The sequence below is a fragment of the Telmatherina bonti genome (genome assembly GCF_933228915.1).
Source record: "Telmatherina bonti genome assembly, chromosome: 5".
In the NCBI taxonomy this organism is placed as follows: Eukaryota; Metazoa; Chordata; class Actinopteri; order Atheriniformes; family Telmatherinidae; genus Telmatherina; species Telmatherina bonti.
Genome location: NC_136623.1, coordinates 595,328 through 667,416, shown reverse-complemented (window position 1 = coordinate 667,416; position 72,089 = coordinate 595,328).

Below are 72,089 nucleotides of genomic sequence, written 5' to 3'. Positions count from 1 at the left end.
ACGAGCTACCACCAGGTCCAGGAGCTACAAACTTCTACCAGGTCCACGACCCACCAGCTACCACCAGGTCCAGGAGCTACAAACTTCTACCAGGTCCGGGTGCCACTAGCTACCACCAGGTCCAGGAACCACTACCTTCTACCAGGTCCAGGAGCCACAACCTTCTGTCAGGTCCAGGACCACCAGCTACCACCAGGTCCAGGAGCCACCAGCTACCACCAGGTCCTGGAGCCACCAGCTACCACCAGGTCCTGGAGCCACTAACTTCTACCAGGTCCAGGAGCCACTAGCTACCACCAGGTCCAGGAACCACTACCTTCTACCAGGTCCAGGAGCCACAACCTTCTGCCAGGTCCAGGACCCACTAGCTACCACCAGGTCCTGGAGCCACTAACTTCTACCAGGTCCAGGAGCCACTAGCTACCACCAGGTCCAGGAACCACTACCTTCTACCAGGTCCAGGAGCCACAACCTTCTGCCAGGTCCAGGACCCACCAGCTACCACCAGGTCCAGGAGCCACTACCTTCTACCAGGTCCAGGACCCACCAGCTACCACCACGTCCAGGACCCACGAGCTACCACCAGGTCCAGGAGCCACTAGCTACCACCACGTCCAGGACCCACGAGCTACCACCAGGTCCAGGAGCTACAAACTTCTACCAGGTCCACGACCCACCAGCTACCACCAGGTCCAGGAGCTACAAACTTCTACCAGGTCCGGGTGCCACTAGCTACCACCAGGTCCAGGAACCACTACCTTCTACCAGGTCCAGGAGCCACAACCTTCTGTCAGGTCCAGGACCACCAGCTACCACCAGGTCCAGGAGCCACCAGCTACCACCAGGTCCTGGAGCCACCAGCTACCACCAGGTCCTGGAGCCACTAACTTCTACCAGGTCCAGGAGCCACTAGCTACCACCAGGTCCAGGAACCACTACCTTCTACCAGGTCCAGGAGCCACAACCTTCTGCCAGGTCCAGGACCCACCAGCTACCACCAGGTCCAGGAGCCACTACCTTCTACCAGGTCCAGGACCCACCAGCTACCACCACGTCCAGGACCCACGAGCTACCACCAGGTCCAGGAGCCACTAGCTACCACCAGGTCCAGGAGCCACTAGCTACCACCAGGTCCAGGAGCCACTACCTTCTACCAGGTCCAGGACCCACCAGCTATCACCATGTCCAGGACCCACGAGCTACCACCAGGTCCAGGAGCTACAAACTTCTACCAGGTACGGGTGCCACTAGCTACCACCAGGTCCAGGAACCACTACCTTCTACCAGGTCCAGGAGCCACAACCTTCTGTCAGGTCCAGGACCACCAGCTACCACCAGGTCCAGGAGCCACTACCTTCTGCCAGGTCCAGGACCCACCAGCTACCACCAGGTCCAGGAGCCACAACCTTCTGCTAGGTCCAGGACCCACCAGGTCCAGGAGCCACTACCTGCTACCAGGTCCAGGAGCCACCAGGGACCACTTGTCCCACATTGTTAAACAAATCCAAATTTTCTGTACCATCAGTCATTGTTGGTTTTGCTACCAGGAGACATAAAGTTGATCTTCTCAATATTAACAGCTTTAGAAACAAATAAAGGATATTTCTGCACTACTTAATAAATATATTCATGTTTTGGCAGTGTCAGAAAAGTCATTTGGATTGTACTGAGATGATGGTGATACATATTACAGGATATTTAGGAAAGACAGAAATGCACACGGAGGTTGTCATCGTGGTGGCGGTGGTGTGGACCGTAAAGCAGGAAAAGGAAGTCAAGGTTGCAGAACTAAGAGGGTTTTAATTCAGGAAATGGAAAGCAGAACTAAAACAAGAAACTAAACTAATACAGGGAAAACTGATCTAACACGGGGAAATTAACACAATGATCCAGTGAAAGGGAACAGAAACTAGGGAGTACATACGTATATATATATATATATATATATATATATATATATATATATATATATATATATATATATATATATTTATATATATATATATATATATATATATATATATATATATATATATATATGTATATATATATACTAGTACTACTAACCCCCATTCACACACTCCCTTCTCTATACTTACACACCCCACTCACACACATACCTCCCTTCACCCCTCTATCCACATTCACACTCCTCATTGTACACCCACCCCATCACTCCCCCATACCACCAACATAACCCCACATACACACCCCCACCCATCTGCATACCCCCCCCCCCCCCCCCCACCCACCTCCACCCACTTTCCTAAATTCTTTCACCCTGATCCCCCCCCCCCCCCCCCCCCCTCTACCCTAACATCCATTCACCACTTCATCCATTGGCTCCTGCACGCCCTCACCTTTCTTTCCCAACGTGTCCCCTGTGAGATACCCCCGGGGGAGCAGGGGATAGGAGGGCCCCGATCAGGGCCCCACAACTACCCCCCACCCCTGTCAATGCCCCCCCACCACTCCACACATGCAGCCGATCCAGCACCACCCAGGGCCAGCAGCAGTCCCACCCCCGCCAGGCCAGCCCAGACCCAGGCCCCCTGAACAGCACCACTCCCCCGCCCAACCCCCCCGCACAGCCCCAGAAATAGGGGTGTGGCAGGACCCCATCGACACCCCCTCCCTCCCGCTTATGAATGATTGTGAAGTGTGTGTTGTTTGCAATTAAAATTGGGTAGAAGTAACCACATCATGTTGGGAGCGGGACCACCAAAGCAGCCCCGCCCACCGCACACTGCATGGCCCGCCCCCCAAAATATGTCCATGTGTTGTCAGTGTGTGTTTTTTGTGTTATGTTGACTAAGTGTAATTAAAACTGGGAGGTGAACCGATGCTGGGTGCAGCGATGGAGACCACCTTGATGGCCTCTCTCACCATCCAGATCAACGTGTCCACCTCCCAATGCCCTGCCTGTGTGCTGGAAGAAGGGAAGGAGGGGGGGTCCCCCCCCCACTAGAACAAACCACCACAACTCCTCACCTCTCTCACTGAAGTCCTCCCCCCTTCCGAATCACAACCCTCCGCATACATATGCACCCCCCCTACCTCCCATCCATTTAACTCCAGATTCCCAACACACAAGCCCTTACCCCCCCGACACACACACCACCCACTCCTCATACACCCCCCACACAATCGTGTACTATCACACTCCCCCAAACCTCCATGCCTACCCCCCATACATTCATGTACCACTACATGAATGTATGGGGGGTAGTGTGGTGGTAGGGTAGGAAGGTGTGTATGAGGGAGTGCCGTGCTGCAAGTGGATGGGGGGTAGGGGTGTGTGTATGGGGGAGTGTGTTGGTGCATGTGGGTGAGGGGTAAGGGGGGATGTATGGGGGAGTGTAGTGATACACGGTGATGGGGGTAGGTGTGTGTGTTGGGGAGTGTTGGGGTGCACGTGTGTATGGGTGCATTGTGGTACATGTTAATGGGGGATGTGAGGGTAGGGGTGTGTATAGAGGAGTGTGGGGGTGCATGTGGGCAGAGGGATAGTGGTCTGTGTGTATGGGGGGGTGGAGGGGTAGTGGTTATCAATGGGGTAGGACAGAGGTGAGAAAGGTGTGTGTGTAACAGGTGTGTGTGTGGTAACTTATTGAGGTGTAGGCGAAGAGGGACTCCAGCATGTCTCCGGGTGGGGAGTGTTCTGGGTGGGTGCGGGGATGGTGGACCGTTGGTCTGGGGTCCCTTTCTGCCGCCCCTCCCCCTCCTTGCCTTCCTGCCGCCCTTTGCATGTGGCTGATTGGTGCCTCCTGGGGCCGGCGGTCACTCCTTGGTTGGCGTTGGTGAGGGCTCTGGCTGTTGGGGCGGCTGCTCCTGCTTGTCCTGGCCTCGGGGGCCCTGGGAATGGGGGCGTGCCTAGTGCCGATGGCAGCTCACCTTCTAGAGGGAGTCACTTCCCTCTGGTCCTAAATCCCTTCCCTGCTCTCCAGCACACACAGGCAGGGCGTTGGGAGGTGGACACGTTGATCTGGGTGGTGAGAGAGGCCATGAAGGTGGTCTCGATCGCTGCACCCAGTACTGGTCCACCTCCCAGTTTTAATTACACTTAGTCACTATATCACAAAAAACACACGGACAACTCATGGACATGTTTTGGGGGGCGGGCCATGCAGTGTGCAGTGGGCGGGGCTGCTTAGGCAGTCCCTCTCCCAACATGGTGGGTTTACTGCCCCTAAATTATAATTGAGGGGCAGTAACGGGGGGGTTGGGGGTTGCCTTCGGGCCCTTAGGACCCTGGGGCCCGCGCTCTGTCTGCCCTGGGCGGCAGGTGTCCAGAAAAATGCAGTTAAAAATATGAATCTAAGATTGGCCTGTTTGTGTCTATGTGTGTGAATATGTAGGTACATGCTTCTATATAGGCAAATGCGTATGGGTGTATATGCATACGTTTATGCAGATGTCTGTTTTTTCCTTCTTTCTCTTTCTATCTCTCTCTTTTTCTCTCTCTCTATGAGGTGTTTTCTTTCTTTTTCCATTTATCTTTCTGTTGCTCCTATCCCCTCTGGTCTGGTCCAGTAGAAACTCAAAAATTTACACAAAATAAAGACATAAAATAAAAATCTAGAAAAATCATGGGGATCATCATACCAGTGATGCTCCCCTTGGCAAAGTAAATGTGCTCAGCAGAACACAGCATCCAGACCATCATTCTGCTGCTTAAATTTTTCAATTAAAAAAACAAAAAAAACAAAAGAAAAAACAAAACAACAACAACAAAAAAAATACCTGTTATTTTCACCTAAGTGACTCAAGAGGCCCAGTTTGGGGTTTGTAGGGATATTACATTTAAACCAGTCTGACAGATCTTTACATACCTGGAGCCAGAATCTCTGGACAGGTGGACAAGACCATAAGGCATGGTAGTAGCTGTCAATCATGTTGTCAGTACAGTGTGAACAGATATGTGAGTGGAACAGACCCATCCTGAACATCCTGTGTCCCGTATAATGAGTTCTGTGTAGAATTTTGAATTGTATTAATTAGGCCCGAGCACCTTGGCGGTGCGAAGGCCTATTGTATTTGCAGTGTTTATTATTTTTATTCGGACACTTCGCGTGCTTTTTTGGAGGCCTGAACGTGCTCGAAAACTCACCAAATTTGGCGTACCTCCCCAAGGGAATACGAAAAATTTGATATTTTGAGGTGCTCCAGAATGTTTGGGCGAAACTGAATGAGAGCGCCACCTATTTTAGGTGCCCCGCCACTGCATGTCGTTAATCTTTATGAAAATTCATACACATGATCTACATGCAAGGGCGAACAAAAAATCCTCTTAATGTCATGGTGAAATGTCGACAGGAAGGCGGCCATTTTAGGTCAAAGTCAATATTTTGGCGTTTTAGCACCTCGCATTTTAACGAACTCGTCCTAGAGCTTTTATCCCACTGAGCCACAAATTGCTCAGGATGTTCAGGAGGCATGTGTGATTAAATGTTGTGTTATTTCTTCTAATAGGAGGCTTAGTTTACGAGGGGCGGGGCCTCAAAGTTTGATGTCTCGCCATGAAAAATTAAACGGATATAACTCCCACATAAAGCAACATTTCTGCAACAAATTTGCTAGATATGATGGCAGTCCCCTCCTACAGAGTTCTATATGTCAATATTTTGATTATGAAATAGCCACGCCCCCTGGAGGTCAAAAGTGTTGTTTTTTGCTCACACACCCAGAACTCTGGCTTGGTAGACACCACATGGCCCAAATTCACTCAGGCATCACAAAACATGTTGGTGAAGAGATCTGGTAAAGGACGTTGCTCTACGCTGCACGGCGTGCCCGTGACGCCATGGCGAAGTTCCATGCGGCGGCGTGACATCATAAATCACTATAAAATTGTCAATTTTGATCTGATCACCTTAAAACTTATAGGGATTAATAAGGGATCAGTCCTGAACAGATTAATGTGACCATTGCTGGTGTAGACCTAAGCCCCGCCCACTTACAACAGGAAGTGGTTTTTTCAACGTTTGAGGGTCATGCTTCTAAGCAAATGGTCCCAAACACTTGAGACTCCTCCAAAACATGTCAAACCCTTTCATGATGCCACAATAAAAACCTCAAGTCGCTACGCTAAACGGGACATGGCGAATGGCGGTCCAACGCCATGAAACAGGAAGTACCTGTGACCAAGCCATGGAACCTTGGACCGCCACCAAACTTGCCATGACTGATGACAGTAAGGCCCTGAACTAAGCCCCATTGAAACATTATGGAATAAATGGAGCATGTCTCCATAGCGCCCCCTACAAAATTTCAATCAATCAGCCCCGCCCACTACATGGACCGACATGGATAAAATTCAGCACAGTTGGAGAACCTGCCAGTACCTTCAAAAAAGTCTCTTGGACATATGGGCTAAATTCAACAGGAAGTCGGCCATTTTGAAAAATGTGCCATTTTTGGGGTCATTTCTTTGCCATGCATTTTAAACAACTCCTCCTAGGGATATTATCCAACTGACACCCAACTTGCACAGGATGCTCAGGAGGCATGTGTGATTTAAAGTTGTGTTATTTCTTCTAATAGAAGATTTAGTTTAGGAGGGGCGGGCCCTCAAAGTTTGATGTCTCATTAACAAAGACTTATTGCTAAAACTCCCACATAAAACAACATATCAGCACAGGAATCGCCACATTTGATGCCAGTCCCATGATGAACAAAATATACAATGCAATAATATGACTATGAACTAGCCCCACCCCTTGGCAACAACAAGTGTCTGATATCATGAACCAGGAAGTACCTGTAACAAAGCCATGAAATTGTTGATCTTCACCATACTTGCCATGAGTCATGACAGTTATGTCCTTAATAGAATAAAATTACAATATAGTGGAAAAGATAGTAAATGGCTCCAAAGCGCCCCCTACAATATTTCAATCAATCAGCCCCGCCCACTACATTGACTGACATGGATATGATTCGGGAAACTTGTAGACCATCCCAGTACCTTCAAAAAAGTCTCTTGGACATATGGGCTAAATCCAACAGGAAGTTGGCCATTTTGAAAAGGGTGCCATTTTTGGGGTCATTTCTGTCATTTTCTTTGCCATGCATTTTGAGGAACTTCTCCTAAGAATTTTGTCCAACTTTAACCCAAATGAGTCAGGATGCTCAAGAGACATGTATGATTAAAAGTTGTGCTATTTCTTTTAATAGGGGATATCATTTAGGAGAGGCGGGGCAGCAAAGCAGATGTGATGCAATGAAAAGGAAAACTGACATAACTCCCACAAAAAACAACCAACCTGCACCAAATTTGCTACAGATGATGCCAGTCATATCCTTCACATTTGTGCATGTCAATAATTAGATTATTAGTTAGCCCCGCCCCTTGGTGACAGGAAGTGACCCTTCATAAGGCCTAAATGGCCTGAAGTGCAGTCTGGCTGTACTTTAGATTGAGAGAGGCATGGGAAGGATGTTGGCAAGGGAGGCGGTTGCATTATGCCGAGCGGCGCCATGGTGCGAGGGCCTATATCACCGCTTGCGGTTTTAATTATTATTATTAGGCCCGAGCACCTTGGCGGTGCGAAGGCCTATTGTAATTGCAGCGTTTATTATTATTATTATTATTATTATTATTATTATTCTCCTAATAAATGAATTGCTTTTTTGGAGGCCTGAACATGCTCAAAAACTCACCAAATTTTGCGTACCCCCCCAAGGGAATGCGAAAAATTTGATATTTTGAGGTGCTCCAGAATGTTTGGGCGAAACTGAACGAGAGCGCCACCTATTTTAGGTGCCCCGCCACTGCATGTCGTTAACCTTTATGAAAATTCATACACATGATCTACATGCTAGGGCGAACAAAAAATCCTCTTAATGTCATGGTGAAATGTCGACAGGAAGGCGGCCATTTTAGGTCAAAGTCAATATTTTGGCGTTTTAGCACCTCGCATTTTAACAAACTCGTCCTAGAGCTTTTATCCCACTGAGCCACAAATTGCTCAGGATGTTCAGGAGGCATGTGTGATTAAATGTTGTGTTATTTCTTCTAATAGGAGACTTAGTTTACGAGGGGCGGGGCCTCAAAGTTTGATGTCTCGCCAGGAAAAATTAAACGGATATAACTCCCACATAAAGCAACATTTCTGCACCAAATTTGCTAGATATGATGGCAGTCCCCTCCTACAGAGTTCTATATGTCAATATTTTGATTATGAAATAGCCACGCCCCCTGGAGGTCAAAAGTGTTGTTTTTTGCTCACACACCCATAACTCTGGCTTGGTGGACACCACATGGCCCAAATTCACTCAGGCATCACAAAACATGTTGGTGAAGAGATCTGATAAAGGACGTTGCTCTACACTGCACGGCGTGCCCGTGACGCCATGGCGAAGTTCCATGCGGCGGCGTGACATCATAAATCACTATAAAATTGTCAATTTTGATCTGATCACCCTAAAACTTATAGGGATTAATAAGGGATCAGTCCTGAACAGATTAATGTGACCATTGCTGGTGTAGACCTAAACTCCGCCCACTTACAACAGGAAGTGTTTTTTTGCACGTTTGAGGGTCATGCTTCTAAGCAAATGGTCCAAAACACTTGAGCCTCCTCCAAAACATGTCAAACCCTTTCATGATGCCACAATAAAAACCTCAAGTCGCTACGCTAAACGGGACATGGCGAATGGCGGTCCAACGCCATGAAACAGGAAGTACCTGTGACCAAGCCATGGAACCTTGGACCGCCATCAAACTTGCCATGACTGATGACAGTAAGGCCCTGAACTAAGCCCCATTGAAACATTATGGAATAAATGGAGCATGTCTACATAGCGCCCCCTACAATATTTCAATCAATCAGCCCCGCCCACTACATTGATCGACATGGATAAAATTCAGCACAGTTGGAGAACCTTCCAGTACCTTCAAAAAAGTCTCTTGGACATATGGGCTAAATTCAACAGGAAGTCGGCCATTTTGAAAAAGGTGCCATTTTTGGGGTCATTTCTTTGCCATGCATTTTAAACAACTCCTCCTAGGGATATTGTCCAACTGACACCCAACTTGCACAGGATGCTCAGGAGGCATGTGTGATGTAAAGTTGTGTTATTTCTTCTAATAGAAGATTTAGTTTAGGAGGGGCGGGCCCTCAAAGTTTGATGTCTTATTAACAATGACTTATTGCTAAAACTCCCATATAAAACAACATATCAGCACAGGAATCGACACATTTGATGCCAGTCCCATGATGAACAAAATCTGCAATGCAATAATGGGACTATGAATTAGCCCCACCCCTTGGCAACAACAAGTGTCTGATATCATGAACCAGGAAGTACCTGTAACAAAGCCATGAAACCTTTGATCTTCACCATACTTGCCATGAGTCATGAAAGTTATGCCCTTAATAGAGTAAAATTAAAATATAGTGGAGAAGATAGTAAATGGCTCCATAGCGCCCCCTACAATATTTTAATTAATCAGCCCCGCCCACTACATTGACTGACATGGATATGATTCGGGAAACTTGTAGACCCTCCCAGTACCTTCAAAAAAGTCTCTTGGACATATGGGCTAAATCCAACAGGAAGTCGGCCATTTTGAAAAGGGTGCCATTTTTGGGGTCATTTCTGTCATTTTCTTTGCCATGCATTTGGAGGAACTTGTCCTAAGAATTTTGTCCAACTTTAACCCAAATGAGTCAGGATGCTCAAGAGGCATGTGTGATTAAAAGTTGTGCTATTTCTTTTAATAGGGGATATCGTTTAGGAGAGGCGGGGCAGCAAAGCAGATGTGATGTAATGAAAAGGAAAACTGACATAACTCCCACAAAAAACAACCAACCTGCACCAAATTTGCTACAGATGATGCCAGTCATATCCTTCACATTTCTGTATGTCAATAATTAGATTATAAATTTGCCCCGCCCCTTGGTGACAGGAAGTGACCGTTCATAAGGTCTAAATGGCCTGAAGTGCAGTCTGGCTGCACTTTAGGTTGAGAGAGGCATGGGAAGGATGTTGCAAGGGGAGGCGGTGGCATTATGCCGAGCGGCGCCATGGTGCGAGGGCCTATATCACCGCCTGCGGTTTTAATTAGGCCCGAGCACCTTGGCGGTGCGAAGGCCTATTGTAATTGCAGTGTTTATTATTATTATTATTATTATTATTATTATTATTATTATTATTATTTTTATTCGGACACTTCGCGTGCTTTTTCGGAGGCCTGAACGTGCTCGAAAACTCACCAAATTTTGCGTACCCCCCCAAGGGAATACGAAAAATTTGATATTTTGAGGTGCTCCAGAATGTTTGGGCGAAACTGAACGAGAGCGCCACCTATTTTAGGTGCCCCGCCACTGCATGTCGTTAATCTTTATGAAAATTCATACACGTGATCTACATGCTAGGGCGAACAAAAAATCCTCTTAATGTCATGGTGAAATGTCGACATGAAGGCGGCCATTTTAGGTCAAAGTCAATATTTTGGCGTTTTAGCACCTCGCATTTTAACGAACTCGTCCTAGAGCTTTTATCCCACTGAGCCACAAATTGCTGAGGATGTTCAGGAGACATGTGTGATTAAATGTTGTGTTATTTCTTCTAATAGGAGACTTAGTTTACGAGGGGCGGGGCCTCAAAGTTTGATGTCTCGCCATGAAAAATTAAACGGATATAACTCCCACATAAAGCAACATTTCTGCACCAAATTTGCTAGATATGATGGCAGTCCCCTCCTACAGAGTTCTATATGTCAATATTTTGATTATGAAATAGCCACGCCCCCTGGAGGTCAAAAGTGTTGTTTTTTGCTCACACACCCATAACTCTGGCTTGGTGGACACCACATGGCCCAAATTCACTCAGGCATCACAAAACATGTTGGTGAAGAGATCTGATAAAGGACGTTGCTCTACACTCCACGGCGTGCCCGTGACGCCATGGCGAAGTTCCATGCGGCGGCGTGACATCATAAATCACTATAAAATTGTCAATTTTGATCTGATCACCCTAAAACTTATAGGCATTAATAAGGGATCGGTCCTGAACAGATTAATGTGACCATTGCTGGTGTAGACCTAAGCCCCGCCCACTTACAACAGGAAGTGGTTTTTTCCACGTTTGAGGGTCATGCTTCTAAGCAAATGGTCCCAAACACTTGAGACTCCTCCAAAACATGTCAAACCCTTTCATGATGCCACAATAAAAACCTCAAGTCGCTACGCTAAACAGGACATGGCGAATGGCGGTCCAACGCCATGAAACAGGAAGTACCTGTGACCAAGCCATGGAACCTTTGACCGCAACCATACTTGCCATGACTGATGACAGTAAGGCCCTGAACTAAGCCCCATTGAAACATTATGGAATAAATGGAGCATGTCTCCATAGCGCCCCCACAAAATTTCAATCAATCAGCCCCGCCCACTACATGGACCGACATGGATAAAATTCAGCACAGTTGGAGAACCTTCCAGTACCTTCAAAAAAGTCTCTTGGACATATGGGCTAAATTCAACAGGAAGTCGGCCATTTTGAAAAAGGTGCCATTTTTGGGGTCATTTCTGTCATTTGCTTTGCCATGCATTTTGAGGAAGTCCTGCTAAGAATTTTATCTAACTTTAACCCAAATGAGTCAGGATGCTCAAGAGGCATGTGTGATTAGAAGTTGTGTTGTTTCTTTTAATAGGGGATATCGTTTAGGAGAGGCGGGGCAGCAAAGCAGCTGTGATGCAATGAAAAGGAAAACTGACATAACTCCCACAAAAAACAACCAACATGCACCAAATTTGCTACAGATGATGTCAGTCATATCCTTCACATTTCTGCATGTCAATAATTAGATTATTAGTTAGCCCCGCCCCTTGGTGACAGGAAGTGACCGTTCATAAGGCCTTAACAGCCTGAAGTGCAGTCTGGCTGCACTTTAGGTTGAGAGAGGCATGGGAAGGATGTTTGCAGGGGAGGCGGTGGCATTATGCCGAGCGGCGCCATGGTGCGAGGGCCTATATCACCGCCTGCGGTTTTAATTAGGCCCGAGCACCTTGGCGGTGCGAAGGCCTATTGTAATTGCAGTGTTTATTATTATTATTATTATTATTATTATTATTATTATTATTATTTATTCGGACACTTCGCGTGCTTTTTTGGAGGCCTGAACGTGCTCGAAAACTCACCAAATTTTGCGTACCCCCCCAAGGGAATACGAAAAATTTGATATTTTGAGGTGCTCCAGAATGTTTGGGTGAAACTGAACGAGAGCGCCACCTATTTTAGGTGCCCCACCACTGCATGTCGTTAATCTTTATGAAAATTCATACACATGATCTACATGACAGGGCGAACAAAAAATCCTCTTAATGTCATGGTGAAATGTCGACAGGAAGGCGGCCATTTTAGGTCAAAGTCAATATTTTGGCGTTTTAGCACCTCGCATTTTAACGAACTCGTCCTAGAGCTTTTATCCCACTGAGCCACAAATTGCTGAGGATGTTCAGGAGGCATGTGTGATTAAATGTTGTGTTATTTCTTCTAATAGGAGACTTAGTTTACGAGGGGCGGGGCCTCAAAGTTTGATGTCTCGCCAGGAAAAATTAAACGGATATAACTCCCACATAAAGCAACATTTCTGCACCAAATTTGCTAGATATGATGGCAGTCCCCTCCTACAGAGTTCTATATGTCAATATTTTGATTTTGAAATAGCCACGCCCCCTGGAGGTCAAAAGTGTTGTTTTTTGCTCACACACCCATAACTCTGGCTTGGTAGACACCACATGGCCCAAATTCACTCAGGCATCACAAAACATGTTGGTGAAGAGATCTGGTAAAGGACGTTGCTCTACGCTGCACGGCGTGCCCGTGACGCCATGGCAAAGAACCGTGCGGCGGCGTGGCATCATAAATCACTATAAAATTGTCAATTTTGATCTGATCACCCTAAAACTTATAGGGATTAATAAGGGATCAGTCCTGAACAGATTAATGTGACCATTGCTGGTGTAGACCTAAGCCCCGCCCACTTACAACAGGAAGTGGTTTTTTCCACGTTTGAGGGTCATGCTTCTAAGCAAATGGTCCAAAACACTTGAGCCTCCTCCAAAACATGTCAAACCCATTCATGATGCCACAATAAAAACCTCAAGTTGCTACGCTAAACAGGACATGGCGAATGGCGGTCCAACGCCATGAAACAGGAAGTACCTGTGACCAAGCCATGGAACCTTGGACCGCCACCAAACTTGCCATGACTGATGACAGTAAGGCCCTGAACTAAGCCCCATTGAAACATTATGGAATAAATGGAGCATGTCTCCATAGCGCCCCCTACAAAATTTCAATCAATCAGCCCCGCCCACTACATGGACCGACATGAATAAAATTCAGCACAGTTGGAGAACCTTCCAGTACCTTCAAAAAAGTCTCTTGGACATATGGGCCACATCCAACAGGAAGTCGGCCATTTTGAAAAAGGTGCCATTTTTGGGGTCATTTCTTTGCCATGCATTTTAAACAACTCCTCCTAGGGATATTGTCCAACTGACACCCAACTTGCACAGGATGCTCAGGAGGCATGTGTGATTTAAAGTTGTGTTATTTCTTCTAATAGAAGATTTAGTTTAGGAGGGGCGGGCCTTCAAAGTTTTATGTCTCATTAACAAAGACTTATTGCTAAAACTCCCACATAAAACAACATATCAGCACAGGAATCGACACATTTGATGGCAGTCCCATGATGAACAAAATATACAATGCAATAATGGGACTATGAATTAGCCCCACCCCTTGGCAACAAGAAGTGTCTGATATCATGAACCAGGAAGTACCTGTAACAAAGCCATGGAACCTTTCATCTTCACCATACTTGCCATGAGTCATGACAGTTATGTCCTTAATAAAATAAAATTACAATATAGTGGAAAATATAGTAAATGGCTCCATAGCGCCCCCTACAATATTTCAATCAATCAGCCCCGCCCACTACATTGACTGACATGGATAAAATTCAGCATACTTGTAGACGCTCCCAGTACCTTCAAAAAAGTCTCTTGGACATATGGGCTAAATCAAACAGGAAGTCGGCCATGTTGAAAAAGGTGCCATTTTTGGGGTCATTTCTGTCATTTTCTTTGCCATGCATTTTGAGAAGGTCCTCCTAAGAATTTTCTCCAACTGTAACCCAAATGAGTCAGGATGCTCAAGCTGCATATCTGATTAAAAGTTGTGTTATTTCTTTTAATAGGGGATATCGTTTAGGAGAGGCGGGGCAGCGAAGCAGATGTGATCCAATGAAAAGGAAAACTGACATAACTCCCACAAAAAACAACCAACCATATTTATAGACATGTATGTACAGATGAACATGCAGGTCCATCTGAAGGAATTATTAATTATGTGAATCAGTTTCATATGTGTTTTCTTGTTTAGAAGCAGACTGATTGCTCTTTGATTTATAGACATTTGTTCAGATTCTTGGATAGAGTGGTATTGGATCAGCTCTGTTGATGGATTAATTAAAACATCCAGTGCGGCTAATACTTACAACAATAAGTTACTGAAAACTATATTTATGTAAATGATGTTAACAGTTTTTAACAAATGTCACAGGCATGTTAATAAGCACAATGAATTAAAACTAAACTTGAAGCATTTATGTATTATTCCTCCCTGTTGCTCTTTGTCTGTACTGTGGGGGATTACATGAAAAAGAAAAAATCTGAGGCTTTGGTTCTGAGAATGAGCAGCTAATTCTTGTTTTGAATAAAGTAAAAATAATGTAACATCCATTTATGGAAAACTGGTGGGATTTTTTTTTCAATTTCATTAAACACTGTGGCATATTTGATCCACTTTTAGATTATTTTTTTCAATTTATTGAAGCCAGAGTATGTAAGATTTCAAAGCGATTCTTTCCAACACTAGGTGGCAAACACCATGTAGTGAGCAAAACCACACAACTGCTACCTCTACAAACCACCACAGGGCGGAAGTAGTGAGCTAAACTTGCTCCTCACCCCTCCCATCCTCTAAATACAGCGGAACCGTCACCGTCCACAAGACTCAAAGTTTATTTACAAACTGTGTGATGACATCCAGTATTTCAGCTCTACATGAACCGGTAAGTAACTGTTAACACAACAGGCTCTTTGTCATGCTGAAAATGATACTCTCTTATGGTGTTTTTTTTGCAAAGTAGTACGTAAAAATGACAATATCGCGTATGGAATAAACGGTGGTACTAAGAAGAGGCTAAGCTACGTGCTAAGCTAGCTATAGTTGTTAGGCTAATTCTAACTTTATTAATATTTCTGCATATATTCAGCTGATGTTAGACTGAATCAGCCTAACACAGGCAGTCAGACACTGACATAATGCAGAATTTACATGTTTGAATGTTGTTACAGCGATGATCCGTGTACACACTTGTTTTCAGTGATGAATATGACATGTTAAGGTTGCCAGGAAGGCCGAGGCAGGGCTGGTGGACGGTCCGAGGACAAGCGGGTCAGTCTGAGGAAGACGAGCTGCAGCTTCCAGAGATGTGACTGGCTAGCTGTAGTACAGGTAAAATGCAGTTTCATGTTCACTGTTTTGTCTCAAGATATTACTGATAAAAAAAACATTTATTACAGGAATTCCACAGTATTCCAATAACCAACAATGGTAAACGAGGCTGAAGTTAGCTTCCGATTCGCAATATGTGTAAAGGGCAATTCCACTGAATTTTTCGGAAACACCACATTAGACCAGGTCCTGACAAAAAACTACAACACTTGGACTCTTAAAACCTGGGTTAAAATATTCCACATACTATGCAGATTCAATAAAACATAGTGTCTGATTTGTGAAATCTTTATTCTATTTGTGAAAATGCAAATAAGGGTCATTTCATGACTTTTTTGGCATCTGGACCACATTACATCAGGTCCTGACAAAAAACTAAAACACTTAGACTCTTCAAATGTGGGCTAAAATATTCCACATACTATACCAGTTTTTTGTCAGTACCTGGTCTAATGTGGTGGCGTTTCCAAAAAATTCAGTGTAATTGCCCTTTACACATATTGCAGCCATAAGCTGCGGATCGGAAGCTAACTTCAGCCTCGTCAATGGTAACTGTTTTATGTATTATTTGTTGTTGTAACATAAATGTAATTTTATATTTGAGCTTGTTACCTACTGCTCTGTCTTCCATATGTTACTTGTTGCTTTGGCATCCAGACATTAGTTTTAGATATTACAGTAATATATTAACTTAGTCTCTGAACAAAGTTGGTAGACACAGACCTTCACTAAAAAATCTGATCTTTCACTTTTCACTTTGTTTTCCATCAGTTAGTAAAATGTGGCTCTATTTATCTAACCAATCTTTTGTATAATTTTGCAGAGACGTCTTGATGACATAAATGTGAAGGACCTAAGAAGACTCACATCCCAGCTCCTCAGAAGGAAACAAGGCTTGATTCCCAGTTGCTGTGTGGCTACTGAAGAGCAGTTTCCTGATCTGCACAGACACAACATTGGTTTTGTTTTTGGTGTTTGATTCTTTTTTTTTTTTTCTAGTAAACCACAATTTAATAGCATTTCTGTGGAATCTATTGTTTACATGTTCGTTGATTGTATTGTTTCTTACTTATAACTTTGTGTTACTAATTAAGTAATTTGAGCTACTTTGTACACTTTGAAGCGTTTTTAAAATAAAGAAATTTAAATGCTTTTCCCCATTTATTCAATACATTCAAGTCATCTAAATAACTGCAGTAGGATGTGATCATACAGGAACAAGATAAAAGTTTATTACAATTTATGACTGTAATAAATACAGATCTAACAGTGTATAAACACAGCACAAATCCCACAGAGAAAAGTCTATGATCCACAAACAGAAGACACAACTATATACAAAAGATCAACCAACCTGCACCAAATTCACTACAGATGATGCCAGTCATATTCTTCACATTTGTGCATGTCAATAATTAGATGATAAGTTAGCCCCGCCCCTTGGTGACAGGAAGTGACCCTTCATAAAACCTAAATGGTCTGAAGTGCAGTCTGGCTGCACTTTAGGTTGAGAGAGGCATGGGAAGGATGTTGCCAGGGGAGGCGGTGGCATGATGCCGAGCGGCGCCATGGTGCGAGGGCCTATATCACCGCCTGCGGTTTTAATTAGGCCCGAGCACCTTGGCGGTGCGAAGGCCTATTGTAATTGCAGTGTTTATTATTTTTATTCGGACACTTTGCGTGCTTTTTTGGAGGCCTGAACGTGCTCGAAAACTCACCAAATTTTGCGTACCCCCCCAAGGGAATACAAAAAATTTGATATTTTGAGGTGCTCCAGAATGTTTGGGCGAAACTGAACGAGAGCGCCACCTATTTTAGGTGCCCCGCCACTGCATGTCGTTAGGCTTTATGAAAATTCATACACATGATCCACATGCAAGGGCGAAAAAAAAATCCTCTTAATGTCATGGTGAAATGTCGACAGGAAGGCGGCCATTTTAGGTCAAAGTCAATATTTTGGCGTTTTAGCACCTCGCATTTTAACGAACTCGTCCTAGAGCTTTTATCCCACTGAGCCACAAATTGCTCAGGATGTTCAGGAGGCATGTGTGATTAAATGTTGTGTTATTTCTTCTAATAGGAGACTTAGTTTACGAGGGGCGGGGCCTCAAAGTTTGATGTCTCGCCATGAAAAATTAAACGGATATAACTCCCACATAAAGCAACATTTCTGCACCAAATTTGCTAGATATGATGGCAGTCCCCTCCTACAGAGTTCTATATGTCAATATTTTGATTATGAAATAGCCACGCCCCCTGGAGGTCAAAAGTGTTGTTTTTTGCTCACACACCCATAACTCTGGCTTGGTGGACACCACATGGCCCAAATTCACTCAGGCATCACAAAACATGTCAGTGAAGAGATCTGGTAAAGGACGTTGCTCTACGCTGCACGGCGTGCCCGTGACGCCATGGCGAAGTTCCATGCGGCGGCATGACATCATAAATCACTATAAAATTGTCAATTTTGATCTGATCACCCAAAAACTTATAGGGATTAATAAGGGATCAGTCCTGAACAGATTAATGTGACCATTGCTGGTGTAGACCTAAGCCCCGCCCACTTACAACAGGAAGTGTTTTTTTCCACGTTTGAGGATCATGCTTCTAAGCAAATGATCCCAAACACTTGAGACTCCTCCAAAACATGTCAAACCCTTTCATGATGCCACAAAAAAAACCTCAAGTTGCTACGCTAAACGGGACATGGCGAATGGCGGTCCAACGCCATGAAACAGGAAGTACCTGTGACCAAGCCATGGAACCTTGGACCGCCACCAAACTTGCCATGACTGATGACAGTAAGGCCCTGAACTAAGCCCCATTGAAACATTATGGAATAAATGGAGCATGTCTCCATAGCGCCCCCTACAAAATTTCAATCAATCAGCCCCGCCCACTACATGGACCGACATGGATAAAATTCAGCACAGTTGGAGAACCTGCCAGTACCTTCAAAAAAGTCTCTTAGACATATGGGCTAAATTCAACAGGAAGTCGGCCATTTAGAAAAAGGTGCCATTTTTGGGGTCATTTCTTTGCCATGCATTTTAAACAACTCCTCCTAGGGATATTGTCCAACTGACACCCAACTTGCACAGGATGCTCAGGAGGCATATGTGATGTAAATTTGTGTTATTTCTTCTAATAGAAGATTTAGTTTAGGAGGGGCGGGCCCTCAAAGTTTGATGTCTCATTAACAAAGACTTATTGCTAAAACTCCCACATAAAACAACATATCAGCACAGGAATCGCCACATTTGATGCCAGTTCCATGATGAACAAAATCTACAATGCAATAATATGACTATGAATTAGCCCCACCCCTTGGCAACAACAAGTGTCTGACATCATGAACCAGGAAGTACTGTAACAAAGCCATGAAACCTTTGATCTTCACCATACTTGCCATGAGTCATGAAAGTTATGCCCTTAATAGAGTAAAATTAAAATATAGTGGAGAAGATAGTAAATGGCTCTATAGCGCCCCCTCCAATATTTCAATCAATCAGCCCCGCCCACTATATTGACTGACATGGATCAAATTCAGCAGACTTGTAGAACCTTCCAGTACCTTCAAAAAAGTCTCTTGGACATATGGGCTAAATCAAACAGGAAGTCGGCCATTTTGAAAAGGGTGCCATTTTTGGGGTCATTTCTGTCATTTTCTTTGCCATGCATTTTGAGGAACTTCTCCTAAGAATTTTGTCCAACTTTAACCCAAATGAGTCAGGATGCTCAAGAGAAATGTGTGATTAAACGTTGTGCTATTTCTTTTAATAGGGGATATCATTTAGGAGAGGCGGGGCAGCAAAGCAGATGTGATGCAATGAAAAGGAAAACTGACATAACTCCCACAAAAAACAACCAACCTGCACCAAATTTGCTACAGATGATGCCAGTCATATCCTTCACATTTCTGCATGTCAATAATTAGATGATAAGTTAGCCCCGCCCCTTGGTGACAGGAAGTGACCCTTCATAAGGCCTTAATGGCCTGAAGTGCAGTCTGGCTGTACTTTAGGTTGAGAGAGGCATGGGAAGGATATTGCCAGGGGAGGCGCTGGCATTATGCCGAGCGGCGCCATAGTGCGAGGGCCTATATCACCGCTTGCGGTTTTAATTATTATTATTATTCTCCTAATAAATGAATTGCTTTTTTGGAGGCCTGAACATGCTCAAAAACTCACCAAATTTTGCGTACCCCCCCAAGGGAATGCGAAAAATTTGATATTTTGAGGTGCTCCAGAATGTTTGGGCGAAACTGAATGAGAGCGCCACCTATTTTAGGTGCCCCGCCACTGCATGTCGTTAATCTTTATGAGAATTCATACACATGATCTACATGCAAGGGCGAACAAAAAATCCTCTTAATGTCATGGTGAAATGTCGACAGGAAGGCGGCCATTTTAGGTCAAAGTCAATATTTTGGCGTTTTAGCACCTCGCATTTTAACGAACTCGTCCTAGGGCTTTTATCCCACTGAGCCACAAATTGCTCAGGATGTTCAGGAGGCATGTGTGATTAAATGTTGTGTTATTTCTTCTAATAGGAGATTTAGTTTACGAGGGGCGGGGCCTCAAAGTTTGATGTCTCGCCAGGAAAAATTTAACGGATATAACTCCCACATAAAGCAACATTTCTGCACCAAATTTGCTAGATATGATGGCAGTCCCCTCCTACAGAGTTCTATATGTCAATATTTTGATTATGAAATAGCCATGCCCCCTGGAGGTCAAAAGTGTTGTTTTTTGCTCACACACCCATAACTCTGGCTTGGTAGAGACCACATGGCCCAAATTCACTCAGGCATCACAAAACATGTTGGTGAAGAGATCTGGTAAAGGACATTGCTCTACGCTGCACGGCGTGCCCGTGACGCCATGGCGAAGTTCCATGCGGCGGCGTGACATCATAAATCACTATAAAATTGTCAATTTTGATCTGATCACCCTAAAACTTATAGGGATTAATAAGGGATCAGTCCTGAACAGATTCATGTGACCATTGCTGGTGTAGACCTAAGCCCCGCCCACTTACAACAGGAAGTGTTTTTTTCCACGTTTGAGGGTCATGCTTCTAAGCAAATGGTCCCAAACACTTGAGCCTCCTCCAAAACATGTCAAACCCTTTCATGATGCCACAATAAAAACCTCAAGTCGCTACGCTAAACGGGACATGGCGAATGGCGGTCCAACGCCATGAAACAGGAAGTACCTGTGACCAAGCCATGGAACCTTGGACCGCTACCATACTTGCCATGACTGATGACAGTAAGGCCCTGAACTAAGCCCCATTGAAACATTATGGAATAAATGGAGCATGTCTCCATAGCGCCCCCTACAAAATTTCAATCAATCAGCCCCGCCCACTACATGGACCGACATGGATAAAATTCAGCACAGTTGGAGAACCTGCCAGTACCTTCAAAAAAGTCTCTTGGACATATGGGCTAAATCCAACAGGAAGTCGGCCATTTTGAAAAAGGTGCCATTTTTGGGGTCATTTCTTTGCCATGCATTTTAAACAACTCCTCCTAGGGATATTGTCCAACTGACACCCAACTTGCACAGGATCCTCAGGAGGCATGTGTGATTTAAAGTTGTGTTATTTCTTCTAATAGAAGATTTAGTTTAGGAGGGGCGGGCCCTCAAAGTTTGATGTCTCATTAACAAAGACTTATTGCCAAAACTCCCATATAAAACAACATATCAGCACAGGAATCGACACATTTGATGCCAGTCCCATGATAAACAAAATCTACAATGCAATGATATTACTCTGAACTAGCTCCACCCCTTGGCAACAACAAGTGTCTGATACCGTGAACCAGGAAGTACCTGTAACAAAGCCATGAAACCTTTGATCTTCACCATACTTGCCATGAGTCATGACAGTTATGTACTTAATAGAGTAAAATTACAATATAGTGGAAAAGATAGTAAATGGCTCCATAGCGCCCCCTCCAATATTTCAATCAATCAGCCCCGCCCACTACATTGATCGACATGGATCAAATTCAGCACACTTGTAGCCCCTTCCCGTACCTTCAAAAAAGTCTCTTGGACATATGGGCTAAATCAAACAGGAAGTCGGCCATGTTGAAAAAGGTGCCATTTTTGGGGTCATTTCTGTCATTTTCTTTGCCATGCATTTTGAGAAGGTCCTCCAAAGAATTTTCTCCAACTGTAACCCAAATGAGTCAGGATGCTCAAGCTGCGTATCTGATTAAAAGTTGTGTTATTTCTTTTAATAGGGGATATCGTTTAGGAGAGGCGGGGCAGTGAAGCAGATGTGATGCAATGAAAAGGAAAACTGACATAACTCCCACAAAAAACAACCAACCATATTTATAGACATGTATGTACAGATGAACATGCAGGTCCATCTGAAGGAATTATTAATTATGTGAATCAGTTTCATATGTGTTTTATTGTTTAGAAGCAGACTGATTGCTCTTTGATTTATAGACATTTGTTCAGATTCTTGGATAGAGTGGTATTGGATCAGCTCTGTTGATGGATTGATTAAAACATCCAGTGCGGCTAATACTTACAACAATAAGTTACTGAAAACTATATTTATGTAAATGATGTTAACAGTTTTTAAGAAATGTCACAGGCATGTTAATAAGCATAATGAATTAAAACTAAACTTGAAGCATTTATGTATTATTCCTCCCTGTTGCTCTTTGTCTGTACTGTGGGGGATTACATGAAAAAGAAAAAATCTGAGGCTTTGGTTCTGAGAATGAGCAGCTAATTCTTGTTTTGAATAAAGTAAAAATAATGTAACATCCATTTATGGAAAACTGGTGGGATTTTTTTTTTCAATTTCATTAAACACTGTGGCATATTTGATCCACTTTTAGATTATTTTTTTCAATGTATTGAAGCCAGAGTATGTAAGATTTCAAAGCGATTCTTTCCAACACTAGGTGGCAAACACCATGTAGTGAGCAAAACCACACAACTGCTACCTCTACAAACCACCACAGGGCGGAAGTAGTGAGCTAAACATGCTCCTCACCCCTCCCATCCTCTAAATACAGCGGAACCGTCACCGTCCACAAGACTCAAAGTTTATTTCCATCCAGTATTTCAGCTCCACATGAACCGGTAAGTAACTGTTAACACAACAGGCTCTTCGTCATGCTGAAAATGATACTCTCTTATGGTGTTTTTTTTGCAAAGTAGTACGTAAAAATGACAATATCGCGTATGGAATAAACGGTGGTACTAAGAAGAGGCTAAGCTACGTGCTAAGCTAGCTATAGTTGTTAGGCTAATTCTAACTTTATTAATATTTCTGCATATATTCAGCTGATGTTAGACTGAATCAGCCTAACACAGGCAGTCAGACACTTACATAATGCAGAATTTACATGTTTGAATGTTGTTACAGCGATGATCCGTGTACACACTTGTTTTCAGTGATGAATATGACATGTTAAGGTTGCCAGGAAGGCCGAGGCAGGGCTGGTGGACGGTCCGAGGACAAGCGGGTCAGTCTGAGGAAGACGAGCTGCAGCTTCCAGAGATGTGACTGGCTAGCTGTAGTACAGGTAAAATGCAGTTTCATGTTCACTGTTTTGTCTCAAGATATTACTGATAAAAAACATTTATTACAGGAATTCCACAGTATTCCAATAACCAACAATGGTAAACGAGGCTGAAGTTAGCTTCCGATTCGCAATATGTGTAAAGGGCAATTCCACTGAATTTTTCGGAAACACCACATTAGACCAGGTCCTGACAAAAAACTACAACACTTGGACTCTTAAAACCTGGGTTAAAATATTCCACATACTATGCAGATTCAATAAAACATAGTGTCTGATTTGTGAAATCTTTATTCTATTTGTGAAAATGCAAATAAGGGTCATTTCATGACTTTTTTGGCATCTGGACCACATTACATCAGGTCCTGACAAAAAACTAAAACACTTAGACTCTTCAAATGTGGGCTAAAATATTCCACATACTATACCAGTTTTTTGTCAGTACCTGGTCTAATGTGGTGGTGTTTCCAAAAAATTCAGTGTAATTGCCCTTTACACATATTGCAGCCATAAGCTGCGGATCGGAAGCTAACTTCAGCCTCGTCAATGGTAACTGTTTTATGTATTATTTGTTGTTGTAACATAAATGTAATTTTATATTTGAGCTTGTTACCTACTGCTCTGTCTTCCATATGTTACTTGTTGCTTTGGCATCCAGACATTAGTTTTAGATATTACAGTAATATATTAACTTAGTCTCTGAACAAAGTTGGTAGACACAGACCTTCACTAAAAAATCTGATCTTTCACTTTTCACTTTGTTTTCCATCAGTTAGTAAAATGTGGCTCTATTTATCTAACCAATCTTTTGTATAATTTTGCAGAGACGTCTTGATGACATAAATGTGAAGGACCTAAGAAGACTCACATCCCAGCTCCTCAGAAGGAAACAAGGCTTGATTCCCAGTTGCTGTGTGGCTACTGAAGAGCAGTTTCCTGATCTGCACAGACACAACATTGGTTTTATTTTTGGTGTTTGATTCTTTTTTTTTTTTTCTAGTAAACCACAATTTAATAGCATTTCTGTGGAATCTATTGTTTACATGTTCGTTGATTGTATTGTTTCTTACTTATAACTTTGTGTTACTAATTAAGTAATTTGAGCTACTTTGTACACTTTGAAGCGTTTTTAAAATAAAGAAATTTAAATGCTTTTCCCCATTTATTCAATACATTCAAGTCATCTAAATAACTGCAGTAGGATGTGATCATACAGGAACAAGATAAAAGTTTATTACAATTTATGACTGTAATAAATACAGATCTAACAGTGTATAAACACACCACAAATCCCACAGAGAAAAGTCTATGATCCACAAACAGAAGACACAACTATATACAAAAGATGTGAAGTTTAGATTCCACAATAGAAGGTCAATAATTCCTGTTCATGTTTTATGTGTTGCACCCTCGCTGCTGACTTCATACACATTTGTAAACTTTTTTGTTCATTACACTTATGGAAATAATTATAAGATGCAGTGGCCCAAATTCACTCAGGCATCACAAAACATGTTGGTGAAGAGATCTGGTAAAGGACGTTGCTCTACGCTGCACGGCGTGCCCGTGACGCCATGGCAAAGTTCCATGCGGCGGCGTGACATCATAAATCACTATAAAATTGTCAATTTTGATCTGATCACCCTAAAACTTATAGGGATTAATAAGGGATCAGTCCTGAACAGATTAATGTGACCATTGCTGGTCTAGACCTAAGCCCCGCCCACTTACAACAGGAAGTGGTTTTTTCCACGTTTGAGGGTCATGCTTCTAAGCAAATGGTCCAAAACACTTGAGCCTCCTCCAAAACATGTCAAACCCTTTCATGATGCCACAATACAAACCTCAAGTCGCTACGCTAAACGGGACATGGCGAATAGCGGTCCAACGCCATGAAACAGGAAGTACCTGTGACCAAGCCATGGAACCTTGGACCACCACCAAACTTGTCATGACTGATGACAGTAAGGCCCTGAACTAAGCCCCATTGAAACATTATGGAATAAATGGAGCATGTCTCCATAGCGCCCCCTACAAAATTTCAATCAATCAGCCCCGCCCACTACATTGACTGACATGGATATGATTCGGGAAACTTGTAGACCCTCCCAGTACCTTCAAAAAAGTCTCTTGGACATATGGGCTAAATCAAACAGGAAGTCGGCCATTTTGAAAAAGGTGTCATTTTTGGGGCAATTTCTGTCATTTTCTTTGTCATGCATTTCTAGAAGTTCCTTCTAAGAATTTTGTCCAACTTTAACCCAAATGAGTCAGGATGCTCAAGAGACATGTGTGATTAAAAGTTGTGCTATTTCTTTTAATAGGGGCTATCATTTAGGAGAGGCGGGGCAGCAAAGCAGATCGTGATGCAATGAAAAAGAAAACTGACATAACTCCCACAAAAAACAACCAACCTGCACCAAATTTGCTACAGATGATGCCAGTCATATCCTTCACATTTCTGTATGTCAATAATTAGATTATAAATTAGCCCCGCCCCTTGGTGACAGGAAGTGACCGTTCATAAGGCCTAAATGGCCTGAAGAGCAGTCTGGCTGCACTTTAGGTTGAGAGAGGCATGGGAAGGATGTTGCCAGGGGAGGCGGTGGCATTATGCCGAGCGGCGCCATGGTGCGAGGGCCTATATCACCGCTTGCGGTTTTAATTAGGCCCGAGCACCTTGGCGGTGCGAAGGCCTATTGTAATTGCAGTGTTTATTATTAGGCCCGAGCACCTTGGCGGTGCGAAGGCCTATTGTAATTGCAGCGTTTATTATTATTATTATTATTATTATTATTAGGCCCGAGCACCTTGGCGGTGCGAAGGCCTATTGTAATTGCAGTGTTTATTATTATTATTATTATTATTATTATTATTATTATTATTAGGCCCGAGCACCTTGGCAGTGCGAAGGCCTATTGTAATTGCAGCGTTTATTATTATTATTATTATTATTATTTTTATTCGGACACTTCGCGTGCTTTTTTGGAGGCCTGAACGTGCTCGAAAACTCACCAAATTTTGCGTACCCCCCCAAGGGAATACGAAAAATTTGATATTTTGAGGTGCTCCAGAATGTTTGGGCGAAACTGAACGAGAGCGCCACCTATTTTAGGTGCCCCGCCACTGCATGTCATTAATCTTTATCAAAATTCATACACATGATCTACATGTCAGGACAAACAAAAAATCCTCTTAATGTCATGGTGAAATGTCGACAGGAAGGCGGCCATTCTAGGTCAAAGTCAATATTTTGGCGTTTTAGCACCTCGCATTTTAATGAACTCGTCCTAGAGCTTTTATCCCACTGAGCCACAAATTGCTCAGGATGTTCAGGAGACATGTGTGATTAAATGTTGTGTTATTTCTTCTAATAGGAGACTTAGTTTACGAGGGGCGGGGCCTCAAAGTTTGATGTCTCGCCATGAAAAATTAAACGGATATAACTCCCACATAAAGCAACATTTCTGCACCAAATTTGCTAGATATGATGGCAGTCCTCTCCTACAGAGTTCTATATGTCAATATTTTGATTATGAAATAGCCACGCCCCCTGGAGGTCAAAAGTGTTGTTTTTTGCTCACACACCCAGAACTCTGGCTTGGTGGACACCACATGGCCCAAATTCACTCAGGCATCACAAAACATGTTGGTGAAGAGATCTGATAAAGGACGTTGCTCTACGCTGCACGGCGTGCCCGTGACTCCATGGCGAAGTTCCATGCGGCGGCGTGACATCATAAATCACTATAAAATTCTCAATTTTGATCTGATCACCCTAAAACTTATAGGGATTAATAAGGGATCAGTCCTGAACAGATTAATGTGACCATTGCTGGTGTAGACCTAAGCCCCGCCCACTTACAACAGGAAGTGGTTTTTTCCACGTTTGAGGGTCATGCGTCTAAGCAAATGGTCCCAAACACTTGAGACTCCTCCAAAACATGTCAAACCCTTTCATGATGCCACAATAAAAACCTCAAGTTGTTACGCTAAACGGGACATGGCGAATGGCGGTCCAACGCCATGAAACAGGAAGTACCTGTGACCAAGCCAGGGAACCTTGGACCGCCACCAAACTTGCCATGACTGATGACAGTAAGGCCCTGAACTAAGCCCCATTGAAACATTATGGAATAAATGGAGCATGTCTCCATAGCGCCCCCTACAAAATTTCAATCAATCAGCCCCGCCCACTACATGGACCGACATGGATAAAATTCAGCACAGTTGGAGAACCTGCCAGTACCTTCAAAAAAGTCTCTTGGACATATGGGCCAAATCCAACAGGAAGTCGGCCATTTTGAAAAAGGTGCCATTTTTGGGGTCATTTCTTTGCCATGCATTTTAAACAACTCCTCCTAGGGATATTGTCCAACTGACACCCAACTTGCACAAGATGCTCAGGAGGCATGTGTGATTTAAAGTTGTGTTATTTCTTCTAATAGAAGATTTAGTTTAGGAGGGGCGGGCCCTCAAAGTTTGATGTCTTATTAACAAAGACTTATTGCTAAAACTCCCACATAAAACAACATATCAGCACAGGAATCGACACATTTGATGCCAGTCCCATGATGAACAAAATCTACAATGCAATAATATGACTCTGAACTAGCCCCACCCCTTGGCAACAACAAGTGTCTGATATCATGAACCAGGAAGTACCTGTAACAAAGCCATGTAATTGTTGATCTTCACCATACTTGCCATGAGTCATGACAGTTATGTCCTTAATAGAGTAAAATTACAATATAGTGGAGAAGATCGTAAATGGCTCCATAGCGCCCCCTACAATATTTCAATCAATCAGCCCCGCCCACTGCATTGACTGACATGGATATGATTCGGGAAACTTGTAGACCCTCCCAGTACCTTGAAAAACGTCTCTTGGACATACGGCCTAAATCCAACAGGAAGTCAGCCATTTTGAAAAAGTTGTCATTTTCGGGGTCATTTCTGTCATTTTCTTTGCCATGCATTTTGAGGAAGTCCTGCTAAGAATTTTATCTAAATTTAACCCAAATGAGTCAGGATGCTCAAGAGGCATGTGTGATTAAAAGTTGTGCTATTTCTTTTAATAGGGGATATCGTTTAGGAGAGGCGGGGCAGCAAAGCAGCTGTGATGCAATGAAAAGGAAAACTGACATAACTCCCACAAAAAACAACCAACCTGCACCAAATTTGCCACAGATGATGTCAGTCATATCCTTCACATTTGTGCATGTCAATAATTAGATTATTAGTTAGCCCCGCTCCTTGGTGACAGGAAGTGACCGTTCATAAGGCCTTAACAGCCTGAAGTGCAGTCTGGCTGCACTTTAGGTTGAGAGAGGCATGGGAAGGATGTTGCCAGGGGAGGCGGTGGCATTATGCCGAGCGGCGCCATGGTGCGAGGGCCTATATCACCGCTTGCGGTTTTAATTATTATTATTATTTTTATTCGGACACTTCGCGTGCTTTTTTGGAGGCCTGAACGTGCTCGAAAACTCACCAAATTTTGCGTACCCCCCCAAGGGAATACGAAAAATTTGATATTTTGAGGTGCTCCAGAATGTTTGGGCAAAACTGAATGAGAGCGCCACCTATTTTAGGTGCCCCGCCACTGCATGTCGTTAATCTTTATGAAAATTCATACACATGATCTACATGCTAGGGCGAACAAAAAATCCTCTTAATGTCATGGTGAAATGTCGACAGGAAGGCGGCCATTTAAGGTCAAAATCAATATTTTGGCGTTTTAGCACCTCGCATTTTAACGAACTCGTCCTAGAGCTTTTATCCCACTGAGCCACAAATTGCTGAGGATGTTCAGGAGGCATGTGTGATTAAATGTTGTGTTATTTCTTCTAATAGGAGACTTAGTTTACGAGGGGTGGGGCCTCAAAGTTTGATGTCTCGCTATGAAAAATTAAACGGATATAACTCCCACATAAAGCAACATTTCCGCACCAAATTTGCTAGATATGATGGCAGTCCCCTCCTACAGAGTTCTATATGTCAATATTTTGATTATGAAATAGCCACGCCCCCTGGAGGTCAAAAGTGTTGTTTTTTGCTCACACACCCATAACTCTGGCTTGGTGGACACCATATGGCCCAAATTCACTCAGGCATCACAAAACATGTTGGTGAAGAGATCTGGTAAAGGACGTTGCTCTACGCTGCACGGCGTGCCCGTGACGCCATGGCGAAGTTCCATGCGGCGGCGTGACATCATAAATCACTATAAAATTGTCAATTTTGATCTGATCACCCTAAAACTTATAGGGATTAATAAGGGATCAGTCCTGAACAGATTAATGTGACCATTGCTGGTGTAGACCTAAGCCCCGCCCACTTACAACAGGAAGTGGTTTTTTCCACGTTTGAGGGTCATGCTTCTAAGCAAATGGTCCAAAACACTTGAGCCTCCTCCAAAACATGTCAAACCCATTCATGATGCCACAATAAAAACCTCAAGTCGCTACGCTAAACGGGACATGGCGAATGGCGGTCCAACGCCATGAAACAGGAAGTACCTGTGACCAAGCCATGGAACCTTGGACCGCCATCAAACTTGCCATGACTGATGATAGTAAGGCCCTGAACTAAGCCCCATTGAAACATTATGGAATAAATGGAGCATGTCTCCATAGCGCCCCCTACAATATTTCAATCAATCAGCCCCGCCCACTACATTGATCGACATGGATAAAATTCAGCACAGTTGGAGAACCTGCCAGTACCTTCAAAAAAGTCTCTTGGACATATGGGCTAAATTCAACAGGAAGTCGGCCATTTTGAAAAAGGTGCCATTTTTGGGGTCATTTCTTTGCCATGCATTTTAAACAACTCCTCCTAGGGATATTGTCCAACTGACACCCAACTTGCACAGGATGCTCAGGAGGCATGTGTGATGTAAAGTTGTGTTATTTCTTCTAATAGAAGATTTAGTTTAGGAGGGGCGGGCCCTCAAAGTTTTATGTCTCATTAACAATGACTTATTGCTAAAACTCCCACATAAAACAACATATCAGCACAGGAATCGACCCATTTGATGCCAGTCCCATGATGAACAAAATCTGCAATGCAATAATGGGACTATGAATTAACCCCACCCCTTGGCAACAAGAAGTGTCTGATATCATGAACCAGGAAGTACCTGTAACAAAGCCATGAAACCTTTGATCTTCACCATACTTGCCATGAGTCATGAAAGTTATGCCCTTAATAGAGTAAAATTACAATATAGTGGAAAAGATAGTAAATGGCTACATAGCGCCCCCTACAATATTTTAATTAATCAGCCCCGCCCACTACATTGACTGACATGGATATGATTCTTTACAGTTGTAGACCCTCCCAGTACCTTCAAAAAAGTCTCTTGGACATATGGGCTAAATCCAACAGGAAGTCGGCCATTTTGAAAAGGGTGCCATTTTTGGGGTCATTTCTGTCATTTTCTTTGTCATGCATTTGGAGGAACTTCTCCTAAGAATTTTGTCCAACTTTAACCCAAATGAGTCAGGATGCTCAAGAGGCATGTGTGATTAAAAGTTGTGCTATTTCTTTTAATAGGGGATATCGTTTAGGAGAGGCGGGGCAGCAAAGCAGATGTGATGCAATGAAAAGGAAAACTGACATAACTCCCACAAAAAACAACCAACCTGCACCAAATTTGCTACAGATGATGCCAGTCATATCCTTCACATTTGTGCATGTCAATAATTAGATGATAAGTTAGCCCCGCCCTTGGTGACAGGAAGTGACCCTTCATAAGGCCTAAATGGCCTGAAGTGCAGTCTGGCTGCACTTTAGGTTGAGAGAGGCATGGGAAGGATGTTGGCAGGGGAGGCGGTGGCATTATGCCGAGCGGCGCCATGGTGCGAGGGCCTATATCACCGCTTGCGGTTTTAATTATTATTATTATTATTATTTTCATTCGGACACTTCGCGTGCTTTTTTGGAGGCCTGAACGTGCTCGAAAACTCACCAAATTTTGCGTACCCCCCCAAGGGAATGCGAAAAATTTGATATTTTGAGGTGCTCCAGAATGTTTGGGCGAAACTGAAGGAGAGCGCCACCTATTTTAGGTGCCCCGCCACTGCATGTCGTTAATCTTTATGAAAATTCATACACATTATCTACATGACAGTACAAACAAAAAATCCTCTTAATGTCATGGTGAAATGTCGACAGGAAGGCGGCCATTTTAGGTCAAAGTCAATATTTTGGCGTTTTAGCACCTCGCATTTTAACGAACTCGTCCTAGAGCTTTTATCCCACTGAGCCACAAATTGCTCAGGATGTTCAGGAGGCATGTGTGATTAAATGTTGTGTTATTTCTTCTAATAGGAGACTTAGTTTACGAGGGGCGGGGCCTCAAAGTTTGATGTCTCGCCATGAAAAATTAAACGGATATAACTCCCACATAAAGCAACATTTCTGCACCAAATTTGCTAGATATGATGGCAGTCCCCTCCTACAGAGTTCTATATGTCAATATTTTGATTATGAAATAGCCACGCCCCCTGGAGGTCAAAAGTGTTGTTTTTTGCTCACACACCCATAACTCTGGCTTGGTGGACACTACATGGCCCAACTTCACTCAGGCATCACAAAACATGTTGGTGAAGAGATCTGATAAAGGACGTTGCTCTACACCGCACGGCGTGCCCGTGACGCCATGGCGAAGTTCCATGCGGCGGCGTGACATCATAAATCACTATAAAATTGTCAATTTTGATCTGATCACCCTAAAACTTATAGGGATTAATAAGGGATCAGTCCTGAACAGATTAATGTGACCATTGCTGGTGTAGACCTAAGCCCCGCCCACTTACAACAGGAAGTGTTTTTTTCCACGTTTGAGGGTCATGCTTCTCAGCAAATGGTCCAAAACCCTTGAGCCTCCTCCAAAACATGTCAAACCCTTTCATGATGCCACAATAAAAACCTCAAGTCGCTACGCTAAACGGGACATGGCGAATGGCGGTCCAACGCCATGAAACAGGAAGTACCTGTGACCAAGCCATGGAACCTTGGACCGCCACCATACTTGCCATGACTGATGACAGTAAGGCCCTGAACTAAGCCCCATTGAAACATTATGGAATAAATGGAGCATGTCTCCATAGCGCCCCCTACAATATTTCAATCAATCAGCCCCGCCCACTACATTGATCGACATGGATAAAATTCAGCACAGTTGGAGAACCTGCCAGTACCTTCAAAAAAGTCTCTTGGACATATGGGCTAAATTCAACAGGAAGTCGGCCATTTTGAAAAAGGTGCCATTTTTGGGGTCATTTCTTTGCCATGCATTTTAAACAACTCCTCCTAGGGATATTGTCCAACTGACACCCAACTTGCACAGGATGCTCAGGAGGCATGTGTGATGTAAAGTTGTGTTATTTCTTCTAATAGAAGATTTAGTTTAGGAGGGGCGGGCCCTCAAAGTTTTATGTCTCATTAACAATGACTTATTGCTAAAACTCCCACATAAAACAACATATCAGCACAGGAATCGACACATTTGATGCCAGTCCCATGATGAACAAAATCTGCAATGCAATAATGGGACTATGAATTAGCCCCACCCCTTGGCAACAAGAAGTGTCTGATATCATGAACCAGGAAGTACCTGTAACAAAGCCATGAAACCTTTGATCTTCACCATACTTGCCATGAGTCATGAAAGTTATGCCCTTAATAGAGTAAAATTAAAATATAGTGGAGAAGATAGTAAATGGCTCCATAGCGCCCCCTACAATAATTTAATTAATCAGCCCCGCCCACTACATTGACTGACATGGATATGATTCGGGAAACTTGTAGACCCTCCCAGTACCTTCAAAAAAGTCTCTTGGACATATGGGCTAAATCAAACAGGATGTCGGCCATGTTGAAAAAGGTGCCATTTTTGGGGTCATTTCTGTCATTTTCTTTGCCATGCATTTTGAGGAAGTCCTGCTAAGAATTTTATCTAACTTTAACCCAAATGAGTCAGGATGCTCAAGAGGCATGTGTGATTAAAAGTTATGCTATTTCTTTTAATGGGGGATATCATTTAGTAGAGGCGGGGCAGCAAAGCAGATGTGATGCAATGAAAAGGAAAAATGACATAACTCCCACAAAAAACAACCAACCTGCACCAAATTTGCTACAGATGATTCCAGTTATATCCTTCACATTTCTGCATGTCAATAATTAGATTATAAGTTAGCCCCGCCCTTTGGTGACAGGAAGGGACCCTTCATAAGGCCTAAATGGCCTGAAGTGCAGTCTGGCTGCACTTTAGGTTGAGAGAGGCATGGGAAGGATGTTGCCAGGGGAGGCGGTGGCATTATGCCGAGCGACGCCATGGTGCGAGGGCCTATATCACCGCTTGCGGTTTTAATTATTATTATTATTTTTATTCGGACACTTCGCGTGCTTTTTTGGAGGCCTGAACGTGCTCGAAAACTCACCAAATTTTGTGTACCCCCCCAAGGGAATACGAAAAATTTGATATTTTGAGGTGCCCCAGAATGTTTGGGCGAAACTGAACGAGAGCGCCACCTATTTTAGGTGCCCCGCCACTGCATGTCGTTAATCTTTATGAAAATTCATACACATGATCTACATGCTAGGGCGAAGAAAAAATCCTCTTAATGTCATGGTGAAATGTCGACAGGAAGGCGGCCATTTTAGGTCAAAGTCAATATTTTGGCGTTTTAGCACCTTGCATTTTAACGAACTCGTCCTAGGGCTTTTATCCCACTGAGCCACAAATTGCTCAGGATGTTCAGGAGACATGTGTGATTAAATGTTGTGTTATTTCTTCTAATAGGAGACTTAGTTTACGAGGGGCGGGGCCTCAAAGTTTGATGTCTCGCCATGAAAAATTAAACAGCTATAACTCCCACATAAGGCAACATTTCTGCACCAAATTTGCTAGATATGATGGCAGTCCCCTCCTACAGAGTTCTATATGTCAATATTTTGATTATGAAATAGCCACGCCCCCTGGAGGTCAAAAGTGTTGTTTTTTGCTCACACACCCATAACTCTGGCTTGGTGGACACCACATGGCCCAAATTCACTCAGGCATCACAAAACATGTTGGTGAAGAGATCTGATAAAGGACGTTGCTCTACGCCGCACGGCGTGCCCGTGACGCCATGGCAAAGTTCCATGCGGCGGCGTGACATCAAAAATCACTATAAAATTCTCAATTTTGGTCTGATCACCCTAAAACTTATAGGGATTAATAAGGGATCAGTCCTGAACAGATTCATGTGACCATTGCTGGTGTAGACCTAAGCCCCGCCCACTTACAACAGGAAGTGTTTTTTTCCACGTTTGAGGGTCATGCTTCTAAGCAAATGGTCCCAAACACTTGAGCCTCCTCCAAAACATGTCAAACCCTTTCATGATGCCACAATAAAAACCTCAAGTCGCTACGCTAAACGGGACATGGCGAATGGCGGTCCAACGCCATGAAACAGGAAGTACCTGTGACCAAGCCATGGAACCTTGGACCGCCACCATACTTGCCATGACTGATGACAGTAAGGCCCTGAACTAAGCCCCATTGAAACATTATAGAATACATGGAGCATGTCTCCATAGCGCCCCCTACAAAATTTCAATCAATCAGCCCCGCCCACTACATGGACCGACATGGATAAAATTCAGCACAGTTGGAGAAGCTTCCAGTACCTTCAAAAAAGTCTCTTGGACATATGGGCTAAATCCAACAGGAAGTCGGCCATTTTGAAAAAGGTGCCATATTTGGGGTCATTTCTTTGCCATGCATTTTAAACAACTCCTCCTAGGGATATTGTCCAACTGACACCCAACTTGCACAGGATGCTCAGGAGGCATGTGTGATTTAAAGTTGTGTTATTTCTTCTAATAGAAGATTTAGTTTAGGAGGGGCGGGCCCTCAAAGTTTTATGTCTCATTAACAAAGACTTATTGCTAAAACTCCCACATAAAACAACATATCAGCACAGGAATCGACACATTTGATACCAGTCCCATGATGAACAAAATCTACTATGCAATAATATGACTATGAATTAGCCCCACCCCTTGGCAACAACAAGTGTCTGACATCTTGAACCAGGAAGTACCTGTAACAAAGCCATGAAACCTTTTATCTTCACCATACTTGCCATGAGTCATGACAGTTATGTCCTTAATAGAGTAAAATTACAATATAGTGGAGAAGATAGTAAATAGCTCCATAGCGCCCCCTCCAATATTTCAATCAATCAGCCCCGCCCACTACATTGTCTGACATGGATCAAATTCAGCACACTTGTAGACCCTTCCCGTACCTTCAAAAAAGTCTCTTGGACATATGGGCTAAATCAAACAGGAAGTCGGCCATGTTGAAAAAGGTGCCATTTTTGGGGTCATTTCTGCCATTTTCGTTGCCATGCATTTTGAAGAAGTTCTGCTAAGAATTTTATCTAACTTTAACCCAAATGAGTTAGGATGCTCAAGAGGCATGTGTGATTAAAAGTTGTGCTATTTCTTTTAATAGGGGATATCGTTTAGGAGAGGCGGGGCAGCAAAGCAGATGTGATGCAATGAAAAGGAAAACTGATATAACTCCCACAAAAAACAACCAACCTGCACCAAATTTGCTACAGATGATGCCAGTCATATCCTTTACATTTCTGCATGTCAATAATTAGATTATAAATTAGCCCCGCCCCTTGGTGACAGGAAGTGACCCTTCATAAGGCCTAAATGGCCTGAGGTGCAGTCTGGCTGCACTTTAGGTTGAGAGAGGCATGGGAAGGATGTTGGCAGGGGAGGCGGTGGCATTATGCCGAGCGGCGCCATGGTGCGAGGGCCTATATCACCGCTTGCGGTTTTAATTAGGCCCGAGCACCTTGGCGGTGCGAAGGCCTATTGTAATTGCAGTGTTTATTATTATTATTATTATTATTATTATTATTATTATTATTATTTTTATTCGGACACTTCGCGTGCTTTTTTGGAGGCCTGAACATGCTCAAAAACTCACCAAATTTTGCGTACCCCCCCAAGGGAATGCGAAAAATTTGATATTTTGAGGTGCTCCAGAATGTTTGGGCGAAACTGAATGAGAGCGCCACCTATTTTAGGTGCCCCGCCACTGCATGTCATTAATCTTTATGAAAATTCATACACATGATCTACATGACAGGGCAAACAAAAAATCGTCTTAATGTCATGGTGAAATGTCGACAGGAAGGCGGCCATTTTAGGTCAAAGTCAATATTTTGGCGTTTTAGCACCTCGCATTTTAACGAACTCGTCCTAGAGCTTTTATCCCACTGAGCCACAAATTGCTGAGGATGTTCAGGAGGCATGTGTGATTAAATGTTGTGTTATTTCTTCTAATAGGAGACTTAGTTTACGAGGGGCGGGGCCTCAAAGTTTGATGTCTCGCCAGGAAAAATTAAACGGATATAACTCCCACATAAAGCAACATTTCTGCACCAAATTTGCTAGATATGATGGCAGTCCCCTCCTACAGAGTTCTATATGTCAATATTTTGATTATGAAATAGCCACGCCCCCTGGAGGTCAAAAGTGTTGTTTTTTGCTCACACACCCATAACTCTGGCTTGGTGGACACCACATGGCCCAAATTCACTCAGGCATCACAAAACATGTTGGTGAAGAGATCTGGTAAAGGACGTTGCTCTACGCTGCACGGCGTGCCCGTGACGCCATGGCAAAGTTCCGTGCGGCGGCGTGGCATCATAAATCACTATAAAATTGTCAATTTTTATCTGATCACCCTAAAACTTATAGGCATTAATAAGGGATCAGTCCTGAACAGATTAATGTGACCATTGCTGGTGTAGACCTAAGCTCCGCCCACTTACAATAGGAAGTGGTTTTTTCCACGTTTGAGGGTCATGCTTCTAAGCAAATGGTCCAAAACACTTGAGCCTCCTCCAAAACATGTCAAACCCTTTCATGATGCCACAATAAAAACCTCAAGTCGCTACGCTAAACGGGACATGGCGAATGGCGGTCCAACGCCATGAAACAGGAAGTACCTGTGACCAAGCCATGGAACCTTGGACCGCCACCAAACTTGCCATGACTGATGACAGTAAGGCCCTGAACTAAGCCCCATTGAAACATTATGGAATAAATGGAGCATGTCTCCATAGCGCCCCCTACAAAATTTCAATCAATCAGCCCCGCCCACTACATGGACTGACATGGATAAAATTCAGCACAGTTGGAGAACCTTCCAGTACCTTCAAAAAAGTCTCTTGGACATATGGGCCAAATCCAACAGGAAGTCGGCCATTTAGAAAAAGGTGCCATTTTTGGGGTCATTTCTTTGCCATGCATTTTAAACAACTCCTCCTAGGGATATTGTCCAACTGACACCCAACTTGCACAGGATGCTCAGGAGGCATGTGTGATTTAAAGTTGTGTTATTTCTTCTAATAGAAGATTTAGTTTAGGAGGGGCGGGCCATCAAAGTTTTATGTCTTATTAACAATGACTTATTGCTAAAACTTCCACATAAAACAACATATCAGCACAGGAATCGACACATTTGATGCCAGTCCCATGATAAACAAAATCTACAATGCAATACTATGACTATGAACTAGCCCCACCCCTTGGCAACAACAAGTGTCTGATATCATGAACCAGGAAGTACCTGTAACAAAGCCGTGAAATTGTTGATCTTCACCATACTTGCCATGAGTCATGACAGTTATGTCCTTAATAAAATAAAATTACAATATAATGGAAAAGATAGTAAATGGCTCCATAGCGCCCCCTACAATATTTCAATCAATCAGCCCCGCCCACTACATTGACTGACATGGATATGATTCGGGAAATTTGTAGACCCTCCCAGTACCTTCAAAAAAGTCTCTTGGACATATGAGCTAAATCAAACAGGAAGTCGGCCAAATTTAAAAAAGGTGCCATTTTTGGGGTCATTTCTGTCATTTTCTTTGCCATGCATTTTGAGGAACTTCTCCTAAGAATTTTGTCCAACTTTAACCCAAATGAGTCAGGATGCTCAAGAGGCATGTGTGATTAGAAGTTGTGCTATTTCTTTTAATAGGGGATATCATTTAGGAGAGGCGGGGCAGCAAAGCAGATGTGATGCAACAAAAAGAAAAACTGACATAAATCCCCCAAAAAACAACCAACCTGCACCAAATTTGCTACAGATGATGCCAGTCATATCCTTCACATTTGTGCATGTCAATAATTAGATGATAAGTTAGCCCCGCCCCTCGGTGACAGGAAGTGACCCTTCATAAAACCTAAATGGTCTGAAGTGCAGTCTGGCTGCACTTTAGGTTGAGAGAGGCATGGGAAGGATGTTGCCAGGGGAGGCGGTGGCATTATGCCGAGCGGCGCCATGGTGCGAGGGCCTATATCACCGCTTGCGGTTTTAATTATTATTATTTTTATTCGGACACTTCGCGTGCTTTTTTGGAGGCCTGAACGTGCTCGAAAACTCACCAAATTTTGCGTACCCCCCCAAGGGAATACGAAAAATTTGATATTTTGAGGTGCTCCAGAATGTTTGGGTGAAACTGAACGAGAGCGCCACCTATTTTAGGTGCCCCGCCACTGCATGTTGTTAATCTTTATGAAAATTCATACACATGATCTACATGCAAGGGCGAACAAAAAATCCTCTTAATGTCATGGTGAAATGTCGACAGGAAGGCGGCCATTTTAGGTCAAAGTCAATATTTTGGCGTTTTAGCACCTCGCATTTTAACGAACTCGTCCTAGGGCTTTTATCCCACTGAGCCACAAATTGCTGAGGATGTTCAGGAGACATGTGTGATTAAATGTTGTGTTATTTCTTCTAATAGGAGACTTAGTTTACAAGGGGCGGGGCCTCAAAGTTTGATGTCTCGCCATGAAAAATTAAACGGATATAACTCCCACATAAAGCAACATTTCTGCACCAAATTTGCTAGATATGATGGCAGTCCCCTCCTACAGAGTTCTATATGTCAATATTTTGATTATGAAATAGCCACGCCCCCTGGAGGTCAAAAGTGTTGTTTTTTGCTCACACACCCATAACTCTGGTTTGGTGGACACCACATGGCCCAAATTCACTCAGGCATCACAAAACATGTTGGTGAAGAGATCTGGTAAAGGACGTTGCTCTGCGCCGCACGGCGTGCCCGTGACGCCATGGCGAAGTTCCATGCGGTGGCGTGACATCATAAATCACTATAAAATTGTCAATTTTGATCTGATCACCCTAAAACTTATAGGGATTAATAAGCGATCAGTCCTGAACAGATTAATGTGACCATTGCTGGTGTAGACCTAAGCCCCGCCCACTTACAACAGGAAGTGGTTTTTTCCACGTTTGAGGGTCATGCTTCTAAGCAAATGGTCCCAAACACTTGAGACTCCTCCAAAACATGTCAAACCCTTTCATGATGCCACAATAAATACCTCAAGTCGCTACGCTAAACGGGACATGGCGAATGGCGGTCCAACGCCATGAAACAGGAAGTACCTGTGACCAAGCCATGGAACCTTGGACTGCCACCATACTTGCCATGACTGATGACAGTAAGGCCCTGAACTAAGCCCCATTGAAACATTATGGAATACATGGAGCATGTCTCCATAGCGCCCCCTACAAAATTTCAATCAATCAGCCCCGCCCACTACATGGACTGACATAGATAAAATTCAGCACAGTTGGAGAACCTTCCAGTACCTTCAAAAAAGTCTCTTGGACATATGGGCTAAATCCAACAGGAAGTCGGCCATTTTGAAAAAGGTGCCATTTTTGGGGTCATTTCTTTGCCACGCATTTTAAACAACTCCTCCTAGGGATATTGTCCAACTGACACCCAACTTGCACAGGATGCTCAGGAGGCATGTGTGATTTAAAGTTGTGTTATTTCTTCTAATAGAAGATTTAGTTTAGGAGGGGCGGGCCCTCAAAGTTTTATGTCTCATTAACAAAGACTTATTGATAAAACTCCCACATAAAACAACATATCACCACAGGAATCGACACATTTGATGGCAGTCCCATGATGAACAAAATATACAATGCAATAATGGGACTATGAATTAGCCCCACCCCTTGGCAACAAGAAGTGTCTGATATCATGAACCAGGAAGTACCTGTAACAAAGCCATGGAACCTTTCATCTTCACCATACTTGCCATGAGTCATGACAGTTATGTCCTTAATAAAATAAAATTACAATATAGTGGAAAATATAGTAAATGGCTCCATAGCGCCCCCTACAATATTTCAATCAATCAGCCCCGCCCACTACATTGACTGACATGGATAAAATTCAGCATACTTGTAGACCCTCCCAGTACCTTCAAAAAAGTCTCTTGGACATATGGGCTAAATCAAACAGGAAGTCGGCCATGTTGAAAAAGGTGCCATTTTTGGGGTCATTTCTGTCATTTTCTTTGCCATGCATTTTGAGAAGGTCCTCCTAAGAATTTTCTCCAACTGTAACCCAAATGAGTCAGGATGGTCAAGCTGCATATCTGATTAAAAGTTGTGTTATTTCTTTTAATAGGGGATATCGTTTAGGAGAGGCGGGGCAGCGAAGCAGATGTGATCCAATGAAAAGGAAAACTGACATAACTCCCACAAAAAACAACCAACCATATTTATAGACATGTATGTACAGATGAACATGCAGGTCCATCTGAAGGAATTATTAATTATGTGAATCAGTTTCATATGTGTTTTCTTGTTTAGAAGCAGACTGATTGCACTTTGATTTATAGACATTTGTTCGGATTCTTGGATAGAGTGGTATTGGATCAGCTCTGTTGATGGATTGATTAAAACATCCAGTGCGGCTAATACTTACAACAATAAGTTACTGAAAACTATATTTATGTAAATGATGTTAACAGTTTTTAACAAATGTCACAGGCATGTTAATAAGCATAATGAATTAAAACTAAACTTGAAGCATTTATGTATTATTCCTCCCTGTTGCTCTTTGTCTGTACTGTGGGGGATTACATGAAAAAGAAAAAATCTGAGGCTTTGGTTCTGAGAATGAGCAGCTAATTCTTGTTTTGAATAAAGTAAAAATAATGTAACATCCATTTATGGAAAACTGGTGGGATTTTTTTTTCAATTTCATTAAACACTGTGGCATATTTGATCCACTTTTAGATTATTTTTTTCAATTTATTGAAGCCAGAGTATGTAAGATTTAAAAGCGATTCTTTCCAACACTAGGTGGCAAACACCATGTAGTGAGCAAAACCACACAACTGCTACCTCTACAAACCACCACAGGGCGGAAGTAGTGAGCTAAACTTGCTCCTCACCCCTCCCATCCTCTAAATACAGCGGAACCGTCACCGTCCACAAGACTCAAAGTTTATTTACAAACTGTGTGATGACATCCAGTATTTCAGCTCTACATGTACCGGTAAGTAACTGTTAACACAACAGGCTCTTTGTCATGCTGAAAATGATACTCTCTTATGGTGTTTTTTTTGCAAAGTAGTACGTAAAAATGACAATATCGCGTATGGAATAAACGGTGGTACTAAGAAGAGGCTAAGCTACGTGCTAAGCTAGCTATAGTTGTTAGGCTAATTCTAACTTTATTAATATTTCTGCATATATTCAGCTGATGTTAGACTGAATCAGCCTAACACAGGCAGTCAGACACTGACATAATGCAGAATTTACATGTTTGAATGTTGTTACAGCGATGATCCGTGTACACACTTGTTTTCAGTGATGAATATGACATGTTAAGGTTGCCAGGAAGGCCGAGGCAGGGCTGGTGGACGGTCCGAGGACAAGCGGGTCAGTCTGAGGAAGACGACCTGCAGCTTCCAGAGATGTGACTGGCTAGCTGTAGTACAGGTAAAATGCAGTTTCATGTTCACTGTTTTGTCTCAAGATATTACTGATAAAAAACATTTATTACAGGAATTCCACAGTATTCCAATAACCAACAATGGTAAACGAGGCTGAAGTTAGCTTCCGATTCGCAATATGTGTAAAGGGCAATTCCACTGAATTTTTCGGAAACACCACATTAGACCAGGTCCTGACAAAAAACTACAACACTTGGACTCTTAAAACCTGGGTTAAAATATTCCACATACTATGCAGATTCAATAAAACATAGTGTCTGATTTGTGAAATCTTTATTCTATTTGTGAAAATGCAAATAAGGGTCATTTCATGACTTTTTTGGCATCTGGACCACATTACATCAGGTCCTGACAAAAAACTAAAACACTTAGACTCTTCAAATGTGGGCTAAAATATTCCACATACTATACCAGTTTTTTGTCAGTACCTGGTCTAATGTGGTGGTGTTTCCAAAAAATTCAGTGTAATTGCCCTTTACACATATTGCAGCCATAAGCTGCGGATCGGAAGCTAACTTCAGCCTTGTCAATGGTAACTGTTTTATGTATTATTTGTTGTTGTAACATAAATGTAATTTTATATTTGAGCTTGTTACCTACTGCTCTGTCTTCCATATGTTACTTCTTGCTTTGGCATCCAGACATTAGTTTTAGATATTACAGTAATATATTAACTTAGTCTCTAAACAAAGTTGGTAGACACAGACCTTCACTAAAAAATCTGATCTTTCACTTTTCACTTTGTTTTCCATCAGTTAGTAAAATGTGGCTCTATTTATCTAACCAATCTTTTGTATAATTTTGCAGAGACGTCTTGATGACATAAATGTGAAGGACCTAAGAAGACTCACATCCCAGCTCCTCAGAAGGAAACAAGGCTTGATTCCCAGTTGCTGTGTGGCTACTGAAGAGCAGTTTCCTGATCTGCACAGACACAACATTGGTTTTGTTTTTGGTGTTTGATTCTTTTTTTTTTCTTTTCTAGTAAACCACAATTTAATAGCATTTCTGTGGAATCTATTGTTTACATGTTCGTTGATTGTATTGTTTCTTACTTATAACTTTGTTTTACTAATTAAGTAATTTGAGCTACTTTGTACACTTTGAAGCGTTTTTAAAATAAAGAAATTTAAATGCTTTTCCCCATTTATTCAATACATTCAAGTCATCTAAATAACTGCAGTAGGATGTGATCATACAGGAACAAGATAAAAGTTTATTACAATTTATGACTGTAATAAATACAGATCTAACAGTGTATAAACACAGCACAAATCCCACAGAGAAAAGTCTATGATCCACAAACAGAAGACACAACTATATACAAAAGATGTGAAGTTTAGATTCCACAATAGAAGGTCAATAATTCCTGTTCATGTTTTATGTGTTGCACCCTCGCTGCTGACTTCATACACATTTGTAAACTTTTTTGTTCATTACACTTATGGAAATAATTACAAGATGCAGTGGCCCAAATTCACTCAGGCATCACAAAACATGTTGGTGAAGAGATCTGGTAAAGGACGTTGCTCTACGCTGCACGGCGTGCCCGTGACGCCATGGCAAAGTTCCATGCGGCGGCGTGACATCATAAATCACTATAAAATTGTCAATTTTGATCTGATCACCCTAAAACTTATAGGGATTAATAAGGGATCAGTCCTGAACAGATTAATGTGACCATTGCTGGTCTAGACCTAAGCCCCGCCCACTTACAACAGGAAGTGGTTTTTTCCACGTTTGAGGGTCATGCTTCTAAGCAAATGGTCCAAAACACTTGAGCCTCCTCCAAAACATGTCAAACCCTTTCATGATGCCACAATAAAAACCTCAAGTCGCTACGCTAAACAGGACATGGTGAATGGCGGTCCAACGCCATGAAACAGGAAGTACCTGTGACCAAGCCATGGAACCTTGGACCGCCACCAAACTTGTCATGACTGATGGCAGTAAGGCCCTGAACTAAGCCCCTTTGAAACATAATGGAATAAATGGAGCATGTCTCCATAGCGCCCCCTACAATATTTCAATCAATCAGCCCCGCCCACTGCATTGACTGACATTGATATGATTCGGCACAGTTGTAGAACCTTCCAGTACCTTCAAAAAAGTCTCTTGGACATATGGGCTAAATCAAACAGGAAGTCGGCCATTTTGAAAAAGGTGTCATTTTTGGGGCAATTTCTGTCATTTTCTTTGTCATGCATTTCTAGAAGTTCCTTCTAAGAATTTTGTCCAACTTTAACCCAAATGAGTCAGGATGCTCAAGAGACATGTGTGATTAAAAGTTGTGCTATTTCGTTTAATAGGGGATATCGTTTAGGAGAGGCGGGGCAGCAAAGCAGATCGTGATGCAATGAAAAAGAAAACTGACATAACTCCCACAGAAAACAACCAACCTGCACCAAATTTGCTACAGATGATGCCAGTCATATCCTTCACATTTCTGTATGTCAATAATTAGATTATAAATTAGCCCCGCCCCTTGGTGACAGGAAGTGACAGTTCATAAGGCCTAAATGGCCTGAAGAGCAGTCTGGCTGCACTTTAGGTTGAGAGAGGCATGGGAAGGATGTTGCCAGGGGAGGCGGTGGCATTATGCCGAGCGGCGCCATGGTGCGAGGGCCTATATCACCGCTTGCGGTTTTAATTAGGCCCGAGCACCTTGGCGGTGCGAAGGCCTATTGTAATTGCAGCGTTTATTATTATTATTATTATTATTATTATTATTATTATTATTATTCTCCTAATAAATGAATTGCTTTTTTGGAGGCCTGAACATGCTCAAAAACTCACCAAATTTTGCGTACCCCCCCAAGGGAATGCGAAAAATTTGATATTTTGAGGTGCTCCAGAATGTTTGGGCGAAACTGAATGAGAGCGCCACCTATTTTAGGTGCCCCGCCACTGCATGTCATTAATCTTTATGAAAATTCATACACATGATCTACATGCTAGGGCGAACAAAAAATCCTCTTAATGTCATGGTGAAATGTCGACAGGAAGGCGGCCATTTTAGGTCAAAGTCAATATTTTGGCGTTTTAGCACCTCGCATTTTAACGAACTCGTCCTAGAGCTTTTATCCCACTGAGCCACAAATTGCTCAGGATGTTCAGGAGGCATGTGTGATTAAATGTTGTGTTATTTCTTCTAATAGGAGACTTAGTTTACGAGGGGCGGGGCCTCAAAGTTTGATGTCTCGCCATGAAAAATTAAACGGATATAACTCCCACATAAAGCAACATTTCTGCACCAAATTTGCTAGATATGATGGCAGTCCCCTCCTACAGAGTTCTATATGTCAATATTTTGATTATGAAATAGCCACGCCCCCTGGAGGTCAAAAGTGTTGTTTTTTGCTCACACACCCATAACTCTGGCTTGGTGGACACCACATGGTCCAAATTCACTCAGGCATCACAAAACATGTTGGTGAAGAGATCTGATAAAGGACGTTGCTCTACGCTGCACGGCGTGCCCGTGACGCCATGGCGAAGTTCCATGCGGCGGCGTGACATCATAAATCACTATAAAATTCTCAATTTTGATCTGATCACCCTAAAACTTATAGGGATTAATAAGGGATCAGTCCTGAACAGATTAATGTGACCATTGCTGGTGTAGACCTAAGCCCCGCCCACTTACAACAGGAAGTGGTTTTTTCCACGTTTGAGGGTCATGCTTCTAAGCAAATGGTCCCAAACACTTGAGACTCCTCCAAAACATGTCAAACCCTTTCATGATGCCACAATAAAAACCTCAAGTCGCTACGCTAAACAGGACATGGCGAATGGCGGTCCAACGCCATGAAACAGGAAGTACCTGTGACCAAGCCATGGAACCTTGGACCGCCACCAAACTTGCCATGACTGATGACAGTAAGGCCCTGAACTAAGCCCCATTGAAACATTATGGAATAAATGGAGCATGTCTCCATAGCGCCCCCTACAAAATTTCAATCAATCAGCCCCGCCCACTACATGGACCGACATGGATAAAATTCAGCACAGTTGGAGAACCTTCCAGTACCTTCAAAAAAGTCTCTTGGACATATGGGCCACATCCAACAGGAAGTCGGCCATTTTGAAAAAGGTGCCATTTTTGGGGTCATTTCTTTGCCATGCATTTTAAACAACTCCTCCTAGGGATATTGTCCAACTGACACCCACAGAGCACAGGATGCTCAGGAGGCATGTGTGATTTAAAGTTGTGTTATTTCTTCTAATAGAAGATTTAGTTTAGGAGGGGCGGGCCCTCAAAGTTTTATGTCTCATTAACAAAGACTTATTGCTAAAACTCCCACATAAAACAACATATCAGCACAGGAATCGCCACATTTGATGCCGGTCCCATGATGAAAAAAATATACAATGCAATAATATGACTATGAACTAGCCCCACCCCTTGGCAACAACAAGTGTCTGATATCATGAACCAGGAAGTACCTGTAACAAAGCCATGAAATTGTTGATCTTCACCATACTTGCCATGAGTCATGACAGTTATGTCCTTAATAAAATAAAATTACCATATAATGGAAAAGATAGTAAATGGCTACTTAGCGCCCCCTACAATATTTCAATCAATCAGCCCCGCCTACTACATTGACTGACATGGATATGATTCGGGACACTTGTAGACCCTCCCAGTACCTTCAAATACGTCTCTTGGACATATGTCCTAAATCCAACAGGAAGTCGGCCATTTTGAAAAGGGTGCCATTTTTGGGGTCATTTCTGTCATTTCCTTTGCCATGCATTTTGAGGAACTTCTCCTAAGAATTTTGTCCAACTTTAACCCAAATGAGTCAGGATGCTCAAGATGCATGTGTGATTAAAAGTTGTGCTATTTCTTTTAATAGGGGATATCATTTAGGAGAGGCGGGGCAGCAAAGCAGATGTGATGCAATGAAAAGGAAAACTGACATAACTCCCACAAAAAACAACCAACCTGCACCAAATTCACTACAGATGATGCCAGTCATATTCTTCACATTTGTGCATGTCAATAATTAGATGATAAGTTAGCCCCGCCCCTTGGTGACAGGAAGTGACCGTTCATAAGGCCTAAATGGCCTGAAGTGCAGTCTGGCTGCACTTTAGGTTGAGAGAGGCATGGGAAGGATGTTGCCAGGGGAGGCGGTGGCATTATGCCGAGCGGCGCCATGGTGCGAGGGCCTATATCACCGCTTGCGGTTTTAATTATTATTATTATTTTTATTCGGACACTTCGCGTGCTTTTTTGGAGGCCTGAACGTGCTCGAAAACTCACCAAATTTTGCGTACCCCCCCAAGGGAATACGAAAAATTTGATATTTTGAGGTGCTCCAGAATGTTTGGGCGAAACTGAAGGAGAGCGCCACCTATTTTAGGTGCCCCGCCACTGCATGTCGTTAATCTTTATGAAAATTCATACACATGATCTACATGCAAGGGCGAACAAAAAATCCTCTTAATGTCATGGTGAAATGTCGACAGGAAGGCGGCCATTTTAGGTCAAAGTCAATATTTTGGCGTTTTAGCACCTCGCATTTTAACGAACTCGTCCTAGAGCTTTTATCCCACTGAGCCACAAATTGCTGAGGATGTTCAGGAGGCATGTGTGATTAAATGTTGTGTTATTTCTTCTAATAGGAGACTTAGTTTACGAGGGGCGGGGCCTCAAAGTTTGATGTCTCGCCATGAAAAATTAAACGGATATAACTCCCACATAAAGCAACATTTCTGCACCAAATTTGCTAGATATGATGGCAGTCCCCTCCTACAGAGTTCTATATGTCAATATTTTGATTATGAAATAGCCACGCCCCCTGGAGGTCAAAAGTGTTGTTTTTTGCTCACACACCCATAACTCTGGCTTGGTGGACACCACATGGCCCAAATTCACTCAGGCATCACAAAACATGTTGGTGAAGAGATCTTATAAAGGACGTTGCTCTACGCTGCACGGCGTGCCCGTGACGCCATGGCGAAGTTCCATGCGGCGGCGTGACATCATAAATCACTATAAAATTGTCAATTTTGATCTGATCACCCTAAAACTTATAGGGATTAATAAGGGATCAGTCCTGAACAGATTACTGTGACCATTGCTGGTGTAGACCTAAACTCCGCCCACTTACAACAGGAAGTGTTTTTTTGCACGTTTGAGGGTCATGCTTCTAAGCAAATGGTCCAAAACACTTGAGCCTCCTCCAAAACATGTCAAACCCTTTCATGATGCCACAATAAAAACCTCAAGTCGCTACGCTAAACGGGACATGGCGAATGGCGGTCCAACGCCATGAAACAGGAAGTACCTGTGACCAAGCCATGGAACCTTGGACCGCAACCATACTTGCCATGACTGATGACAGTAAGGCCCTGAACTAAGCCCCATTGAAACATAATGGAATACATGGAGCATGTCTCTATAGCGCCCCCTACAAAATTTCAATCAATCAGCCCCGCCCACTACATGGACCGACATGGATAAAATTCAGCACAGTTGGAGAACCTTCCAGTACCTTCAAAAAAGTCTCTTGGACATATGGGCTAAATTCAACAGGAAGTCGGCCATTTTGAAAAAGGCGCCATTTTTGGGGTCATTTCTTTGCCATGCATTTTAAACAACTCCTCCTAGGGATATTGTCCAACTGACACCCAACTTGCACAGGATGCTCAGGAGGCATGTGTGATTTAAAGTTGTGTTATTTCTTCTAATAGAAGATTTAGTTTAGGAGGGGCGGGCCCTCAAAGTTTGATGTCTTATTAACAAAGACTTATTGCTAAACCTCCCACATAAAACAACATATCAGCACAGGAATCGACACATTTGATGCCAGTCCCATGATGAACAAAATCTACAATGCAATAATGGGACTATGAATTAGCCCCACCCCTTGGCAACAACAAGTGTCTGATATCGTGAACCAGGAAGTACCTGTAACAAAGCCATGAAACCTTTGATCTTCACCATACTTGCCATGACTTATGACAGTAAAGTCCTTAATAGAGTAAAATTACAATATAGTGGAGAAGATAGTAAATGGCTCCATAGCGCCCCCTACAATATTTTAATTAATTAGCCCCGCCCACTACATTGACTGACATGGTTATGATTCGGGAAACTTGTAGACGCTCCCAGTACCTTCAAAAAAGTCTCTTGGACATATGGGCTAAATCAAACAGGGAGTCGGCCATTTTGAAAAAGGTGCCATTTTTGGGGTCATTTCTGTCATTTTCTTTACCATGCATTTTGAGGAACTTCTCCCAAGAATTTTATCCAACTTTAACCCAAATGAGTCAGGATGCTCAAGAGACATGTGTGATTAAAAGTTGTGCTATTTCTTTTAATAGGGGATATCGTTTAGAAGAGGCGGGGCAGCAAAGCAGATGTGATGCAACAAAAAGAAAAACTGACATAAATCCCCCAAAAAACAACCAACCTGCACCAAATTTGCTACAGATGATGCCAGTCATATCCTTCACATTTGTGCATGTCAATAATTAGATGATAAGTTAGCCCCGCCCTTTGGTGACAGGAAGTGACCCTTCATAAAACCTAAATGGTCTGAAGTGCAGTCTGGCTGCACTTTAGGTTGAGAGAGGCATGGGAAGGATGTTGCCAGGGGAGGCGGTGGCATTATGCCGAGCGGCGACATGGTGCGAGGGCCTATATCACCGCCTGCGGTTTTAATTATTATTATTATTTTTATTCGGACACTTCGCGTGCTTTTTTGGAGGCCTGAACGTGCTCGAAAACTCACCAAATTTTGTGTACCCCCCCAAGGGAATGCGAAAAATTTGATATTTTGAGGTGCTCCAGAATGTTTGGGCGAAACTGAACGAGAGCGCCACCTATTTTAGGTGCCCCGCCACTGCATGTCGTTAATCTTTATGAAAATTCATACACATGATCTACATGACAGGACAAACAAAAAATCCTCTTAATGTCATGGTGAAATGTCGACAGGAAGGCGGCCATTTTAGGTCAAAGTCAATATTTTGGCGTTTTAGCACCTCGCATTTTAACGAACTCGTCCTAGAGCTTTTATCCCACTGAGCCACAAATTGCTCAGGATGTTCAGGAGGCATGTGTGATTAAATGTTGTGTTATTTCTTCTAATAGGAGACTTAGTTTACGAGGGGCGGGGCCTCAAAGTTTGATGTCTCGCCATGAAAAATTAAACGGATATAACTCCCACATAAAGCAACATTTCTGCACCACATTTGCTAGATATGATGGCAGTCCCCTCCTACAGAGTTCTATATGTCAATATTTTGATTATGAAATAGCCACGCCCCCTGGAGGTCAAAAGTGTTGTTTTTTGCTCACACACCCATAACTCTGGCTTGGTGGACACCACATGGCCCAAATTCACTCAGGCATCACAAAACATGTTGGTGAAGAGATCTGATAAAGGACGTTGCTCTACGCTGCACGGCGTCCCCGTGACGCCATGGCGAAGTTCCATGCGGCGGCGTGACATCATAAATCACTATAAAATTCTCAATTTTGATCTGATCACCCTAAAACTTATAGGGATTAATAAGGGATCAGTCCTGAACAGATTAATGTGACCATTGCTGGTGTAGACCTAAGCCCCGCCCACTTACAACAGGAAGTGGTTTTTTCCACGTTTGAGGGTCATGCTTCTAAGCAAATGGTCCAAAACACTTGAGCCTCCTCCAAAACATGTCAAACCCTTTCATGATGCCACAATAAAAACCTCAAGTCGCTACGCTAAACGGGACATGGCGAATGGCGGTCCAACGCCATGAAACAGGAAGTACCTGTGACCAAGCCATGGAACCTTGGACCGCCATCAAACTTGCCATGACTGATGACAGTAAGGCCCTGAACTTAGCCCCATTGAAACATTATGGAATAAATGGAGCATGTCTCCATAGCGCCCCCTACAATATTTCAATCAATCAGCCCCGCCCACTACATTGATCGACATGGATAAAATTCAGCACAGTTGGAGAACCTGCCAGTACCTTCAAAAAAGTCTCTTGGACATATGGGCTAAATTCAACAGGAAGTCGGCCATTTTGAAAAAGGTGCCATTTTTGGGGTCATTTCTTTGCCATGCATTTTAAACAACTCCTCCTAGGGATATTGTCCAACTGACACCCAACTTGCACAGGATGCTCAGGAGGCATGTGTGATGTAAAGTTGTGTTATTTCTTCTAATAGAAGATTTAGTTTAGGAGGGGCGGGCCCTCAAAGTTTTATGTCTCATTAACAATGACTTATTGCTAAAACTCCCACATAAAACAACATATCAGCACAGGAATCGACACATTTGATGCCAGTCCCATGATAAACAAAATCTGCAATGCAATAATGGGACTATGAATTAGCCCCACCCCTTGGCAACAAGAAGTGTCTGATATCATGAACCAGGAAGTACCTGTAACAAAGCCATGAAACCTTTGATCTTCACCATACTTGCCATGAGTCATGAAAGTTATGCCCTTAATAGAGTAAAATTAAAATATAGTGGAAAAGATAGTAAATGGCTCCATAGCGCCCCCTACAATATTTCAATCAATCAGCCCCGCCCACTACATTGACTGACATGGATAAAATTCAGCACACTCATAGACCATTCCAGCACCTTCAAAAAAGTCTCTTGGACATATGGGCTAAAACAAACAGGAAGTCGGCCATTTTGAAAAAGGTGTCATTTTTGGGGTCATTTCTGTCATTTTCTTTGTCATGCATTTTGAGAAGTTCCTTCTAAGAATTTTGTCCAACTTTAACCCAAATGAGTTAGGATGCTCAAGAGGCATGTGTGATTAAAAGTTGTGCTATTTCTTTTAATAGGGGATATCATTTAGGAGAGGCGGGGCAGCAAAGCAGATGTGATGCAACGAAAAGGAAAACTGACATAACTCCCACAAAAAACAACCAACCTGCACCAAATTCACTACAGATGATGCCAGTCATATTCTTCACATTTGTGCATGTCAATAATTAGATTATAAATTAGCCCCGCCCCTTGGTGACAGGAAGTGACCCTTCATAAGGCCTAAATGGCCTGAAGTGCAGTCTGGCTGCACTTTAGGTTGAGAGAGGCATGGGAAGGATGTTGGCAGGGGAGGCGGTGGCATTATGCCGAGTGGCGCCATGGTGCGAGGGCCTATATCACCGCTTGCGGTTTTAATTATTATTATTATTATTATTTTTATTCGGACACTTCGCGTGCTTTTTTGGAGGCCTGAACGTGCTCGAAAACTCACCAAATTTTGCGTACCCCCCCAAGGGAATACGAAAAATTTGATATTTTGAGGTGCTCCAGAATGTTTGGGCGAAACTGAACGAGAGCGCCACCTATTTTAGGTGCCCTGCCACTGCATGTCGTTAATCTTTATGAAAATTCATACACATGATCTACATGACAGGCCAAACAAAAAATCCTCTGAATGTCATGGTGAAATGTCGACAGGAAGGTGGCCATTTTAGGTCAAAGTCAATATTTTGGCGTTTTAGCACCTCGCATTTTAACGAACTCGTCCTAGGGCTTTTATCCCACTGAGCCACAAATTTCTCAGGATGTTCAGGAGGCATGTGTTACGTCCCCAGGACATATGGGGCTTTGGGGGGGTTGATTTGCTGCTGCAGCCGCTGCTCCTTTGCCCTCTGTGCAGGTGCTGATTGTCCACCTGGACGCAATTTGCCCTGGCTCCACCCGTCTGCTTCTCCACCTATAAAAGTGGTCCTGGACCAGAGTGCTTTCTCTTCTGCTTCTCCTGCGCTCCGGTTCCTCCTCCGGCGCTCCCGTGGGTGTCTGTGCCATGTCGCCCAAGCAGCCGCCCGCTGCTGTCCCCGCTCTTCAACTACTTGCACATTTAAGTTAATTATCTTATGTTAGTCTTATTTTTTGGTACTTTCTTTCTTTCCGTAATAAATATCCTTTCGTGCACTTTACCCAGTCTCTGTCTCCCTCGCTTTGTTGCGGTCTTGAGCCGTGGCCGTAACAAGCGTGGGGGCTCGTCAAACAATTGTGTGCTCGTTCACGAGGGCAGGCGTGAGGGAGCTCATTCGCGTTTTAGTCTTGGTTAAATTTTGCTTAGTTTGGATTATCCGTGTTTTTGTTTTTGGATGATCGGAGCGCGTTCGTGGGTCAGTCCTTTGTGCGTAATTTTGGATTGTTCTGCGTTTAGTTTGGCGTGCGGGGATTTCCCCGTGACGTCGTTGCCCATATTTGGTGCTTGGTTTGCGCTCTTGGGGAGACACGGCTGGGTGTGCGGCTTAGCTCGTCAGTTGCGTTGCGGTGACGCAGGGCAGGCTTTTTGTCGTCCGTGGTTTTGTCAGCTGTGCTGTTTGGGAGTGTTGAAGGTAAGTGTATAACTTGTGATGCTCATCTTTTTGTGAAAAGAGGGGGATTTTCCTTGTAGGCTCAGGCGTCGTTCTCACAAGGAGAGCGTTCGCGTTGGGGGATTTAGGGACGGAGACAAGCTGCGGGTCGAAGCATCCACTTTCCCTTTTCCCTCTCGTCGGCTCGGAGTCTGTACAGGGCTATCCGGCCGCTGTGAGTAACAGGTAATCCCCACCGCCACGTCTTCTGAAGACTAGGGGGGAGTCAAATCAGGGATTTCTTTGAGTAGACCAGCGGAGTTCCTCGTCTTTATTGTGGGTGTAGCATCACGACGATATCACTTAAGCTTCTGCTCCCGGTAGGTTTTTTGTTGTTGTTTGTGCCATGGACGAGGTTGTTAAGAGTTTTATTGAGTCGCCAAGCTTTGGTGGTTTAGAGCTTTGCGATAAAAAACAACTGGTCGCTATTGCTGAACTTTATAAAATAGAAGTTGGTGACTTAAGAAAAAGTTTAGAATATGTTAAAGGTAATTTGAAAGTGGGGTTGATTGAAAAAGGGGTTTTGTCACTTGAGGAGCAAAGTGAGGATTTGTTATTGGCTACAGGAGGTGCCACGTTAACATTTGAGCAGCAAAAGGAATTGTTTGTGTTGCGTGCGCAGGCTGATGAACAAAAAATAAGATTGGAAATGGAGAAAATGAAGCTGGAAATAGAGAAGCGAAAATTGGATCTTGTTAGCGACGGCAAACTGGAGGCTGAGTTTGGCGTGCGCCCAGGAGTGCATGGATCCAGGTCAGATGAATTGAGTGATTTGAGGCTTGTTCCGAGGTTTAACGAGGAGGACCCTGAAACTTTTTTTTCTTTGTTTGAGCGTCTCGCAGAAGTTCGGGGTTGGTCTGATTCTGTTCGTGTACTTTTGTTACAGTGCGTTTTGGTTGGTAAAGCGCAGCAGGCGTTTTCTGCTTTGAGTAGTGTGGACTCTGCCCAGTATTCTGCCGTTAAAGCAGCTGTTTTGAAGGCCTATGAACGGGTTCCTGAGGCATACAGGCAGCGGTTTCGTGGGGGGAAACGGGGAGATAAATCACACTTGGAGTTTATGCGCGAATTAGTTACGCACTTTGATAGCTGGTGTTCTTCAGCTGGTGTTAAGTCGAAAGAGGATCTGCGTGAGCTTATTTTGTTAGAGCAGTTCAAAAATTCTGTGTCCGAGCGGATTGCCGTGTATGTCAGTGAGCGTGGTGCGAAAACGGTGTCGGAGGCGGCTGCGCTCGCGGACGATTACCATCTGGTTCACTCCGCAGGTAAAACGTTCGAGTCTGGGTCTTGTGAATTTTTTTCTAAGAGGTCACCTGAAGCTGAGTTTAGAGGTGGTCGTCTTCGTGAGTCTGATAAAATCTGCAATTATTGTCATAAACGTGGGCATTGGAAAAGAGATTGTCATGCACTGAGGTCTAAATCTGCATCGTCTAAACCTGCGATGTGTGCTGCGTCTGTCAGGAGTTCGAGGTTACCGGAGGTTACTGAGGTTGCGCCTGAGTTAAAGTGCTATTTACCGTTCATTACTGAGGGCTTTGTATCTCTTGTGGGGAGTAGTGAACGGGTGCGCGTGAGAATTCTGCGCGACACGGGTGCGGCTGATTCCTTTATAGTATCCTCTGTTCTGCCTTTTTCTGAGAAATCCTCTCTTGGCACTTGTGTTCCTATTGTGGGTATGGGCATGAGTGTTTTGAGTGTGCCACGGCACAAGATGATGTTGGATTGTGATTTCTTTCAGGGTGAAGTGTCCATTGGGGTTCGTCCAGCGTTACCAGTGGATGGCGTAGCTCTGATTTTGGGGAATGACATAGCAGGTGGCCGGGTCTGGGTGGATGTTCATCCTCCAGTTAAAGTAGCCGGGGATCCTGTGGTGTGCAGTGACCATGAGGAAAAAACTCAGTTTTCTGATGTGTTTGGTGCTTGTGCAGTGACTCGTTCTAAACGGTTAAAATCTGAAGATGTTCCTAGCAGTGATGTTGCTGTGCCTGTTGCTCCTTGGTCTGTTTCTCATAGTGAGCTGGTGAAGGAGCAGAAGGCGGATGGCTCCTTGGAGAAGCTCTGGGATGGGGTCTGTTCTCCTTCTGAGGTTAGAAACCGTTCTCATTGTTACTTTCTGCACAATGATGTGTTAATGAGAAAATGGATGCCTCAGTTGGAGGGCTTCGTGGGGGACCCTGTTTACCAAGTTGTTGTGCCTTTGCAACTTCGTAAGACTGTTTTGCAGATTGCTCATGACCAGTGTGGACATCTGGGTGTCAGGAAGACATATGACCGCGTTATGAGGTATTTCTTTTGGCCTCGTTTGAAGAGAGACGTGTCGGCATATTGTAAGTCCTGTCATACATGTCAATTAACTAGTAAGCCAAACCAGACATTGAAGCCGGTCCCACTTAGTCCTATTCCAGTTATTGGTCAGCCATTTGAATATCTGCTGATAGACTGTGTTGGGCCTTTGCCACCATCCAAGTCGGGCGCTTGCTACTTGTTGACTGTGATGTGTCAAAGCACTAGATATCCGTCAGCCTATCCTCTGCGTAGCATTACTGCTAAATCTGTTGTTCGTGCATTGTCCCAATTTATTTCTGTTTTTGGATTGCCTCGTATTATTCAATCGGACCAAGGTTCAAATTTTTGTTCCAACTTGTTTGCTCAGGTTTTGAAATTGCTGAAAGTAGAGCATAGTTTCTCATCTGCCTATCATGCTCAGAGTCAGGGTGCTTCGGAGAGGTTTCACCAAACCCTTAAATCAATGTTGCGTTCTTTTTGTGTCCAGATGAAAGGTGACTGGGAGGAGGCTTTACCTTGGATGCTGCTGGCTGCTCGTGAGGTGGTCCAGGAAAGCACTGGGTTTAGTCCAAATGATCTTGTGTTCAGTCACAAGGTTCGTGGGCCTCTGGCACTTTCACAGGACTGTTGGAAAGACGCTGACCCTCCCAGTAACCTGATTGACTTTAATGGTTTTCGGCATAGGTTGTACACAGCTCAGAATGTGGCTAAGGAAAGATTGGCTAATGTTCAGGGTAAGATGAAAACCCGTTATGACAAGCATGCGGTACATCGAGAATTTCTGCCGGGTGATCAAGTTCTTGCTCTGTTACCTTTGGTTACTTCTCCGTTTCAGGCTAAGTTCTCTGGTCCATTCTCTGTAGTGAAAAAGCTGTCTGACCTAGATTATTTGATTTCAACTCCTGAACGTAGATCTAAAACTCAGCTCTGTCATGTCAACTTGTTAAAACCATATTTCTCTCCAGATGCTGTAACTGCTGGGTTATCTACAGCTCATCCTCAGTGTGCGGTGGTTCCGGCCCCAGCTGTGGCGGAGTTGGAGGTTGGGGACTCGCCAGAGCCAGATGAGGCTATAGTGTCCGGTCGGTTGAGAAACAGTGACTTTCTGACACAACTCGACAGTTCTTTGGGTTATCTAGATCTGTCTAAGCGCAGGCAGGTTGTTCAGTTAATTCGAGAGTTTCCATGCCTGTTTGGTGACACGCCTTCATGTACCAACTTAATTGAACACGACATAGATGTCGGAGATTCACCTCCAATTAGACAAAGGTTTTACAGAGTACATCCCGAGAAGCGTAAACAGCTGGAAGCTGAAGTAGGTTATATGGTGGAAAATAACATTGCTGAACCCTCTGATTCTAGCTGGGCCTCGCCATGTATTTTGGTGCCATAGTCCGATAATAGTCCTCGCTTTTGCACAGATTTTCGTAAAGTTAATGCGGTGTCCAGGCCTGACTCCTTCCCTCTTCCTCGTATGGAAGACTGTGTAGATCAAGTGGGGGGGGCGAGCTATGTGACCAAGCTGGACTTATTGAAGGGCTATTGGCAGGTGCCACTTACAAAGCGGGCCAGAGAAATCGCAACGTTCATTACACCAAATGGTTTGTTTTCGTATAACGTAATGCCTTTTGGGTTGAGGAATGCGCCGGCGACCTTTCAGCGCCTAATGAACAGGGTTGTTGGGGGTCTAGATGGTTGCGCTGTTTACCTCGACGATTTGGTCGTGTATTCAAATACATGGGAGGATCATTTGTCTTGTTTGCATGCTGTGTTTGTCCGTTTAGCTAAAGCTCGCCTGACCATCAATCTAGCTAAATGTGAGTTTGCTAAAGCTACTGCTGTCTACCTCGGGCGCGTTGTTGGACAGGGCAGTGTTCGACCTGTGCGTGCCAAGGTTGAGGCAATAGATCAGTTTCCACAGCCACAAACTAAAAAGGAACTTATGCGGTTCCTAGGGATGGTGGGTTATTATCGTTGTTTTTGTTCTAATTTTTCAACAGTGGTAGCGCCTTTAACGGACTTGTTAAAAGGTAGTGCTAAGTTTGTATGGTCACCTATCACTCAGAGGGCTTTTGAGAGAGTGAAGGGGCTGATCTCGAATGCTCCTGTTCTAGCTGCTCCGCAGTGGGATAAAGAGTTTAGGTTGGAGGTTGATGCCAGTCTGGTCGGGGCTGGTGCCGTTTTGTTGCAGCAGGATAGGGCGGGGGTCAACAGACCGGTTTGCTTTTTCTCCAGGAAGTTCAATAGACATCAAGTGAACTACTCTGTGATCGAGAAGGAGACGCTGGCACTGGTCTGGGCCCTGCACCATTTCCAAGTCTACGTCGGGAGTGGCCCAGTGATCGTGTACTCGGACCATAACCCGCTGACGTTTCTGAGCAACCTGCAGTCTCCGAACCAGCGACTGATGCGATGGGTGCTGTTCCTCCAGTCCTACAACCTGGAGATCAAACATATAAAAGGCCTTGACAATGTTGTTGCTGATGCATTGTCTAGATCTTCTGCAGGTGACTAAATAGGGTGACTACTGTCCGCTACTATGGACTGCCCACCACTAATTTGTTGGTTTCCTGATTTAATCCGATATAACTACATGTAAGCCTTGTTTTGTTGCGTTACATGGGTAACCCAGTATTATTGTTTGCTATTGCTGGCTTGCCTGTCAAGGTCCCGTTTGGGGCCCCTTTCCTGTAGGGGGGGGGTGTTACGTCCCCAGGACATATGGGGCTTTGGGGGGGTTGATTTGCTGCTGCAGCCGCTGCTCCTTTGCCCTCTGTGCAGGTGCTGATTGTCCACCTGGACGCAATTTGCCCTGGCTCCACCCGTCTGCTTCTCCACCTATAAAAGTGGTCCTGGACCAGAGTGCTTTCTCTTCTGCTTCTCCTGCGCTCCGGTTCCTCCTCCGGCGCTCCCGTGGGTGTCTGTGCCATGTCGCCCAAGCAGCCGCCCGCTGCTGTCCCCGCTCTTCAACTACTTGCACATTTAAGTTAATTATCTTATGTTAGTCTTATTTTTTGGTACTTTCTTTCTTTCCGTAATAAATATCCTTTCGTGCACTTTACCCAGTCTCTGTCTCCCTCGCTTTGTTGCGGTCTTCAGCCGTGGCCGTAACAATGTGTGATTCAATGTTGTGTTATTTCTTCTAATAGGAGACTTAGTTTACGAGGGGCGGGGCCTCAAAGTTTGATGTCTCGCCATGAAAAGTTAAACGGATATAACTCCCACATAAAGCAACATTTCTGCACCAAATTTGCTAGATATGATGGCAGTCCCCTCCTACAGAGTTCTATATGTCAATATTTTGATTATGAAATAGCCACGCCCCCTGGAGGTCAAAAGTGTTGTTTTTTGCTCACACACCCATAACTCTGGCTTGGTGGACACCACATGGCCCAAATTCACTCAGGCATCACAAAACATGTTGGTGAAGAGATCTGGTAAAGGACGTTGCTCTACGCTGCACGGCGTGCCCGTGACGCCATGGCGAAGTTCTATGCGGCGGCGTGACATAATAAATCACTATAAAATTGTCTGTTTTGATCTGATCACCCTAAAACTTATAGGGATTAATAAGGGATCAGTCCTGAACAGATTAATGTGACCACTGCTGGTGTAGACCTAAGCCCCGCCCACTTAAAACAGGAAGTGGTTTTTTCCACGTTTGAGGGTCATGCTTCTAAGCAAATGTTTCAAAACACTTGAGCCTCCTCCAAAACATGTCAAACCCTTTCATGAGGCCACAATAAAAACCTCAAGTCGCTACACTAAACGGGACATGGCGAATGGCGGTCCAACGCCATGAAACAGGAAGTACCTGTGACCAAGCCATGGAACCTTGGACCGCCACCAAACTTGTCATGACTGATGACAGTAAGGCCCTGAACTAAGCCCCATTGAAACATTATGGAATAAATGGAGCATGTCTCCATAGCGCCCCCTACAAAATTTCAATCAATCAGCCCCGCCCACTACATTGATCGACATGGATAAAATTCAGCACAGTTGTAGAACCTTCCAGTACCTTCAAAAAAGTCTGTTGGACATATGGGCTAAATTCAACAGGAAGTCGGGCATTTAGAAAAAGGTGCCATTTTTGGGGTCATTTCTTTGCCATGCATTTTAAACAACTCCTCCTAGGGATATTGTCCAACTGACACCCAACTTGCACAGGATGCTCAGGAGGCATGTGTGATTTAAAGTTGTGTTATTTCTTCTAATAGAAGATTTAGTTTAGGAGGGGCGGGCCCTCAAAGTTTTATGTCTCATTAACAATGACTTATTGCTAAAACTCCCACATAAAACAACATATCAGCACAGGAATCGACACATTTGATGCCAGTCCCATGATGAACAAAATCTGCAATGCAATAATGGGACTATGAATTAGCCCCACCCCTTGGCAACAACAAGTGTCTGATATCATGAACCAGGAAGTACCTGTAACAAAGCCATGGAACCTTTGATCTTCACCATACTTGCCATGAGTCATGAAAGTTATGCCCTTAATAGAGTAAAATTAAAATATAGTGGAGAAGATAGTAAATGGCTCCATAGCGCCCACTACAATATTTTAATTAATCAGCCCCGCCCAATACATTGACTGACATGGATATGATTCGGGAAACTTGTAGACCATCCCAGTACCTTCAAAAAAGTCTCTTGGACATATGGGCTAAATCCAACAGGAAGTCGGCCATTTTGAAAAGGGTGCCATTTTTGGGGTCATTTCTGTCATTTTCTTTGCCATGCATTTGGAGGAACTTGTCCTAAGAATTTTGTCCAACTTTAACCCAAATGCGTCAGGATGCTCAAGAGACATATGTGATTAAAAGTTGTGCTATTTCTTTTAATAGGGGATATCATTTAGGAGAGGCGGGGCAGCAAAGCAGATGTGATGCAACGACAAGGAAAACTGACATAACTCCCACAAAAAACAACCAACCTGCACCAAATTTGCTACAGATGATGCCAGTCATATCCTTCACATTTGTGCATGGCAATAAATAGATTATAAGTTAGCCCCGCCCCTTGGTGACAGGAAGTGACCCTTAATAAGGCCTAAATGGCCTGAAGTGCAGTCTGGCTGCACTTTAGGTTGAGAGAGGCATGGGAAGGATGTTGCCAGGGGAGGCGGTGGCATTATGCCGAGCGGCGCCATGGTGCGAGGGCCTATATCACCGCTTGCGGTTTTAATTATTATTAGGCCCGAGCACCTTGGCGGTGCGAAGGCCTATTGTAATTGCAGCGTTTATTATTAGGCCCGAGCACCTTGGCGGTGCGAAGGCCTATTGTAATTGCAGCGTTTATTAGGCCCGAGCACCTTGGCGGTGCGAAGGCCTATTGTAATTGCAGTGTTTATTATTAGGCCCGAGCACCTTGGCGGTGCGAAGGCCTATTGTAATTGCAATGTTTATTAGGCCCGAGCACCTTGGCAGTGCGAAGGCCTATTGTAATTGCAGTGTTTATTATTATTATTATTATTATTATTATTTTTATTCGGACACTTCGCGTGCTTTTTTGGAGGCCTGAACGTGCTCGAAAACTCACCAAATTTTGCGTACCCCCCCAAGGGAATATGAAAAATTTGATATTTTGAGGTGCTCCAGAATGTTTGGGCGAAACTGAAGGAGAGCGCCACCTATTTTAGGTGCCCCGCCACTGCATGTCGTTAATCTTTATGAAAATTCATACACATGAGCTACATGCAAGGGCGAACAAAAAATCCTCTTAATGTCATGGTGAAATGTCGACAGGAAGGCGGCCATTTTAGGTCAAAGTCAATATTTTGGCGTTTTAGCACCTCGCATTTTAACGAACTCGTCCTAGAGCTTTTATCCCACTGAGCCACAAATTGCTGAGGATGTTCAGGAGGCATGTGTGATTAAATGTTGTGTTATTTCTTCTAATAGGAGACTTAGTTTACGAGGGGCGGGGCCTCAAAGTTTGATGTCTCGCCATGAAAAATTAAACGGATATAACTCCCACATAAAGCAACATTTCTGCACCAAATTTGCTAGATATGATGGCAGTCCCCTCCTACAGAGTTCTATATGTCAATATTTTGATTATGAAATAGCCACGCCCCCTGGAGGTCAAAAGTGTTGTTTTTTGCTCACACACCCATAACTCTGGCTTGGTGGACACCACATGGCCCAAATTCACTCAGGCATCACAAAACATGTTGGTGAAGAGATCTGGTAAAGGACGTTGCTCTACGCTGCACGGCGTGCCCGTGACACCATGGCGAAGTTCCATGCGGCGGCGTGACATCATAAATCACTATAAAATTGTCAGTTTTGATCTGATCACCCGAAAACTTATAGGGATTAATAAGGGATCAGTCCTGAACAGATTAATGTGACCATTGCTGGTGTAGACCTAAGCTCCGCCCACTTACTACAGGAAGTGTTTTTTTTCCACGTTTGAGGGTCATGCTTCTAAGCAAATGGTCCCAAACACTTGAGACTCCTCCAAAACATGTCAAACCCTTTCATGATGCGACAATAAAAACCTCAAGTCGCTACGCTAAACGGGACATGGCGAATGGCGGTCCAACGCCATGAAACAGGAAGTACCTGTGACCAAGCCATGGAACCTTGGACCGCCACCATACTTGCCATGACTGATGACAGTAAGGCCCTGAACTAAGCCCCATTGAAACATTATGGAATAAATGGAGCATGTCTCCATAGCGCCCCCTACAAAATTTCAATCAATCAGCCCCGCCCACTACATGGACCGACATGAATAAAATTCAGCACAGTTGGAGAAGCTTCCAGTCCCTTCAAAAAAGTCTCTTGGACATATGGGCTAAATTCAACAGGAAGTCGGCCATTTTGAAAAAGGTGCCATTTTTGGGGTCATTTCTTTGCCATGCATTTTAAACAACTCCTCCTAGGGATATTGTCCAACTGACACCCAACTTGCACAGGATGCTCAGGAGGCATGTGTGATTTAAAGTTGTGTTATTTCTTCTAATAGAAGATTTAGTTTAGGAGGGGCGGGCCCTCAAAGTTTTATGTCTTATTAACAAAGACTTATTGCTAAAACTCCCACATAAAACAACATATCAGCACAGGAATCGACCCATTTGATGCCAGTCCCATGATGAACAAAATCTACAATGCAATAATATGACTCTGAACTAGCCCCACCCCTTGGCAACAACAAGTGTCTGATATCATGAACCAGGAAGTACCTGTGACAAAGCCGTGAAATTGTTGATCTTCACCATACTTGCCATGAGTCATGACAGTTATGTCCTTAATAGAGTAAAATTACAATATAGTGGAGAAGATCGTAAATGGCTCCATAGCGCCCCCTACCATATTTCAATCAATCAGCCCCGCCCACTACATCGACTGACATGGATATGATTCGGCACAGTGTTAGAACCTTCCAGTACCTTCAAAAAAGTCTCTTGGACATATGGGCTAAATCAAACAGGAAGTCAGCCATTTTGAAAAAGGTGACATATTTGGGGTAATTTCTGTCATTTTCTTTGCCATGCATTTTGAGCAACTCCTCCCAAGAATTTTATCCAACTTTAACCCAAATGAGTCAGGATGCTCAAGAGACATGTGTGATTAAAAGTTGTGCTATTTCTTTTAATAGGGGATATCATTTAGGAGAGGCGGGGCAGCAAAGCAGATGTGATGCAACGAAAAGGAAAACTGACATAACTCCCACAAAAAACAACCAACCTGCACCAAATTTGCTACAGATGATGCCAGTCATATCCTTCACATTTGTGCATGTCAATAATTAGATTATAAATTAGCCCCGCCCCTTGGTGAAAGGAAGTGACCGTTCATAAGGCCTAAATGGCCTGAAGTGCAGTCTGGCTGCACTTTAGGTCGAGAGAGGCATGGGAAGGATGTTGCCAGGGGAGGCGGTGGCATTATGCCGAGCGGCGCCATGGTGCGAGGGCCTATATCACCGCTTGCGGTTTTAATTATTATTATTATTATTATTATTTTTATTCGGACACTTCGCGTGCTTTTTTGGAGGTCTGAACGTGCTCGAAAACTCACCAAATTTTGCTTACCCCCCCAAGGGAATACGAAAAATTTGATATTTTGAGGTGCTCCAGAATGTTTGGGCGAAACTGAACGAGAGCGCCACCTATTTTAGGTGCCCCGCCACTGCATGTCGTTAATCTTTATGAAAATTCATACACATGATCTACATGCTAGGGCAAACAAAAAATCCTCTTAATGTCATGGTGAAATGTCGACAGGAAGGCGGCCATTTTAGGTCAAAGTCAATATTTTGGCATTTTAGCACCTCGCATTTTAACGAACTCGTCCTAGAGCTTTTATCCCACTGAGCCACAAATTGCTGAGGATGTTCAGGAGGCATGTGTGATTAAATGTTGTGTTATTTCTTCTAATAGGAGACTTAGTTTACGACGGGCGGGGCCTCAAAGTTTGATGTCTCGCCATGAAAAATTAAACGGATATAACTCCCACATAAAGCAACATTTCTGCACCAAATTTGCTAGATATGATGGCAGTCCCCTCCTACAGAGTTCTATATGTCAATATTTTGATTATGAAATAGCCACGCCCCCTGGAGGTCAAAAGTGTTGTTTTTTGCTCACACACCCATAACTCTGGCTTGGTGGACACCACATGGCCCAAATTCACTCAGGCATCACAAAACATGTTGGTGAAGAGATCTGGTAAAGGACGTTGCTCTACGCTGCACGGCGTGCCCGTGACACCATGGCGAAGTTCCATGCGGCGGCGTGACATCATAAATCACTATAAAATTGTCAGTTTTGATCTGATCACCCGAAAACTTATAGGGATTAATAAGGGATCAGTCCTGAACAGATTAATGTGACCATTGCTGGTGTAGACCTAAGCCCCGCCCACTTACAACAGGAAGTGGTTTTTTCCACGTTTGAGGGTCATGCTTCTAAGCAAATGGTCCCAAACACTTGAGACTCCTCCAAAACATGTCAAACCCTTTCATGATGCCACAATAAAATCCTCAAGTCGCTACGCTAAACGGGACATGGCGAATGGCGGTCCAACGCCATGAAACAGGAAGTACCTGTGACCAAGCCATGGAACCTTGGACCGCCACCATACTTGTCATGACTGATGACAGTAAGGCCCTGAACTAAGCCCCATTGAAACATTATGGAATAAATGGAGCATGTCCCCATAGCGCCCCCTACAAAATTTCAATCAATCAGCCCCGCCCACTACATGGACCGACATGGATAAAATTCAGCACAGTTGGAGAACCTTCCAGTACCTTCAAAAAAGTCTCTTGGACATATGGGCTAAATTCAACAGGAAGTCGGCCATTTTGAAAAAGGTGCCATTTTTGGGGTCATTTCTTTGCCATGCATTTTAAACAACTCCTCCTAGGGATATTGTCCAACTGACGCCCAACTTGCACAGGATGCTCAGGAGGCATGTGTGATTTAAAGTTGTGTTATTTCTTCTAATAGAAGATTTAGTTTAGGAGGGGCGGGCCCTCAAAGTTTTATGTCTCATTAACAAAGACTTATTGCTAAAACTCCCACATAAAACAACATATCAGCACAGGAATCGACATATTTGATGCCAGTCCCATGATGAACAAAATCTACAATGCAATAATACGACTATGAATTAGCCCCACCCCTTGGCAACAACAAGTGTCTGATATCATGAACCAGGAAGTACCTGTAACAAAGCCATGAAATTGTTGATCTTCACCATACTTGCCATGAGTCATGACAGTTATGTCCTTAATAGAGTAAAATTACAATATAGTGGAGAAGATAGTAAATGGCTCCATAGCGCCCCCTACAATATTTCAATCAATCAGCCCCGCCCACTACATTGACTGACATGGATAAAATTCAACACACTTGTAGACTCTTCGAACACCTTCAAAAAAGTCTCTTGGACATATGGGCTAAATCAAACAGGAAGTCGGCCATGTTGAAAAAGGTGTCATTTTTGGGGTCATTTCTGTCATTTTCTTTGCCATGCATTTTGATAAGTTCCTTCTAAGAATTTTGTCCAACTTTAACCCAAATGAGTCGGGATGCTCAAGAGGCATGTGTGATTAAAAGTTGTGCTATTTCTTTTAATAGGGGATATCATTTAGGAGAGGCGGGGCAGCAAAGCAGATGTGATGCAATGAAAAGGAAAACTGAAATAACTCCCACAAAAAACAACCAACCTGCACCAAATTTGCTACAGATGATGCCAGTCATATCCTTCACATGTCTGTATGTCAATAATTAGATGATACGTTAGCCCCGCCCCTTGGTGACAGGAAGTGACCGTTCATAAGGCCTAAATGGCCTGAGGTGCAGTCTGGCTGCACTTTAGGTTGAGAGAGGCTTGGGAAGGATGTTGCCAGGGGAGGCGGTGGCATTATGCCGAGCGGCGCCATGGTGCGAGGGCCTATATCACCGCTTGCGGTTTTAATTATTATTATTAGGCCCGAGCACCTTGGCAGTGCGAAGGCCTATTGTAATTGCAATGTTTATTATTATTATTATTATTATTATTATTATTATTTTTATTCGGACACTTCGCGTGCTTTTTTGGAGGCCTGAACGTGCTCGAAAACTCACCAAATTTTGCGTACCCCCCCAAGGGAATACGAAAAATTTGATATTTTGAGGTGCTCCAGAATGTTTGGGCGAAGCTGAACGAGAGCGCCACCTATTTTAGGTGCCCCGCCACTGCATGTCGTTAATCTTTATGAAAATTCATACACATGATCTACATGCTAGGGCGAACAAAAAATCCTCTTAATGTCATGGTGAAATGTCGACAGGAAGGCGGCCATTTTAGGTCAAAGTCAATATTTTGGCGTTTTAGCACCTCGCATTTTAACGAACTCGTCCTAGAGCTTTTATCCCACTGAGCCACAAATTGCTGAGGATGTTCAGGAGGCATGTGTGATTAAATGTTGTGTTATTTCTTCTAATAGGAGACTTAGTTTACGAGGGGCGGGGCCTCAAAGTTTGATGTCTCGCCATGAAAAATTAAACGGATATAACTCCCACATAAAGCAACATTTCTGCAACAAATTTGCTAGATATGATGGCAGTCCCCTCCTACAGAGTTCCATATGTCAATATTTTGATTATGAAATAGCCACGCCCCCTGGAGGTCAAAAGTGTTGTTTTTTGCTCACACACCCATAACTCTGGCTTGGTGGACACCACATGGCCCAAATTCACTCAGGCATCACAAAACATGTTGGTGAAGAGATCTGGTAAAGGACGTTGCTCTACGCTGCACGGCGTGCCCGTGACGCCATGGCGAAGTTCCATGCGGCGGCGTGACATCATAAATCACTATAAAATTGTCAATTTTGATCTGATCACCCTAAAACTTATAGGGATTAATAAGGGATCAGTCCTGAACAGATTAATGTGACCATTGCTGGTGTAGACCTAAGCTCCGCCCACTTACTACAGGAAGTGTTTTTTTGCACGTTTGAGGGTCATGCTTCTAAGCAAATGGTCCCAAACACTTGAGACTCCTCCAAAACATGTCAAACCCTTTCATGATGCCACAATAAAAACCTCAAGTTGCTACACTAAACGGGACATGGCGAATGGCGGTCCAACGCCATGAAACAGGAAGTACCTGTGACCAAGCCATGGAACCTTGGACCGCAACCATACTTGCCATGACTGATGACAGTAAGGCCCTGAACTAAGCCCCATTGAAACATAATGGAATACATGGAGCATGTCTCTATAGCGCCCCCTACAAAATTTCAATCAATCAGCCCCGCCCACTACATGGACCGACATGGATAAAATTCAGCACAGTTGGAGAACCTTCCAGTACCTTCAAAAAAGTCTCTTGGACATATGGGCTAAATTCAACAGGAAGTCGGCCATTTTGAAAAAGGTGCCATTTTTGGGGTCATTTCTTTGCCATGCATTTTAAACAACTCCTCCTAGGGATATTGTCCAACTGACACCCAACTTGCACAGGATGCTCAGGAGGCATGTGTGATTTAAAGTTGTGTTATTTCTTCTAATAGAAGATTTAGTTTAGGAGGGGCGGGCCCTCAAAATTTGATGTCTTATTAACAAAGACTTATTGCTAAACCTCCCACATAAAACAACATATCAGCACAGGAATCGCCACATTTGATGCCAGTCCCATGATGAACAAAATCTACAATGCAATAATGGGACTATGAATTAGCCCCACCCCTTGCCAACAACAAGTGTCTGATATCATGAACCAGGAAGTACCTGTAACAAAGCCATGAAACCTTTGATCTTCACCATACTTGCCATGACTTATGACAGTAAAGTCCTTAATAGAGTAAAATTACAATATAGTGGAGAAGATAGTAAATGGCTCCATAGCGCCCCCTACAATATTTTAATTAATTAGCCCCGCCCACTACATTGACTGACATGGTTATGATTCGGGAAACTTGTAGACGCTCCCAGTACCTTCAAAAAAGTCTCTTGGACATATGGGCTAAATTCAACAGGAAGTCGGCCATTTTGAAAAAGGTGCCATTTTTGGGGTCATTTCTGTCATTTTCTTTGCCATGCATTTTGAGGAACTTGTCCTAAGAATTTTGTCCAACTTTAACCCAAATGAGTCAGGATGCTCAAGAGGCATGTGTGATTAAAAGTTGTGCTATTTTCTTTAATAGGGGATATCATTTAGGAGAGGCGGGGCAGCAAAGCAGATGTGATGCAATGAAAAGGAAAACTGACATAACTCCCACAAAAAACAACCAACCTGCACCAAATTCACTACAGATGATGCCAGTCATATTCTTCACATTTGTGCATGTCAATAATTAGATGATTAGTTAGCCCCGCCCCTTGGTGACAGGAAGTGACCGTTCATAAGGCCTAAATGGCCTGAAGTGCAGTCTGGCTGTACTTTAGATTGAGAGAGGCATGGGAAGGATGTTGGCAAGGGAGGCGGTTGCATTATGCCGAGCGGCGCCATGGTGCGAGGGCCTATATCACCGCTTGCGGTTTTAATTATTATTATTATTTTTATTCGGACACTTCGCGTGCTTTTTTGGAGGCCTGAACGTGCTCGAAAACTCACCAAATTTTGCGTACCCCCCCAAGGGAATATGAAAAATTTGATATTTTGAGGTGCTCCAGAATGTTTGGGCGAAACTGAAGGAGAGCGCCACCTATTTTAGGTGCCCCGCCACTGCATGTCGTTAATCTTTATGAAAATTCATACACATGATCTACATGCAAGGGCGAACAAAAAATCCTCTTAATGTCATGGTGAAATGTCGACAGGAAGGCGGCCATTTTAGGTCAAAGTCAATATTTTGGCGTTTTAGCACCTCGCATTTTAACGAACTCGTCCTAGAGCTTTTATCCCACTGAGCCACAAATTGCTGAGGATGTTCAGGAGGCATGTGTGATTAAATGTTGTGTTATTTCTTCTAATAGGAGACTTAGTTTACGACGGGCGGGGCCTCAAAGTTTGATGTCTCGCCATGAAAAATTAAACGGATATAACTCCCACATAAAGCAACATTTCTGCACCAAATTTGCTAGATATGATGGCAGTCCCCTCCTACAGAGTTCTATATGTCAATATTTTGATTATGAAATAGCCACGCCCCCTGGAGGTCAAAAGTGTTGTTTTTTGCTCACACACCCATAACTCTGGCTTGGTGGACACCACATGGCCCAAATTCACTCAGGCATCACAAAACATGTTGGTGAAGAGATCTGGTAAAGGACGTTGCTCTACGCTGCACGGCGTGCCCGTGACACCATGGCGAAGTTCCATGCGGCGGCGTGACATCATAAATCACTATAAAATTGTCAGTTTTGATCTGATCACCCGAAAACTTATAGGGATTAATAAGGGATCAGTCCTGAACAGATTAATGTGACCATTGCTGGTGTAGACCTAAGCTCCGCCCACTTACTACAGGAAGTGGTTTTTTCCACGTTTGAGGGTTATGCTTCTAAGCAAATGGTCCCAAACACTTGAGACTCCTCCAAAACATGTCAAACCCTTTCATGATGCCACAATAAAAACCTCAAGTTGCTACGCTAAACGGGACATGGCGAATGGCGGTCCAACGCCATGAAACAGGAAGTACCTGTGACCAAGCCATGGAACCTTGGACCGCCACCATACTTGCCATGACTGATGACAGTAAGGCCCTGAACTAAGCCCCATTGAAACATTATGGAATAAATGGAGCATGCCTCCATAGCGCCCCCTACAAAATTTCAATCAATCAGCCCCGCCCACTACATGGACCGACATGGATAAAATTCAGCACAGTTGGAGAACCTGCCAGTACCTTCAAAAAAGTCTCTTGGACATATTGGCTAAATCCAACAGGAAGTCTGCCATTTTGAAAAAGGTGCCATTTTTGGGGTCATTTCTTTGCCATGCATTTTAAACAACTCCTCCTAGGGATATTGTCCAACTGACACCCAACTTGCACAGGATGCTCAGGAGGCATGTGTGATTTAAAGTTGTGTTATTTCTTCTAATAGAAGATTTAGTTTAGGAGCGGCGGGCCTTCAAAGTTTAATGTCTCATTAACAAAGACTTAATGATAAAACTCCCACATAAAACAACATATCAGCACAGGAATCAACACATTTGATGCCAGTCCCATGATGAACAAAATCTACAATGCAATAATATGACTATGAACTAGCCCCACCCCCTTGGCAACAACAAGTGTCTGATATCATGAACCAGGAAGTACCTGTAACAAAGCCATGAAACATTTGATCTTCACCATACTTGCCATGAGTCATGACAGTTATGTCCTTAATAGAGTAAAATTACAACATAGTGGAAAAGATAGTAAATGGATCCATAGCGCCCCCTACAATATTTTAATCATTTAGCCCCGCCCACTACATTGACTGACATGGATAAAATTCAGCACACTTGTAGACCATTCCAGCACCTTCAAAAAGGTCTCTTGGACATATGGGCTAAATCCAACAGGAAGTCGGCCATTTTGAAAAAGGTGTCATTTTTGGGGCAATTTCTGTCATTTTCTTTGTCATGCATTTTGAGAAGTTCCTTCTAAGAATTTTGTCCAACTTTAACCCAAATGAGTCAGGATGCTCAAGAGGCATGTGTGATTAAAAGTTGTGCTATTTCTTTTAATAGGGGATATCGTTCAGGAGAGGCGGGGCAGCAAAGCAGATGTGATGCGATGAAAAGGAAAACTGACATAAATCCCCCACAAAAAAGAACCAACCTGCACCAAATTTAATACAGATGATGCCACGCATATCTTTCACATTTCTGTATGTCAATAATTAGATAATAAGTTAGCCCCGCCCCTTGGTGACAGGAAGTGACCGTTCATAAGGCCCAAATGGCCTGAAGTGCAGTCTGGCTGCACTTTAGGTTGAGAGAGGCATGGGAAGGATGTTGCCGGGGGAGGCGGTGGCATTATGCCGAGTGGCGCCATGGTGCGAGGGCCTATATCACCGCTTGCGGTTTTAATTATTATTATTATTATTAGGCCCGAGCACCTTGGCGGTGCGAAGGCCTATTGTAATTGCAGTGTTTATTATTATTATTATTATTATTATTTTTATTCGGACACTTCGCGTGCTTTTTTGGAGGCCTGAACGTGCTCGAAAACTCACCAAATTTTGCGTACCCCCCCAAGGGAATACGAAAAATTTGATATTTTGAGGTGCTCCAGAATGTTTGGGCAAAACTGAATGAGAGCGCCACCTATTTTAGGTGCCCCGCCACTGCATGTCATTAATCTTTATGAAAATTCATACACATGATCTACATGCTAGGGCGAACAAAAAATCCTCTTAATGTCATGGTGAAATGTCGACAGGAAGGCGGCCATTTTAGGTCAAAGTCAATATTTTGGCGTTTTAGCACCTCGCATTTTAACGAACTCGTCCTAGGGCTTTTATCCCACTGAGCCACAAATTGCTCAGGATGTTCAGGAGGCATGTGTGATTAAATGTTGTGTTATTTCTTCTAATAGGAGACTTAGTTTACGAGGGGTGGGGCCTCAAAGTTTGATGTCTCGCCATGAAAAATTAAACGGATATAACTCCCACATAAAGCAACATTTCCGCACCAAATTTGCTAGATATGATGGCAGTCCCCTCCTACAGAGTTCTATATGCCAATATTTTGATTATGAAATAGCCACGCCCCCTGGAGGTCAAAAGTGTTGTTTTTTGCTCACACACCCATAACTCTGGCTTGGTGGACACCATATGGCCCAAATTCACTCAGGCATCACAAAACATGTTGGTGAAGAGATCTTATAAAGGACGTTGCTCTACGCTGCACGGCGTGCCCGTGACGCCATGGCGAAGTTCCATGCGGCGGCGTGACATCATAAATCACTATAAAATTGTCAATTTTGATCTGATCACCCTAAAACTTATAGGGATTAATAAGGGATCAGTCCTGAACAGATTAATGTGACCATTGCTGGTGTACACCTAAGCCCCGCCCACTTACAACAGGAAGTGGT